Here is a 72,089-nt window from a genome sequence, read left to right as displayed (position 1 = left end):
ACTTAGAGGAAGAAGACGCTTTAGGACAGCAGCAGGCAGAGGATCCACACTTGGAACACTTAGTCCCAGGAGAAGCTTTAGGGCAGCAGCAAGGGGAGCACCCGCACTTGGAGCATTTACGAGTTTTGGTTCCAGAAGACGCCATTTTGTTGTAATGAACTGAAAAAAAAATGTTTTTGTTGTTAACAAACATAGTACTCATATATATGCAGTGTTATGCATAGAACCTCTGGAAGTATCAAAATGTGGTATGAAGCTAAGAAGAGAAGCCCGATGGGTTTCGTTCCACAAGAAGTTCCAGACGAGTGACCCGCTAGTTCTAGTAACAGACCCGGGTTCCAGGAAGAAGTTAATCTCTACCTAAATCCTTGTTAAATAAGGAATTTAATTCAACTTACCTTGTTCAGCACTCTGAACTTGTAAGCACACTGGAGATGAAAGTGAATGAAGCCACTCGGAGATTGAGGATGGTTTTATATAGCTCCATAGAACCTGCCCCTGAGAGATGATGCACCAGAGAAGAACGGGAAAATTCTGCATACACTGAAACACATGTCAATTCTATGCCATCTCCCAATCCCATGTCTTTTGAGATTTTCTGGTTCTTTAATTATGAGAGAATTTTCCTACAATATATAATTAGAGGCATCTGAGGTTCATCATATTATAATTCTTAATCACAGACACACCAGAGGGCACTTGAAATGGATTGTTTCCTAAGTAAGGACATTAGAAGGGAGAGAATGAGAACCGTTCCTTGCTGGGATCCTTGTGGGTCAAATATTACGGTCATTATTGCTCAGTTGCACATAATGGCTTACCCTTTGGCAAATCCATATGACTTTGCTTTGTAGAGTTCCTTTTCCCCCCCCTTAATAGTTGCAATTAGTAATGTAGGTACATATTTATAGCATGATAGGAAAATGATACGATCAGCATCTTTGACACCTCAGGCTATCCTTTCTGTCTGTCTCTTTGTTTTGGCTGATGTCAGCAGTTCATGTGACCCCATTACATGTGGGCACATGATCTTATCCACATATTCAGATCTTCCAAGACGTTGCTTCACATTCCCCTTCTGCTGGAAAATAAGCAGTCATCGGGAAGTAACTTCTTCATTGTTTGCCTCCCCTGGTTGGCTGTGGTGCTCCTAAAGGAAAGATAATTTGCTCCCTTCTATCTTCTGCTTTTGGAGATGGTGAAAGTGCCTCTTTGGGGAAAGCAATAAGGTTATGTTGGTAGATTAGATCTTTCTCTTCCCTCATTAAATTGTAATTTTCTTTTATGTTTTCTTTTTTCTTTATTTAAATTTATTGGCTGCCCAACTCCAGTGGACTCTGGGTGGTACACAAAACTAAAAAAGACACAAAAACAGCTAAAGATACTAAATCAACAGGCAGCCTGGACTGAAATGCTCTAATAACAAAATCCACAAAACAAAACGGGCCATTATTAATTTTCTTTAGTAATTAGTACAACAAATGGTTTTGTGGCTGTTTGAAGGCTTCTGAAGAATGTTTGATGGAGGAGCTTTATTTCATGAAGCTGTTGCTTGTTAGTACTTTAAGACTTCTCATTAAATAGATTAACAGTGTTACCTTTAGGAATTGTTTTGCTTATTATAATTATTATAATTATTATTATAATACCACATTCTCATTTTGGGACTGAAATTCCTAGGTATGCATTTTAAAAAAAGCAAATGAACAAAACAGTGAAGGGTCATTTGGAGAAGGGTAAGGTGTTTACAATCTTTCCCCTTCTCCCTGTTTTACATAAGCTACTTTTGTGGTCTATCACAATGGAATCTGCTGCAATTTGAATGTAGTATCGAAGACTGCTGACATCCATCTTGAAATCCTTAACTCAAAATTGGCATTCATATTTTCTCTCCAAAATTTTGTAGAAAAACATACTGAGAAATTTGTAAACTAATATGTTTACTTAAAATGGAATTCATTTCGCTATCTTTAAAGTAATTGTTAAAAATGATGGAATAGATGAATGCTCGGCTTGCTGTATTAAGACAGACTTGGGATTGACGATGGTATTTCCTACGTTATGTAATTTGGTTCTCTACCTGTTTTCCCACAAAAAAGTACTAGTTCTGCATTTGCTTAAAACATGTTCCATGCTACTTTTGAAACACATACTTTGATCCATTTTAATTTGAAAACATTAATCAAAAGCTCAACAGAAGAAGAGATTGGACTACATTATGTACTAGCCTCAGGGATGTAGAAGGAATATCAATCTTGTATGCAGAAAGCTTTGGCTTTGTTACCTGGCCATATTCCAGTTAGACTTGAAAAAACACTGCCTTGAAACACTGAAAAACTGCTGCCAGTCAGAGTCAGCAACGCTGGACTAAATGACTCAGGACATCAGAAGCTGTGTTCCTGTGATATGTCACATGATGGGACCATCATGAGGACAAATTGGGAAAGAAAAAGTATGTCTCCATCGATGAGAACAGAAGACAAATTATAGCTATGAAGATGACCTTCAGTAGGGTGATGGGCAATTAGAGCAAACTTCTTAGTTACCATTTCCCATTGATGAGGTCCTTTAACAGAGATTTATACTAACTATGATCTGATGAGGTCTGAAGTTTGTGATTAGCAGAAGGTAGATTTGCTCACCAGCTTCTTTTCCCACTTGTCAGAGAGCATCGGGCATGAGATGGCATGATGGAAAGCTGTGCATTTTGATAATGAACTGAAAAGATGTTCCTATGGGTAGTGTGCATGGACCATTTTGAAAGTCTACATCTTCAGAATTCCTAATTTCCCTCCCAACTGGAAAAAAAATCTTCCAATGATAAGTTCACATTCTGTGGATTTGCCTTACAGCAATCTGAAATAAACTCATACGTCTGGAAGAGGTTGGGCTTTTCAGCCAAATTCTTGATGCAATTATTAGGACTTTTCAGCTGAGTTTTTGCCCTGGAGAACTATTCAGCAGGGTTGGGTTTATCAAAGCCAAAATAAGGCAGTTGTCTCAGATGAAAAATTTGGAGGGATAAGATACGGTTGTGAATGGTATCCTATTCCATGCCAAAAGTGGTACCATCTTGTTCTTTGTTTCAGGCAGCAAAGTAGCTATGCCAACCATGCTCTCCAAACTGTGTATGTTCTTTAAAATCATTTTCCAAACTGGAGTCTTTCCAAGGAGGGGATGTCTGACAGATACAGAAGTGTTCACTTGTAGCAATTTGTTTTAAGTAGGATGCTCCAAGAAAAGCATCTCTCTTCTATTGGGGAACAAAAAACACGGACTTCACCAAATAGGGTGGCCATTTGCTAACTTCCTGCAAGAGGTCTCTTACTTCCTGTTGAGTTTGAATTGTGTTAGCTACAGAATAATATCTCTATTTCTTATAGCTTTGCTTTCCTTTCAGTAGAAAGAACTATTCCAAGGGTTGTGGCCAAACTTGACCCTCTCTTTGCTGCTGTTGTGAGAAGTCATGCTCTTCTAAATAGGGGTGCTCCCCTGTTACCGTTCCCAGTTTTGCGGTTCTGAGATTTCTGGATGTTTTCCCCGCTGCTATTCCAAATGTAGCTGTTCCTGTATCTTTTACTTCCCCTGCAGTGGATTAGCAGTTCACACACTATCACTTCATTCCACAATTACTTACTTGAGAGTCTACAAAACCATACAGGTTCTTAGTCACTTCCTGATATTTTGTCCTCATTAATCTCTTTTTGGGAACTTGAATTAAAGCCCATGCACTGCTCTCAGGTTGGAAAGATTTCTAGAGGACTTATACAAAGGAACAAAAATAGGATTGACTCTGCCTTCGGTTGTATTGTGTAAATATATGCAACACAAACAAAAAGGAAAGTAATAGAAACATTTAGAGAGGGGAAATGAAATTGGGTGGTTTTTTAGTGTGAGCTAGTGGAATTGGGTTCTGCCTTCTATACAAAGTGGTGATACAGCTGTTTGATGGTACTTGGTGAATAAGCAGAACTTTAACTTCCCCAAATAATAATAATTGAAGAAAGGTAAGCATTGGTACTGTGATTGCAATTAGCAATTTCTTAACCGTATTTTATTCTTTCTGTGTTAGCAATATGTTGTGGAGCAGGGTGGAAATAAATAGGTATGTACACTCAGAAATAAGTCTGTACACTCATCACCAGCATTTATAAAATGATTCTGAGTGATTTAATGCACTGCACATACATAATGTGGACATATGAATGTGCAGATCCAATCCGATTCGAAGTGTCAGTTGATGTTATCAGTTGGGCCAATTGATGGAATTTTCTGAATCAGTCTGGGAAAAGAAAAGGTGGTGGGGTTGGCTCATGTATAAAAGGTCTTCCAGATCACTGAACTGATGCAGAGGAATTCCAATTTGTTCTGAACTGACAATCTGATTCAGAAAGGTAACTTGATTCAGAGAATTTGCATTCTGAAGCTTTTCTCAGACTTAGAATGTAATCCTCACAAGAACCCCGCAGCCACGGTCAGCAGAGATGGCTCAGAACTGAAATACTTAGAAGTCAGCATCATGTGTTCTGATGACAGTGTTTGCCTAGGGGACTCCGTGGCTCAGACAGGCGTCAACGCGTTATCCTTTCCTCTGAGAAGTGGAAACCTTTATTGGATTACCAGGTAGACCAGACAGGAAATTCTAGCCACCCCCCCCCCCGGTCTCCTTTACAGCCCGAGAAACTAGGGAGGGTCACTTCTGAGCCTCTTGCCCCACCCACTATCCAGCTGCATTTTCTTCTCCCTCTTCCCTGTTTTTAAGGTTTGTGTGTATTTTTCTGTTTCTTCACACACAGCCAGGCAACTAACCGATTTTTCCTGAGTCTTAACTGTTTAGCATTATGTTGAAAAACTATGATGATGGCGGTGGTGATGATGAGCCTCAACCTCATGAAAGCATGTACTTTTGAGTGTTCTTTCAGATGAGAAGAGAGTTTAGGTGAAATTCACATAGGTTAGTTTGGGTAACACAGCCTGCTAAGACAGCTGCTGGGTTCCTACAAAATGCTGAACACTTACAGCTTAGCATATTGGGTAAACCTAGTGATTTCTCAAGGTGCATGGCTTTGACATTCTTTGGCAATTTTTTTCACTGAGAAGGTATTCACCCAAATGAATACTGTCTTTCATGGGTTCAGATTTTTATTGGATGGATAAAACTTGTGGGAAGACACCACACCTTGAACTTACATGGAAACATCATCTATCCACCCTCCATTGACAAGACTTTTTAAAGGATGGAAGGAAAAGAGGGCGGAATCTAAGTACAACTCAAAGGAAGCAGATTTAAAACCATGCAGTGCCATTCTTGCCATGCCAACCTGGAAATGTACCACCGTGATTGTTGGCACTTATCAACCAGATAGAGTCATTAGGAATGCAACTTTAGCTTATTGGTTCACAGTTGTAAATCAAATGAAGGAAGCAATTGTGAAGTGGAGGAGGTGATGGAGATGACTTCTGCTTTGTAGACATGCATGCCCTTCTAGGGTTTCTTCAGCAACATTTCTTTTTTTTTTTTAATAAATTTTATTAAAAGTTTTACATAGAACATAAAAACTAACACAAACTAATAAGAAGTAAAAGGAAAGAAAGAAAGGAAAAAAAGTACAGAAAGAACAAAAAGAAATAGAAGAAGCTTCCGATTTCTTCTGCAGCAAATATAAGTACAATTACAAAATTAACGTTTTTTCTAGAATTACCAAAACACTCACTTTTTATTATCCATTTTTTTTCTAATCATCAAAGCCACAAATCGTAAGTGCATTTCTTTCCATTTCATGCAAAAAGTCTGTAAGGGGTTTCCATCTTCCATTCCATTTTCTAATTGGTTTTTTTCTCTGATCAAAGAAGTTAACTTAGCCATCTCTGCAAGTTCCATCATCTTCACCAGCCGTTCCTCTATTGTGGGTAGTGTCAAACCTTTCCACTTTTGAGCGTATAATAGTCTTGCGTCAGCAACATTTCTTTGAACAGCATTTGGTCTGGGCATATCAGGGGATGCAGCACTTGGACTGGCAGCAGCAAGGGAAGCTGCAGTACTGGCAACTGCCAGAGGGGATGCAAAGCATAGTTGACCCAAGAGATGAAGAACCACAATAATCACCACAGTCCATCTTTATGAAGAGAAGGAAGAAACTGAAAGAGGAAGTTTTGGAGGAAAGGAGAAACTGCTGTTGATCATTTCTAACCTGGAGATGATTTGGTCCTTCTGTATTCTGAATCTCTATTTCCACATGCTTAACGAGAGATTGTGGGGACGCAGGGATCAGAATGGAAGGGGATTACTAGATGAGTCCACTGGGAGCCTATCTTGGCTGCGGCAACTTATTCTGCCATCAGCAGATTAGTTTGTCAGTTGAAGGCCATGGCCTGGATCCAGAAAATGAAACCAGGTATCCTCTCGTGTAGGAATGTCCACATACCTGGACAAAATCAAGGAAGCAAGAACTACACAAATTTCAGTAAGATATCTTTAATGCTAGCCTGGTGGTAGATACAGAATCCTGGAAACTCTTAAGAGGACTTTCTCACCCTCATTTTTAGTGAGTTCAGTAACAGAGTCTCTGAATTATTTGAAATACTTCTTCCCAGGTTACTTGCCACCTGGACTGAGTTGCATTTATGAGATCGGCTGCCAACGATCCTGCCTTTAACTGGATTATAAATCACATTTTGGGGAATACAGGCTCCCTGTCTATTTCCTCCAGGAAATGCCCAATCTGTTGTGCGACCTTACGCCAGGAGAGTACTGGGGAGGTATAGGGACATGACTAGTCCCTTCCTCAGTGGCCAGGTGGGCAGCAGTTGACTGAGTTTAATTGTTCTCACAACACTACTGAATGGCTAAGGTTACTGTATCCCTATGTGTGACTGGCTGTCTTCAGGATTCAGTATAACTCTCCAGGAGTTAGTTGATGGAGCTGATCAATCTCTTTTTCTTGTTCCCAAACCACCTTAACGCCCTCATCCACTCAGTTCAATGTGTTGTGGGCACAGACCCAGGGGGCATTCAGGCTTTCAAGCAGTCCTTAGAATTCTTTGACAAAAGTAGTATGGGATCAAAATAACATTTTTGAAGTATATTTTACCTCACTTGTGTGCCGAAAACAGAAAAGGAAACGGGACAAAGCTCCCTAAAACAGCTTGCAAAAGACCGTGATTAGCTCCTGTTCCCAAGCCTAAGTGCTAAAAAAAAAAAAACATACAAGGAAAGAGGAAGGAGAGAGGAAACTACAGTTTGGTTTTGATTGTATTCAGGTTTCTGTTGTTTCTATTCACTACTTGGTCTTACCTTTTTCCTATTTCTCTCCTTTCTCTTTTTGTTCTTGAAGTCAAAGTGTTCCTGACTTCTGAGTTGTCAGCCTGATTGTATTATGTGCCCTCTATCCCCATACCGTATTTAAAATTGTTAGTTTGCCTTTAGAGCTTTGATAGGGATGAGTTTCCCCATAAACTACAGAACACAGCTCAGTTTGAAGAACAGTTAATGTGCTCTGAATTAACCCACTAAAAGCCATGGAATTCTTACCTTCTTAAACCAGATTGAAACAACCAGCCCTGGCAGTGGATCCAGATGAGTGAGCAGCAGCTTAAATCTGGTCTTTTAAAAAATATATACAGCTCCTTGCATTATTTCCCTAGGAGGTGAATCAGCACCAAAGAATGTCAATCAATTCCCACCACCTAAGAAATGCCCCTGGTGCTCCAGGATCTCTCTTGACTTACACACCCATCCCTTATGGCAAGCATCCCATAAAGGCTATGATTAAGTAAAAGAATGGTGCTGCAGTAGGGTAAGCTTCCGATCAAACATCCTGTGTTGAAGGTTTATTTTAAAATAAAACTTAAACGAGCTTTTCAGGTAGTAAGCATGCTTATCCAAGTGACCCCATGGCTAATAAATATAACAACTGATATCCAAATAGCTTTGGAGTTTTTTGGCTATTGAGGCCATCTTATTTCTGTGCTGGAGATACATAACATGGAACATAGCCTCCCTTGTGCACAAATTCCAATTTTGTAGCTGGGATTCATTAAAAACAAACAAACCCTGCTATTCCAGAACCACAGGAATGATGTCGTCTGAGATGGCCAGGCCAAAACATTCAACCACTGTCTTGTTTGGGGGAGAGGTTTAAAGTGAAACAGTTAAATCTCATAAAAGAGATTAAACACTTCAATTTGGTTATTTATATAAAATAAACCTGAAAAATTGCATTGCCACATTCCTGCATTTGGTTGCCAAATTTTAGTAGTCCAATCTGGGGTTGACGGGGTTTTTGTGTTTTGCATCTTTTGCTAGCACAAAGGCATTGGGTGTACCCAACAGTCATAAATATTGCATATCTTCAGATATCCTTTAAATTTAAATTAACAAAGGGGGGAATCATAAATGATGGATTAGGTTAGGGCTCCCCAGTGACTTTCAGACTATAAGACTAGATTTTCAGACTATAATCCTTTGCATGCCTTCTGGTTGAGACTGGTTGAATTACTGTGTGATTATTTCGCTATAGCTTTCAATTTTCTAGAAGAGGGAGACTTGTTAAAAGGGGATCCAGATTAAACCAAGCTTACAAGCCAGAAGTTGTTGTGGATGATCATGGATGTTGATTGTTTAATGACAGCCTTACCATTTCATACATGTATAGCTTTAATCATCCAAGAGACTTTTTAAAAATTAGAGATGGTTTAAGTCTAGGAACATGAGCAGAAAGAAAACAGTTGTCAGATACTGCACTGATAGTTAGCAAATGCTTTACTGTACCACAATAGTGCATTTCCTAAAGGAAGGGTGTATGAAGTGATATAAAAGGCCTGCCCATTTCAAGAGTGCCTCATTCACAAATCTAATATATTCCTCATCTCCTTGTCAAGGTAAGATACATTCCATGCATGCTCACTCAAAAATAAATCTTGCCATGCCTAGTGGGACATCTCCAAGTATGCGAGGCTGCAGATGGAATGCTGGGTGGATGTGGGCGAGGTTGGGGTGTAGCTTCCCAGACCAAATACACCCCATAATACAGAATCTTAAATGTGGCCCAGGGACAAATCTCATGGTGTTTTGCAGATCCATCTTTGTTTCCCACCACAAAGATGTCTGGCTGCTCCCCCTGCTGTGTGGCTGTGACCACTGCTGCTGTGGCCAGTCTGGCTGCTGTAATGGGTGTTGTTGCAGCTGCTCTCCCTGCTTCTGTTTTTTCGCTGTTTTGCAGTCCTGTGGATCTCCCCGTGGAGGCACCAAAGATGGTTATTCCAAGCAGAAGGACTGTGAAGGCGTACAAGGGGAACCTTGCGATATAAGCAAAATTCGCCATCCCACCCCACCTCCAAAATTTTCAGCTAACTCTTCACGGAATCCCATTTAGCTGTTCCTTGCTTAGGGCGTCCATTCCTTTTCTATCCTCTTGTCTAAAGGAACTAAGGCTGTTCAGAAATGGCACTTTGTTTCATCTTTGCATGGAACTGTTCCTTTTTTTCTGAATCATTTCCCTCTTCCCCCCACAGTTTTGGCCAGACTGCTTTTGATATCACAGCTACTGTATGTCCATGATGAGAACTAATTAAAATTCCAAATCTTAATGCCCAAGTTGTTATGGATTTATTTTCCTTGAAAAAGGATGGAGGCCCCGTAATTCAGGTCACACAAAATGGCCTTCCAGATGTTTATGGGCTAAAGTTCCCTGCATCTCTTTCCACTGATGAGGTTGGTGGGGGAGTCGGGAATTTTGACAGGGCTGTGTAAAAATAGGCTCTCATTTGAAGGAAGAAAACTGGGGAGACTCCTGTAGGAATCCACTGCTGGGTACCAGCATTTTCCAACCTTGTGCCCTGCAACCAAGCTGGATTTTAGTTCCCATCATCCCCAGTAGGAGCAATGTAATGGAAGTTGCTTTGTGAATCAATTTCAGATTTGCAGGCTCTGAAATTGACACATCCTCAGTGTCTAGCTTTGGCAGCACCTGGATAGATTTGGTTGATCTCGGAAGCTAAGCAGGATCTATGCTGGTTAATAACTTGGTATGGAAACTGCCTGGAAACTCCAGAGCAGTTTCTTGGTGAATAAGAAACATTTGAGGATAAGGAAAAGCACTTTTTAATATAGCTCAGAAATTGGTATGGAAGCAGTCACCCAGAATCAAACTTGACCGGAGATCATCTTTACGTTTCACTGGAGCCAAACTATGATGCCACGTATCTCATGAGCATGGATCTTAACTGTGTACCCATGGTTAAAATAGCACATATGACACAAACATTAAAATGATGTTGGTTCCAGACTCAGCTCAAAATTTCTGTTCAGTGAGAAGATATTTTCCCCAGCCTGGAGCCATCATGTAGAGCTATGTTCCTATATATCTTGGTTTATATGTGATAGTCACCAGGATTACTAGAGATGTGAAGGGGAGATCAAAGGTTAACTACACCATGGTACAATAAAGAGTTGACATCTCTCTGGAACCATCAATTTGGTTCTCTTCAGTGAAATGAAAACATGAACAAGAGGACAAATCACAAAATTACCTAAGACTAGTTGAGGATTGTCTTGACATTTTCCTCCTTTTTGTATAGTCTTGTTTTCAAGAAGTTAGAGTCATACAAGTAAATGTTGCAGTAACACACATTTTATTTGCAATCGAGTAGAAGGAAAAAGAAGCTGTAGCTTGGAAGAGAATGACAATTGTACACTTAGCTATTCTACACAATCAGGTCATCTGCTCTTGATGAATAGTGCTTCTTCCACAACTATTAAGAAAGAAAAGAATCTGAACAGATTTAGAAGAGGCAGGTGAAAAGCTTCAGCTTTCATCTCAGCAGACAGGAAAAGAAGATGTCAACAACAGGTCTTCAAACGGATGCTGGTGGTATTGCGTTGATTTTATTGCAGCTGTAGAGTTGACATCTTGGCAGGGATGGGGAATCCTGAATTCTAATAGCAGCCACAGGAACAGTTACAACATGATCGATTTCTCCTGTTGGAAGTGCAGTAAATGGGCATGCAACAACAAGGTACACAGCAGGAGGACTGCATGTAACCCGGGGAGTAGCATGACTGACAGCCTTGGGAGGGCATACATAAAATAATGGTGGATCTACCACTGTGGCAGCAGTCGCAACAGCCCACGTTAAGGGATGGAAGGCTGGAAGAGATGAAAAGAGCAGAGGAGTATTCACAAGTAGGCTACTTTTCTGGAGTTCCAATTCTAGAGTTATTTCTCTCATCCACTGGAGTGATCCAAGCAACAACTACTTTCCTAATCTAGTTAACCATTTTAACATTCCTGATTGTAGTGTTAGCTACATCATACAATAAAGTCACCTCACAAGCCACCCCCATCCTGTCTTAGTGTGTTGAACCCAATCACAGTGATGCATTGGGGGAAATGGCAGCCAGAACTAGCCATGGAGTACAAGAAAAAAATGCTGGAGAAATACATTTATCAAACTTGCTAGACCAACTGAAGGTTATTGGCAACACATAAGAAAAATATGAAAGCGGAGTTAAAAAATGGAATTAGTTACAAACATAAACCTGGAAATCGTATTAGAGGTGGTTTCCCACAACTTGGGCCCCAGGAAGATTCCTTATGAAGCTAGCTGCTGGTGCCAACTTAAAAGCTTTGTACTGCATTGCAAAATCTTTGAAAGATAAATATCCATACATTTCATGATTAAACTCAAGAGTTCCCAGGGCAGATCACGTTGAATTATGATAAGACAATACTTCCCTTTAAAATAGCAGATTAATAAAGGCAAGCTATAGAATGGGTTTAAACCTGATACCAAGCCAGGGTTTGCCTATTGAATTAATCCCAATGGCTGAGCACACATGAGGATTAAGCCAAAACAATTACAAATCCTTTATTACAGTCATTAGTACCACCTTGCATTTCATATCAAAGTCTATAAACACAGAGCCTAAGCGGAGAAGGAAGAAATTACTAAATGAGTACAGAGAAGTACAAATAAATAAGCTAAAAACGTATAGAAATACAATACTAAAAAAAGAGAACAGTAATATTAATAATGAACTGTTACCAAAAATTATTTTAGTGCTAAACACTAAGACGTCTAAGTTACTAAAATTCTGAAGAACGCTATTCAAATATCACACTATAAACCAATCTCAAGAAATACTATGGTAAGCTATTAGGATTTCATAAAATCAGCAAAAATCCAATATAAGGAAATGTGTTCGGTCATCCTGCTATTTTTACTCTGCATTGCTGCCAAATTTTGTTACTTGCCATGAAATAATGAAGTGGTGTAATAAATGCTGTGTGGTATCTAAGGAACATGGGACGCGGTGGCGCTGCGGGTTAAACCGCTGAGCTGTCGATCGGAAGGTCGGCGGTTCGAAACCGCGCGGCGGGGTGAGCTCCCGTTGCTCGTCCCAGCTCCTGCTCACCTAGCAGTTCGAAAACATGCAAATGTGAGTAGATCAATAGGTACCTCTTCGGCGGGAAGGTAACGGCGTTCCGAGTCGTCATGCTGGCCACATGACCCGGAAGTGTCTATGACAACGCCGGCTCCAAGGCTTAGAAACGGAGATGAGCACCGCCCCCTAGAGTCGGATTCGACTGGACTTTACGTCAAGGGAAACCTTTACCTTTACCTATCTAAGGAACGTTAGGGTTAGAGTTATAATCAAATGCCAATTACTGCATTTCCTGTAATTCTACTCCGCTATGTAAATCTTCAGCAACTCTCTTGCTCTTTTACCACCCACCATCATCTAAGGAGAAGGCCAATTCTGTAGTGATTTCCTCTGTACCTTCAAATTCCAAGATACTTGAAATGCATCCACTGAAAACAGACCATTCTAAGACTTCTAGTTGCCTCCATTGGCCTTTAGATTAAAAAATTGGGTGACCAGGATTGAAGAATGAGCAGCCCAGGTATCAAGACTTCTGTTGAATGGGATATTTTTAAAAGTCAAGGCTACTAAAACATCTTTCCAGGTGAAGTCTATCTCACTTCAGAAGGTGGAGGTAACTGTAGGAATGCATCATTGGATACTTTTACACTGAACTGACATACAATCCCACTTTCCTGATGTGGCGTCATGAACAATGCAATCCCATACGTTGAACATTTTCCATTGAATTCAGTGAGACGTACTTTCTGGAAGTTATCTCATTCAAGCCCAGGAGCCACCTTGCTATGAAAGGAGGAGGATTACAGCAGAGATGAATACGTATCGAATAATAAAAATAATCCCAAATTTATAACAATTTACATTATGCAGTGATAGATGGAGGCTTGTATGCTTCTGGAACTCAGTTCTGGGATGTGGGCCTTTTATACAACTCGGTGTAGATTTTCCAGAGGAAATGAGGCATCACAACAAAAATGGGGAACTCTTCATTATCTTGCGTCGATATATCTGTCGCTATTTGTCTGATGAGGCGTCTCTTTCATATTTACCATTCAGTTACAAAAATGAATTATTAAGGTTAATAACAATGTTTTTTTCTCCCTAGATATCACCAGAAGGTAATAAGGAAATTACAGCGAAGAATGTTGATCTCCATAGGCTTAGGTACCAGAATCCATTCCCCAATGTCATCATGAGGTTGTTAGCTGGGTTTAATTGGATTAGAGTTTTTCCATTTTTTATCACACACCCTAAAAAATAAAATTCCGTAATGGCTATTTAGGCCAATTATATTAATTAAGAAAGAAAAATACCTTTGGGCAAGAAAGATCCAGGTGACAACACAGAGGAAGCATTTGTTGTCAAGTTATACAACTCTCCACTTTCCAAGCTGAAGACTCCTTTGTCCAACATGTTAAGAGCAGCTGAAAATTGCTTCTCCCCAGATCTTAACATGGTCTGACTTCCGGTTTTATTTTGAAAATAAAACCAATTCTTTTAGAGTCCTCCATTGATTTTCAAAAACAAGCATTTGAATTTTGACATTTCTTTAATCATAGTTTTTCTTTTATTTACTCCATATCCCTCTTTGTGCTATTGATAGGTATAAAAACACAAAATATGGGTGGGAAAGAAACGTCTGTGATGGTTTGTGCCAAGATTCTCTTTATAGTGTTTAGAAATATAGTGAATAATATTTTAAAAGTTCAGGAGAATTTATGAGATTATTTCTACATGTCTGGGAGGACAGCTTAATTAATAATAACCATAAAAAAGAAATTACATTTAGAAGTACATCTGTCATGAGTAAGGATGGCGAGCAGGGGGCTCCCATCCAGGCTGTAAAGCGCATGCGTAGTACTGAGGAATTAGGTGGCCATTCAAAGAGACACAGATCGGGCCTGCCTTAGTCTTTGGGGTTTATATGTCTGGGTTTTTCCCACGCTTCTCAGTTTGTTAGGATTTTCTGTTATGTAGCAGTAATAAAACACTAGAGACCTATTCCTTGTCTCAGCGTGGTTCCTGGTTGTTAGGACATCATCTACTGTACATTGCTTTGATGATGATGATAAACATTTAAGCCATTTAAACCAAAATGTACTTTATTTTGTATTAACATCTGTAAACCCAGTAAACGACAGTAAACACTGGTTAAACAAATTATAGTTTAATGTAATATATGAAACAGGCCTACGATTTGTCATGGGGAGGAAGTAATATTCATAAATGGAATTGGGAATGAGAGTTAGACGTAAAGTCTAGGTTATTGAGTCAAACTCAACTCCTGGTGATTCAACAGATCTGCCCATGTAGTTTTCTTGACAACAGTATGGAAGTAGCTTGCCATTCCCTCCTGGGATTTCCTGATGGCCTTCCATCCAAGTACTAACTTGGTTTCTTTGGTTAGTGCTAACCAGCTTTTTCAAGTAGCACTGGTTAGCTAGGTACAAAATCTGGATTGTAAACCACAGTTGGCTGGTTTCACACCTCATGCTTCATGAATGTTTTCCTCCCCAGTTACCCACAAAAACTCTGCAGGGGGTTAGAAGAAGTGGGAAAGACGATACAATAATGTTATCGAGAGCAACTCTTCTGTATCCTATTTGATGTTGTATTGTTATTTTCAATTAATTTGTTCCACAAGCAGCTTAGTGCAATAAAGCATTCTCTTCATTCGGGAATGTCAGAAAATGAAATCCACTGAGACATGGGAGCAGTTTGGAATGTTTATTATCTATTATCTATCATACGCGCAAGAAGAAAAAACAGCAGGAGAGATAGTCATGAAAGTAACATTTCAGAAACTGAACAGAGCTTTTTTTTTTTGTATAGAGAAGCAGTGGAAGGAAAAAGCGAGAAGGATCTAGTGAGAACTAAAGGAGGGGCAGAGTTACAGAAACTGAAGGCATCTGGTTAAGGAGTACGAGGAGGTCAACCGCCATGTGATGACGATGGCATTTTCTTGGGTGATTGAGTTGCGCCACTGGGCTTCCCTAGTGAGGTTTCCTTTCGAGGTCTTCAGCAGAAGCCCTGTTTTGGGAAGCAGCATCCAGAACCACAGCAAGATGAACCGCAAGGAGAGCAGCCGGATGGACAGTAGGACCCACAGCTGCCGCAGGGAGAACAAGAACAGCAAGGGGAGCATCCATGCGACTGTCTGTTGGAACAGGACCCGCAACCGGAACAGGGGGAACAGGAAGAGCACTGGGGGCACGAGCAGCATGACCCACAGGACCCGCAACCGGAACAGGAGGAGCACTGGGGGCACGAGCAGCATGACCCACAGGACCCGCAACCGGAACAGGAGGAACCCTGGGGGCATGAGCAGCATGACCCACAGGACCCGCAACCGGAACAGGGGGAACAAGAGCAGCAAGGGGTGCAACAGCAGGGGGAACAGCCACAGATGGGGCAGCAGGTCATCTTTGCTATGAGTAGTGAAGGTCTAGCTGAAAAGAAGCAAGAGAATGTTAGAGGCACTCATTTCGAAGGACCTATGGGCTGTTTTCTGAGCCACAATTTCCATGATTCTAAATTTCTATTTGTAATGTGGGATATAGGAAGAAGATTATGGAACTCACCAGCACTGTAAAGAACATCAACCACCAATCTGGGTGGTTTTGAAAGTAGATCAGACAGTTTTGGGGAGGAGGAGAGAGAGCTTCCAAGGGCTATCATTTTTGTACATAACTATTTCAATGTTGAAGGGCGCATACTGAGGAGAGACTATGGAAGAATGTGATGTCTCTCCTGCTCGCATTTTTGAGCTGCTCCAATGCAGCTGGTTGGCTGGTAAGCGATACAGAAGCTGGATAAACTAGGTTTTTAGCCTGTTCCAGCAGCCCTCTCTTTTTCATGTCTCGTATCTGTTCAACTTTGACAATTGTTTCATTTTTAATTGGAGATGCAACAAACTCAGTTTGGGATGGTCTACAAGCAAAGTTTATGCCCCAACACTGAATTGTAGCCTCTCCTTTGGAAGTCAGTTTGTTACATCCAGCAAGACTTAATCTTAACATGTATACATAGAAATGGGATCTATGTATTCTTGTTTTTCTTTCCAATCTTACATTAAACCATCAGCTGCAGAAGAAATGAAACAGAAGAGAAAGCAATAAAATGTTGTAGTTTTTTTTAAAAAATCCATGAATGGTCCGGCAAACATCAGCAAAGGAAAACTTACCTTTGTAAGTGGTGGAAATGGCCAGGAGAATTAATCCAGCTGAGTGTTGGAAGGATTTGGGGAATGGGGGGACCTTTTATAGAGCTCCATGCACCCTGCCCATGGGATGTGAGGCACTAACAAGGAATGGCAAAGTCTTCATTAACCATCAAAGCAGATGGTCATCCAACACATCATCTTCCCGCTCATTGTCCTCACTCAATATACGTCCATGCTGTACCCAGGTTTCAACTCTATAATTCTTACCTATCATCAGAAGGCACTTAGAGGATTAGGAAAAGGAAGCAAAAAATGGAGGAGATGCAAAGAACAAGAAGGAAGAAGGCTGAACCACAAAGACACTGACCAATCTTTTCATTGTGACCACATGACAAGGGCCTTGATGATTAAAAAAAACCCAACCCATAATCTTCTGAGTACCATGTTTACATAGTGAGAAGTTACATGAGAACTAACACATGGAAATAACTTTTGTGATTATAGTGTTCCCTTTAAACCCCCGAGGAAGAGCCAAACTGCAAGAAGAATGCTGGTTCCAGGTTTGTTTTTCATCTGTAATCAGAAGGCCACACGAGGAAATGCAGTGGATGAATCAAATGCAAGCTCATCCCATCACACCTCAGATGACAATGTGGTCCCTTTTACTTTGTCTCGGTTCATTTTTGGAGTTGCCTTTTTAAAAAAAAAAAACACATGAACATTTATACACATTCTGGGCTTACATCTCTTCCAATATATTTTCCCTATAATATTTTCCCATCAACTTGAATTTTTTGAGTGCACTTTTCCCTCATATGCATCATTTTCTCTATACTTTTTTTTGGTAATAAAATCACATCATAAAATCCAGGAAAGTGTGAGATTGAGAAAGGACAAAGGAGATAATAGGACTGTGCATGGCATCCACCTTAGTAATGTACTTTACACTGTGAAATTGATGCAGTTTTTTTCATTGAGGTGAAGGATGTGTTTCTTCTTTATGTCACCTTGAAGCTGCCAATGGCAGGAAAAGGTTCCTGTGCAGTAGTCCTTTCTGGCTTTTGGAACTGATGGAGAAGACAAACTAAAGTGAAGTGGCCCATTAACTTCTGTTTTAGAAGTAAGAGGGTCATGTTTCATGAAGCATGGAAACGTCACTCAGAACTTTATAGAAACGAAATTTTCATAGAAACGAAATTTTCAAAGCATTGCACAGCTCTCTCATCCTTGAACCATACTCCAGGAATCAAATTAGTTCAGCTGCTTATGGAACGCTCCAGATTTCCAATAAGAATAAAAAGTTGTGGTGTGAATGGCGTTCCAGAAAACCTGTCCTACGTTTTTCTTGAATATTCTATCTTTTCACACATCACATTCCGCAACCATGGATTATGGACCTTTGGATTGCTGATAGTTTTTGCCCTGTAGAGTTTTTTTCTTAAGGATTTTTCCCACTTCAGTCAACAATGAATTTTGCCCTGAACCCACCATCTCATTTCTCAGTTGTCCCATTGTGACGACATAGTCATCATGGCACAGTTCCTCAATCTGCTTTGCTTAACACCTGATTTTGATTATGCTAATGAAGGGTTAAGACAATGAAGAGTCAACTCAATTACGTGTCAAGTCAGTGAAGAGGCATGAAGTCAATAATGATGCCCTCAACCATAGGGTCCCCATGATGCATTTAAATTTTTATCAAGTTTAGTGCTTGCGTTTTAACAGCAATTTTCCTTGTGCCTTCTGGACTTGGAATTATAGCATTACTAAGTGGAGATGTTAATCATACACTTCTAGAAAAATGGCCTTTAATGAAAAATGGAATTGAGTCAAAGAACCAGGTAGAAGGAAACATGCTTTTTTGATGAGTGAAGAACCTGCTGTTCCACGGCATTGTCTCACTTCCTGGGGGAAGGCTGAAGAAGCAGTATAAAAGGTGGCCCCCCATCCCCAAGAATATGTCATAACCTTCCTTGTGTACCTTGTTAGCAGACAACCTTTCCAGCAGGTAAGTTGAATTTGACTGCTCATCATGAAGGTGACAAAATCTTTACCTTTAGATAGGAAAGTTGCTTCAATAGAATGGGAGCCCTTTGTGAAACTGTATCATTTGCTGAACAGAGGAACAGAGGAACAGAGTTTGGAGTTTTCTAAACAGTTAATAGGAGTCAAGGTTTATGTGAAGCAGTCTGGAATTCAGAATCACTGGTTCAGATAGATTTATGTAAGAAATTGGCAAATATGTAGAGCTTAAATCTTACCATTGTTCATCAGACAAGATGGAAAAACATACTGTAATAGCGGGAGGATATTTTGAGATCCTGACGTTGAAAGAAAGAAGCAGCTGGAACATCCTTGCTTATGAGAAGTATCTCATGGGCTATTTCTGAAAATAGGGTTATGGACTAATCACCGAGAGAAGTAGTGGGCTGTCCTTCACTGGATGAAACCAAGCAGAAGCTGGACAGCCCTCTGTCCAAGTTTGTTTGTTTTAAAAAAAAAATTGGAATTGTAGAGCAGGAAATTGGTTTCAGTGGTCAGTTCCAGTTCTGGGAATCTGTGGTTCTGTGATTTTATGACCAAAGTTTGGCCTCGTGAACAGAGTGATTTCCTTTGTCTTGTAAAAATAAGGCCTTTGACTTGAGCGTGCTAACTTAACAAGGAACGGAGTGCAACTTGTACATGGGCAGTGTTGCTACTGGGTACTTAGAGAGCAGACTGGCCTAGAACTTCACCGCACGCCATGGATTTTAAAGAAGAATGGTCTGAAGATGTCAGAGGGGCTTGAGATCCCAATTCCTGTCCCCCTCCGTCCAGAATATTCCCTTTTGTTTTGCAGAAATGGGCAACATGGAATCTGACAGCGGCGGCTGCTGCAGCCACTGTGGCTGTCACGGGGGGTCATCCGACTCACACATCATCTGTGTGCCTTCCAGTGGTGGCGGCGGCGGCTGCTGCCCCCCGTGCTGCTGCCCGCCATGTTGCTGTCCTCCCTGCTGCTGCGGCCCCTGCTGCTCTCCCTGCTGCTCTCCCTGCTGCAGCCCCTGCTGCTCGCCATGCTGCTGTTCTCAGTGCTGTAAACAGTGCTCAAAGTGAAGCTGACAACTCCCGGGGCTTCTGAATTGCCCTGCCACAAAGAAATAATTATATTCTGCTCCGCTTCAGGTCTGGGAGGAGTGGCTGGCCCGGAGCCGTCACGATTGCTGCGCTGGAGTTAGCCTCTACCTCCTTGGTGCATCACTGTTTAGCTTTGGCCTCCTTTCTGCTCTTGTAATCTTCGTTGCCTGCTCTCTGCATCCACAGTCATTCCACCCCCGTCATTTCCAGCCTTATTTTCCTCCATTATTGCTAGCCTTGTCCTAGGGGCGTTTGAATCCATCAACTGAGCTTTCTTCCGCTTCTGCATCTGGTCCTCCTCAAGTTCAGCTCAACGTCTTTCCCGAGCAGGGTGACAGATGTTAAGAAGTTCCCAGGCAGATTCCTGTTTTGTGTATTTCTCCAAACAGATGCCCTTTTTTATATATCCACAGAAAAATTGACAGCTTTTTTTTTTTTCCTGAACAGAATGCCCATTTCTGTACTATGTTCCCCTAATGTGCATTTCCAGGGGGGGGGGGATGCACATTCCCCCAGTGAGACGCATTTCAACATGCAGAGGCGTGTGGATTTCCAAAAATAATTTGATTTGCAATACTTGTATTGGGTCGAACATTTGACGTGACAGACCTTCACTCAAAAATGTTAAGCCAAACTTATTTCCGTATGCCCACTATCCCTGCTGTTGTTTTCTGAATCTTTCCTCCCTGAATGCTGCATTATTTTCTTAATGAATAAGCCAATTGAAATAAAGGAAACGTGGAATGTAATTGCACATCTGCCCTCTTTCAGGTTTAACACCTGGAAGGAACTTCATGATTATTTCCCACCTTGATTTACTTTAGGGCATCTGTCTTGCCAAGCGACATACCTAAAACTTTGCACCTGCCTCTGTTTTCTTCCATTAATTGCAGGAAAAATTCCTGAAGGAAGTGTTTGGACAGGTTTTTTCCCCCCCCCCCTTCCAGTTTTCTAGGCAATTTCCTTCCATAGCCCATTTATTTCTGATTCCAACTGAATAGGCTGGGAGGAGCCTGAAACTGTCACATAATCAGAATTAGGCAGATTCTAGTTCGAACATGTGAAGGTGCCTCTGACATCCCAACTGAAGACTGAGCGTCAAGATTTCCTGGCTAGAATCTCACATCCACCTTCCCTCTTCCTCTTCCCAGTTTTATTTTTGTAACCTGATCTTGCTTACTTATTGTTTGGGTGACCTTTGAAGTGGCTTAATAAAAGCATTGCCTTCTAGAATTTGGAGTCGCCAGCTGGCAACTGACTGTATTTTTATAGAATTAAATGGCTGGCGGTCGGGAGACATACTGAGTTATTGGCTGCAGTGCCCAACTACAAGGGAAGTTTGGGCTGGCCAAAGGCATTCTCACTGCTGCTGGCAGAGCAGCTAGGAATTACAAGTTCGGATGGGCTGAGCTCCTAGGAATTGGTGGCTGTCATTGGCTGGTCTCACAGGAATGAGCAATGGTTGGTTCAAGAGCTGCTGAGCCTCCCTAACCTCCACCAGGCCTCAGAAGACCATCTAGTGAGGACGTGACATCTGGCAGGGACCATTTCACAACATGTTCTTCATTTCATTGATGGGTTAAGATGCAAATGGGAGCAAGAAGCCTTGGGGAGGTAAAATGGTCCAGAATGAGGAGAAAAAGGAGAGAGGCTCTGAGAAACATCTAGTCTGCTTCATGCTGTTGGAGGTTGCACTCCGGTTCATCTAAATTGGCACTGTGGACAACTGCAAATACCACAAGCTGCGGTATCACATACATCATGTCCAGCAGATACATGTTCCCGAGTCCTTGTATATGACAAGGTCAGTTGGTTCTCCATTCAAAAAAAAGAAAAATCCAAATGAAAAGCTACTATGCTGATACTCAGGGTTCATTCATTTATCTTCTCTGTTACCCAAACCAATAAGCACTGCAGATAGGGTAGCAGCTGATAATCAAGGGCATTAGGCTAAAACAATCTTGAATTTGTGGTCCATTTGACAAGCTGGGCCTACACCGTCTTACCTGTTCAAGCAAATGAGAGACTTACTAATTGGGAATGAAGTAAGTAAGTAAAGTATAGTAACCACAGGTCATAATATAGGAGTGCAAAAAATATACAATAAAATAGAACAATCGGACAAAATAGTGAAATTATATAATACAATAAACGAAGAATTGGATATAAAAAGGTTACAGCAAAATAGAGCCAAAGCTACAACTAAGAACTTAAATATTTCTTCCTAAGTTTAACGGAGAACAGAGCAAAAATAGCAACTTGGTTGCTAACAGTTGGAAACACATCTGCAAGAACATACATCAGCTTTTCAAGGTCAGAGTCCTTGAGTTCATCTGCTGAAATGGTTGAGTCAACTTCTCTTCAGTTTGAAGATTTCTGGAAGAGCCATTACTTCTAAGAGTCATGCTTGATTACCCTTTGACATGGCCATATGGTACTTTTTGTTGGTCAGTGATAGATACTGTACAAGATCATAATCTTTCCCTAAGATTTAGAATAGCCTGTCTTTGGTCCAGAACTGTGAACTTCATCTTGATGGACCCAAGAGTCATAATGGCAGTCTCCGGGTGGCCTCCCCAAACAGATGTCCTTTCTGCCAGATTCATAATAGTCATCTTCATCACTGTGGCGGGGACTACTTCCACAGCAGCCCATCCTTGTGTGTTTCTGAAACAAGAAAAGGACACTGTTCAGAAAGCAGGCGTAACGGTGTGGAACAGCACCCTTTCTCTGTCGGGAGATTACGATCTGCTTGGGTTCTCAGAAATTAACACAGAGAGGAACAGTGATGGAATTGGCTTTTTCACACAATTTACATAGTCTAAATACTGCGTAGTTGGTTTTCTGAGATTTGGCCTTTGAGTGGCTTTACATGTGATGTCAGACGTCACCACTAGAGGTCACCTTGGTACACATAATGGTCTTAAATGCAAAAAGGAGCTTTACTTTCTAGAATATATCTAGGGCAAGACAGGAAGATTGTCCCTCTCATAGTTTAATACAGGTTGGTTGCTTTCGCACAACACTTTGAACTTGGTTTCTGGATTAGCCCACTTTCTGGCTTCGCCGGGTACTTTGAACCATAAATGAAGCTATCAAAAAATGAAATCAGGTTAAAGCTAACCAAGCTTGCCACCCTGGATCAGTGCATCTGCTACCCTAATGTGGTTAAGCACATTCTGTGAACAGAGGCAATGAACAGCAGTCATCTCTGTCGGTGTGGAGAAGGGCTGCAGTTGTATTAGAAACTCACGTAGCAGTTGCTAGAGTCTCCTTTGATTTCAAGGCACTCCTAGGAAGTTCTTTTTGCTGTATTTGCCAGATGTCCAAACAGACACAACAAACCTTGGATACAAAGATTCTACAAGCCAGATACAAATTTGCATTGGCTGACCAATTGAATATACTGTAAATGGAGTGGTGGGGGGGGGGGAGGAAGGAAATACGAACATCAGGTTGGATCCCAAAGCCCCCTTCTTCGAAAGTTATATGTTGACAAGGGATCTTTGAGGTCATTTAGCACATTCCCTTGGACCATTGGCTCAGTGTATGCTGCAACCAAAGCTCTCGGAGGGAGTCTAGCTTAGTCCCTGCAGTGGACAAAAACTATCTGACAGTCAAACGATACAGCTGTTTTGAAACAGCTCTTTCTCTATTAAATTGTTCTTAGGACTCGGACGTTTCATCCTTGTTTAGCTGAGAACAGTTTGTTGCAATTTTCTCCTCCTCTTGGTTCTACTCCCTCCTTCTGGAGCAACAGAAAACACAGAAATATCTACGACACTGCTTTATGATACCCTTTCCGCAGTTGGTTTGTTGATTGATTGACTGATCGATTGATATTTTCCTTGGGAAAAAAGTGTCCATGGCTCTCTTTCTTCCCTTCATTTTTCTTCACAGCAAACTCGTGAAATAGGCTGGGCTGATAGGTAATTGGATTCATACAACACATCAAACCCATTATCGGGGTTTGCCTAATACGATGACCCATAAATGACTCGACTGGCTGGGATTCCTTAGTGGGGAGATGGGCGGTAATAAAATTTGATAAATTCACAACATGCTAAGTACTAAAAAACAAAGCAAGGTTAATGCTAGCTAAGGTTAGCATCTGCTAGTTCTTTACCTCCCTTGTGTGATTGTCTTCTCTGAACACAACCTGTGAGTAGTCTAAGGTCTCCCAGGGACCTTCTGGGGATTTGGAACCTGAATCTCCCCAGTTCTCCACCTTTCCACCTTCCTACACTGCCTTTTTTTGCTCATTCCATAAGCCTTATAGAGGGAGGTCTCCGTCCTATTACAGATAAAAGAAAACAGAAAAATAGAATCGCACTTACTTAGTTTAGTAGCCCTGGGACAGAAGGTTGAAGTATTCCAAGCAGATGTTTTTGACAACAGGCAGAGCAGTTACCCTTTTTATACAGCGATATATCCTTCCCCAGGACATGAGGCATAGTCTCAGAATGATGATAATAATAATAATGTCTTTAACCCAAACCACATCAGTCTATTTTGTGGTCACTCAAAATTTGATCTGTGGCTCATTATAAAAAATGCAATAATTTAGGCCTTAATATGAACTAAGGTACATGTGACAGCTTGTAATCATCATCTCAAAGGGAATGGGAGGATTTGTTAAAAGTGATGCTGGAGAAATCCTTCCTTCCTTCCTTCCTTCCTTCCTTCCTTCCTTCCTTCCTTCCTACCTTCCTTCCTTCCTTCCTTCCTTCCTTCCTACCTTCCTTCCTACCTTCCTTCCTTCCTTCCTTCCTACCTTCCTTCCTTCCTTCCTTCCTTCCTTCCTTCCTTCCTTCCTTCCTTCCTACCTTCCTTCCTTCCTTCCTTCCTTCCTACCTTCCTTCCTTCCTTCCTTCCTTCCTTCCTTCCTTCCTTCCTTCCTTCCTACCTTCCTTCCTTCCTTCCTTCCTTCCTTCCTTCCTTCCTTCCTTCCTTCCTTCCTTCCTACCTTCCTTCCTTCCTTCCTTCCTTCCTTCCTTCCTACCTTCCTTCCTTCCTTCCTTCCTTCCTTCCTTCCTTCCTTCCTTCCTTCCTTCCATCCATCCATTTCACTTTCAGTTTTGCTTAAGAGGAAACGTATTGCTGTGTTGCAAAGATTGCTTTTTTCCTGAAAAATTTCGCTACTGGGCCCTATTTCCCATGATCCATATGTGCTTGTCCTGATGGGAATTGGAGTCCCACACATACGGTGGAAGGCACATTCTCATCCCTCTTACAGAGCTGTGTGAATCAAGTAAGTTGGCAGAAGGCACCTGCAACGTCATGAAATCAGTTAAGTACAGTACCATATGCGAAGCCCATGAGGTGGATGGGCATAGTAATGGAAGCCACAGAAATGCATTTGCAAGAATTTTGTAATATGGTGAGAAGAAGAACAGCTTGGAGACCTTTTATCCATAGTCACCAAGAGGTGGTTCTGACTTGGCGGAGCATGGCAGCACCACCGTATAAGATGCTCGGTCAATCATGTAAGAGAGCGAAGACGTTTTTCCACGCAGCCTGGCCACCAAGTCACCCAGTTGCCTGTTTATCTTATCCCATACCTTTTAAAGCATTTCTGCAATGATGCTGAACTTCCCCGATAATTACATCTGATTTTTTTCACCTTTTAATATTCCATAATAAATCAGATGTTGCAAGAGTTGGTCAACCACAAGTCAACGTGCCAGGAATGGTCGCTTCCTCATCCTGATTTACGCATGAAGATTATACCTCAAGTCACGTGAGATGATGTGGGAGGAACCAAGATTCCTCACTTCCAAAATAGACACAATACAATCTAGGTTAGTATCTGCCCCTAGATGGTTGCTATAGAATCCTGATCATGATGATTTTAAAAATGGTGCCTGAATTCTTATTGTGTGGAAAAAGGTAAGCCGATAAGAACTCATATTTAATGTTGCATCAGAGGAACATGAAAACAGTTGTAGCCAAGATGAAAAACGAAGGACTGTTTTTTGGTAGAGGGTCTTACTACTGGAATGAGGACTCAGAGACTTACAAAGGTTCAGTTCAGTACTTCGTAACTGTTCCTGGCCAGAATTCAACCAATTAACAGCAGATGAAACAGAATTTTGCCATTTTGAATGGCTTGTGTATAGAAACACACTTGAAAGATTTTAGGGGCGCAGTTTTCACCTCCGTGGTTTTAGTAATACTGGCTGCATATATGAAGTCAGGATTGAGTGTGTGTGTGTGTGTATATACCAGAAGACAGCGGTGGTCATAGATGAAGCAGTGCCAAGTGACAGCAACGTCAGGAAGAAGGAGCATGAGACGCTGGAGAAGCACCAGGGCCTGAAGGAGGAACTAGAGAGGAGGTGGAAAGTGAAGGCCAAAGTGGTCCCAGTGGTGGGAGGGGCACTCGGGCCTGTGACCCCCAAGCTGGGAGAGGGGCTCCAACAGATCCCAGGAGCAACATCAGGGCTTTCTGTTCAGAAGAGTGCAGTGCTAGGAACAGCCGAGATCCTGCGCAGAACCCTCAAACTCCCAGGCCTCTTCTGGTGGAGGACCAGCGATTGAGGAAGACACATGCCACCCAGTGGGGTGAGAAGGGAATTTTTTAATAACTATATGCCACCCAACTCCCAGCAACCCTGTGCATGTGTGTGTTCATTTGAACAGTGGATCACACTAATTTCCCCCTCCCACCATTTCCCACCAACATGCTCCTTCCCCCTCCAAGACATCCACCTATGAAAAGATTCAAAGGAAATACAGATTTGCACATTTTAATGCTTGCTGCTGGCTGTGGCTAAGCCACAACATCAAAGAGGCGAATGTTTACAAATCACAGATGGAGGATGAAAGGCAGTGGGATTTCAAGGCCGATCCAAGAAGCGAGAAGAGACCTGATTTTTTTTTTTTCCTTTCTTGCATAAGCAGGAAGATGAGCAGGAGCAAACTGGCTTTCCAGCGGATTGTGCTGCAGCATTTCCTCCATGTTTTGCTCTTCTACTTCATCTGTTGCAGCTGCTGCATCTGCTGCTGGGGAAGCTGTGGAGTTGGCTGCTTGAGCTGCTGAGTTTGTTGGAGCTGGGGTGCGGGACAAACCTTGGGAAACTGCTTCTGGCCCACGGGCATGAGGTTCTTGTCCTGCATCATCGGCATGGCCATCACTGTGATAGATGGGTTGCCTCTTTCGTGACAGGACCGGTCGTGGCAAGAGCCTCGATCCTCATGGCAGGAACGGCCCCCGCTGTGGCATCCGTGGTCATGAGAGGCCCCGTGGCATCCTCCATCATGGCGGGAGCACATCCTGATGTCTGCCTGTCAGCAATTCTGCAGCAGAGCAAGAAGCAATAAATACATCTGCTAGGAAGGCCCAGCCCAGCCCAGCCCACTCCCCACTGCATCTTCTGCAACATGCAGAATAACAACATTGTTTGGTATATGACGTATTTTGAATCCCACCTGAACCGTAAATTGAATTCAATGTCTGGTCTTTTTAATACTCAAGTCTTCCAATCCAGAGGCCCTAGGAGCTGTAATTTTTTACAAGGAACCTTGGAAAGCACTGCTGTCTGAGAAGAGAGAGATCTTGCAACAAGTTTCCACACTCACACTGGTCTACAATTCTTGTGAGTTTGTTATTAGACACTCATCAACACATTTCAGAGACGGAAAGGATCATGTCTGCTGTTAGCGGTTTTCTACTGCATTTTTATACATGCCGTCAACTGCTCAAAATCGTGAGAGTGGGGCAACCGGCAAACATTTTAGATAAATGAATAAATACAGTTTTTACTATCCAATTCTCTGCGCTCTCCTTCAGGCATCTAGAGGAAGAGCTGGGGGAGAAAAAGATGACATCTCAAACCATAATGCCCAGTTATCAGCAGAATAATCTTGGCAATAAATAATTCCTAGCAAATTTTGGTGCATACCAACCTTCTGTTCAAGTTGCACAAATTCTATCCTTTATATCGAGTGCAAACTTGAATAATTTCTCCTGTCTGTTGTGCATATGTAATTCTTTACTGCCAATGTTGCCAGTTCTTAAAGACAGTTAATAAAACTTATTTGTCCGAACCTGTTGTTCAATATTCTCGGCCTCAGTTTTCCAAAGCGCCACGTTTGAACCCCTAAACCAGCCTCTTTTGAAGAAAGAAATAATAAGAAAACAAAACACCGCTTCTCTTTTTTGTCAGTCCTACCCATGGAACTCAAAGCTTTTGTAGACTTACCCAAAGTGTCAGCGGGGAAGCTTGTGATGGCGGAGACCACAAGTGTGTGTCTGGGTGCTTGCAGTGAGGCATTTTTATATGGTTCCTCTCTCCTCATTCCTGGGAAATGCCTTCTGCTTGATGACCCAATATGCGGAAGGAATGGGTCTCGTGTTGCAACTGAATACTTCATCCATCACAATGGCCTGCGCAACGTAATTGCCTTTCGTGAAGGATTCCATATATCAAGACTCGGAAATGTTGGCCAACGTTGGGGAGAATGAAAAATGGGTGCCCAACGTGACAGGTAGATTTTGTGGGATGGTGTGACTGGATTCCTTAAAGACCGCTCAAAAGGCGGCAAGAATGTGGCAATTTCCACATATCCTCTTTTCTGAAAGTGCCTAATTAATCCAATTAGCCACAACAGTTTGTAAATTAGCTGGAATATACACGGGCTTGAAATACATACACATGGCATGAAAGAAACTGAGGGCCTCTTGAATACTACCTTTTGGGGGAAGGTACTCAATGAGAATCAAAATTCTGGGAAAGTTTGATTGAAGGAAGAGGAGACCAGAAGGATGAAAGTGAAATGCAAGCACACAAAATAGAATTGCTAAAGAAAGAAGGAAAACAAGGGGCTGAGAAGTGATCCAAGCTGTTTTGTTGTTTCTGGTGAAACCCACAAGGCTTACAAAGTTTGAACTCATGGAAATACACCATGGATTCATTTGACAGTCTTGCATGAGAGCGCTTGGAAAAACATGCCCTGCAAAGTCTTCCTGGATGTTGAGTGGCCAGTGCAAACTTCTGTTAGAAAGTCTGTGCAACGAGATTGGGGATTCCATTTTGAAGGATGGGTTTCGGTGTGGATTCAGAATCACTGGGAGTTCTTATATAAATATAAAGGTGGTGGGATTTGCACAGTAGGTTTAACTAGATCACCTTAGACCCCTGTGATAGGATTCACACAATGGCCTAAAGTGATTGTGGTGATATCAGCACACTATAGCTATGTTCCCATGACAGGCAATGTCCAAAGAAACACAGGGCTGAACAGCACAAGAATCATCACAAACCACAATGATTTCACACATGTTGTGATGGCATCACACAAATAACGTGGATGGTATAATTGACACCACGAAGTACTCAACCTCACTCTGATGTAGCTGAGCCTACCAAACCAAAGGGTGTTTAGGGATGGAAGATGGAAGCAAAAACGCTTCCATTTTCCTTTTTCAGCATCTGTAGCACATTGCATTCAGTGGCTCTGAGGCCCCAGACTGGGTGCTCTGTGCTACCTAATCTCAAGTGATGATGCTGAGAAGCATCCTGAGGAATAGGACCATGTCATCTCCAACAACCCTTGGCCAACTTTTCTGATTACAAGCATGCGACTGGTTCTCCTAAATCACAGCTGGCTTGAAGTTTGTGCAGGTGTTGAACATCATGGCAAAGTTTGGGGTCCAAAAGTGTACGGGACAGAGGAGGGCTTGGGGTGGGGAGGTGGATTTCACACAGATGAAATGTGGTTCAGAAGACACTCTTTATGGTCCTTTGACCCCCTCTTAGAACAACGGAATTTGTTAGCCTCACCACATGGACAGTGTAGGCTGAGCTTCAGCATCCTAGAGTAATGGTAAATCACATACCAGTGTGGGCATGCATGCTCAAGCAGTGGATCTTGCATAATTATATGTATTACAATTAATTGTACTAACAATCTGGGTCTCTTCCAATCATGTCATATGGCAGGAATGTTGCTCCAGTAGCATTGTGGAGACATGTGATCTTGACTGATGCCAAGTTTATGTTTTAAGTTGGCCGATACAGAAAGGATTGTCTATTGGCATCCCCCAGCAGTTTAGGACCATGACTCGTATCAGTTTCAGCAATAGGTGGGGGTGATGGGTGTTGGAGTCCCCCCATCCAATTGTCAACCTTTTTTGGGGGGGGAAGCAGAAGTCAGAATATAGTTTAATTCAGTCAGCAAGGTTGTGTTGTCATTGTTGTTTATTCGTTCAGTCACTTCCGACTCTTCGTGACTCCATGGACCAGCCCACGCCAGAGCTTCCTGTCGGTCGTCAACACCCCAAGCTCCCCCAGGGACGAGTCCGTCACCTCTAGAATATCATCCATCCACCTTGCCCTTGGTCGGCCCCTCTTCCTTTTGCCCTCCACTCTCCCCAGCATCAGCATCTTCTCCAGGCTGTCCTGTCTTCTCATTATGTGGCCAAAGTACTTCAGTTTTGCCTTTAGTATCATTCCCTCAAGTGAGCAGTCTGGCTTTATTTCCTGGAGGATGGACTGGTTTGATCTTCTTGCAGTCCAAGGCACCCTCAGAATTGTCCTCCAACACCACAGTTCAAAAGCATCGATCTTCCTTCGCTCAGCCTTCCTTATGGTCCAGCTCTCGCAGCCATATGTTACTACTGGGAAAACCATTGCTTTAACAATGCGGACCTTTGTTGTCGGTGTGTTGTCATAAGCTTAGCCAAAATCTCACTGGCATGTAACATCTCTTTTAGATCATTAAGTGGATAAGAGACAAAAGATGATGTATCTATGGAAGACCCATTAGCTGGGTACCCAGGCTGTGCTAAAGTGTGGCCTGCTTAACTATGGTTTATTGATCAAGTTGGTTGCAGAAACCAAGAAGGTTAGGTTCTCACAAAATGTGGTTGGCCAGATTTATTGCAAGTAAAAATGGGTTAGGTTATACTATCTTGGAAACTAGAAATGGGGGTACTTTAGCCCAGCTATTTATCAGCGAATACATTAAAGCAGGCACTCTTTGATGCTTCTTATCTTTCCAAATTTCACTTGATTTGGAGAAGGGCTGGGAAAACATTCATGAGGTACAAAGGGAAGATCCACATGTTCTTGTTTGTCTCTCTCTCTTATTTTCTGAATACCCATTCTTGTTCTCAGGCTCAGACAAATCCATTACAGATGGGCTCACAACAGACTACTCTTTGCAAGTGGCTCATTTCACACAAGATGCAAAGTCAAAATCAAACAATGCACCTTAGAGCTTAGTGATCTCTTGATCCATTTGGGTCTCCTCACTTCTGGCTGCCTCAGCAAACCTCCCAAGTTTGGGGGATGAGTGGGCTCTGGGCTGTTTGTCAGAATGTATATAAATAGTTTGTCCCAGACAGGCCAAGTAGTACAAGTGTTTGGTGAACACCTGTGCACTCCCTCCAACTCCCGTTCGCTCTTCAACAAGGCGATACATCTACATTGTTTTCTAAGCTGATGGGTGCAGTTCAGACTCCCATCACTAGAGGGAGCAGGAGACCAAGAAGAACCATGAGATAAACTGGAAGCCTCTAGTGCTTTAAGTGACCTTGCTTTGAAAGGTTGGAGATGACACCATCCCTCTTGGCTCTTCAAGCAAAACATTGAAAGCATCTCAGTCTACCTGATGAAACAGGCAGGGTGGCACTGGTCACCTTAACTGACCACTTCCCTTTGAGACAATCGTCTTCTTGTCTCCGACAATGTCTCCTGCAGTGTATGTGAAGACCACGAGGACCAGAGAAGTGGCTGAAATAAAGCAATGCCTTTGCTCCAGTCTGATAAGCAACAGCGCCATCCCACTTAGGGTTGCTATCTGCTTTGATGGGTGATTCATGCCCATAGAGGGCTTTTGAACACCAGCCTCCTTTTAGGACATTCAGATGAAGATGCCAGATACTGAAGCAGGCTGTTCTCCATCATTCTCCAGAGATGGAATGCACTTCCTCAGGAGTTTCACTTAGCTTCCCACTCACTGCACCATTAGGATGTCAAGATCTATCCCTTTAGAAAGGACTTGTTTGAGGTGGATCTACAAAGGCCTTAGCTGCTGCATTGGAATGTTTAATTGTTTCCTGTTTTGCATTAAAAATAATCAGTTAACTATGCTGAGCACCCTAAGGATGGAAAAGAATTAAAGACATAACATTACTACTATATTACTACCATGTCAATACTAAGTTACTACTAATACTCCTAAAGATATTACTACTAAATAAATTTATAAAATACTGAATAAATAAATTGAATAAATTTGTAAAATAAAAAAAAAATAAACAAACAAACAAATGCAACTTTGATTCCTGTGAATTGCTGCTGAAACATTTGCAGCAGGGAAAAAGTGGGGATCATCATGCAATGCACCCTACTATAGTATCACTCCCTTGGGCAATGCCTAGTAGTTGCTCAAGACAGAAGAAGACAAAGGAAAGCAGCTTTGCATTGTTGCCGCAAAAGTACAGAGTCACCAGGAGTCAAGCTAGTTTTCTTTCTTGAGAACTAATATTCTGCTTTTGCCGATTTTCTATTTGCTGAGGAGGTAAAAATGAAGATTCTGCCGTATGTTGTTCAAGGGATTAAAATGTGGTATGTTGCATTGGGATGTAGATCCTACGATCTTTTTGAATTATACCCCATCACACGAATAGCTTGCAAAATCCCTCCTCTGCATATTGATGAGGATTTTGGTGGTTTTTTGTTTTTAAATACCAAAAGTTTGACGTGATGTGCCAAAAGTGAACTCTTAATATAAAGGACAGTTAGAGGAGATAATCTGGTTCCCATTTTAAGGAGACATTGCTTAGGTTAATATTTGTGAATCAGTGGGAGAACTGAAATGCACTATTTGAAAAATCATGCTTTTGACAGTGTTGCAATTCAGCTTAAAAAGGCATGCAAAAATGTATTCAGGTATACATCGATGGGTCTACCTTTGAGAAAATAATGTACAAAAAGACAGCATCAAAAGTAAAAATCTTTTCAAATAAAAGACCATTACATTAGGCAAAATTGTGAACAAAGATGTTTAGATCAGGAAAACTGCAAAAAAATACACATTTCTGCCAATTTCTTTTTAAGATCCTCAAGGTCATGTAGAAACTCACTTAAAGCTGGGAAAAATGAAAAAGGGCATCCAGTTGTTACTACTATGTTTTATCGTTTTGGAAGATCAGGCATTTGTCGCTGAGAGATGCATTATTGGGTGATACACATTTGAAGGCACAGAGCCTTGGACTCAGAGCAGCTGGAACAAATGTTTGCGAACGTGTTCGGAAAAGGTAGACATGAGATAGTTGTCAGCGTTGATGGCGTGAAATAAGACCCCCAGCAAGTGCTCATTCTGTAAAAGGTTTTATTTTCTGCAAAGCCTAAACATGGAGACGCAAGCAAGATATTCAGTGGGTGTTGCAGTTAACTCCCATCCACCACAGGGCCACACAAACCCAAAAGTTTTAAAATGCGATGACATCGATAGGCAAAAAATGAAATGCCGACGAAGAATGTGAAATACAGCACATGGAAAATGCATTGGCTGAGCAAGACATGGTAGGAACAAGCGGTACACTCGCAAAGTTTCCTTCCTACCAAGAAAATACTTTCTACTTTATGATTGGTGGCAGGGGGCAAACCTGTTTGGTTTGCCCAATGCAGGGTGGAATGACCACAGGACATTTCGTCTGGGAGGAGACACCAGAAGAGCCACCAGCAATGACAACGGGTCCCCCTCCTCCGCTGCAACAGTCAGATCCACCACTCCCTCCTGATACAACAACGGTCTTCCCACCTGAGCCTCCACTTCCACCGGCGCCTATAACTGCAACCGTACCTGAGCTTCCCCCGTCGCTGCAACAAGACCCCCCGCTGCTTCCTCCAGTAACAACCACCGTTTTCCCACCCGATCCTCCTCCAATTCCACATCCTCCTCCAGACCCTCCACCAATAACTTTAACGTCCCCCAAGTCGCCTCCGATTCCACCTCCTCCAGAGGATCCTCCTCCTATGACCTTTACGCCCCCTGATCCACCACCACCAGACCCACAGCCACTTCCACCTCCAACGACCTTCACTCCTCCTGATCCCCCACAACATCCACTCCCGCTACCACCTCCAGATACAACAACGGTTTGATCCCCTGATCCTCCACCACTGCCACCTCCGCAGCAAATTCCTCCACCACCCACTCCAACCAGGGGAATCTTCTGCTGGCAAATCCCAACTCCAGATCCTCCAACGCAACATCCAGAAGACTGGCAGCCTGGTACTACGACAACTCCAGTAGAACTTCCACCACAGCAGCCGGAACTTGGGATCTGTTGGATGCCACCGCAGCAGGACGATCCTTGGCTTCCAGATACCACGACCACACCTCTTGATCCATGTCTACAGCAGCAGCAGCAGCAGCAACATGCACAGCAACACACGGAGCCTCCGCTGCTGCTCCTTCCACAGCAGGCACCACTGGACCCACCACCACCACCACAACAACCACTAGATTGGATTTGTTGGCTCATCATTTCTGGAAGTGGGTAGTGTTGGTTTTGACGAGTGTCTGCCTAAATGAAAACAACAGGCAACTTAGGTTGTCGTTCAGTCCCTGTGTCTTGGTGGCTCAGTTGTTATGAGCAAATGCCAGCCCATATGAAAAAGAATTCCCTGTAGATAAAAAAAAATTGGCCTCTTCATAAGGCCAACTTTATAGATGGCTCTCCTTTAACTCTGCTTAAATTGGCCGCCTTCTATGTGCAAGACATTTTTATTTCACTTTTTCACGGAAGAAAATTGTATCATGCAACATCGTCCCCAGAAGTAAGTTGAGCTAGACTTCCACTCCATTCTCGAGATTGGGCTCTTATTGCCCATCCGAGTTCCATTGCTAGGCACAGCATGGCGGCATGGAGCCTCCATCTGTGATAAGCATATCCAGATCATGTCTCTGAAGGCATACCACGTAGACGCTACTGCCAAAGTTGGGCCATCTGAGTCCTCAGGCAGACATGAGGTTTCGGGGGGAACAACTTGGAAGACAGACAATTTCATCACTTCCTAATTTGAAGAATCTCTGAGTATAAATTTGAGGGAGTGGCAAAGTTGTTTGCAGAACTGTAGCAATTGTTTAGATGTCAGAGAATTGAGAGAACATATCCCTCTGCTTACATACAATCAGACAATGCTTCTCCCATGCTCCTGAAACAGTGAGATACACCCAATAGTCTGGCTACATCCCAAGCCCAGCCCTTAGCTGTGAGTTGCCAAGATTAGAGAATAGATGGAAGCAATTTCAACAAAACCTTCCTTGGGTTTTGTGTCAAACTGGGAAGATGAACCAACCTCCAGAAGCTTTGGAACTCTAGCTCCCATTGTCCTTGGCCATTGGCTACAGTGGTTAGTCTAATGGAAGTTGGGGTCCAACAGTGCTTGAAGAAACCCAGTTTCCCTCTCCAATCTAGAAGAAATCCCTCTCTTCCTTGACTGTTCAGAGAGTAGAACATCAAGACATCATCCAGTTTTCCAAATAAACTATTTCAAGAATTAGCATCTATCATAGATGATCCTCTAGTCATCCATGCAAAGACTGCAGAGCACCAAGGAAGGAAGAATTGGGTATCTTGGAGCTTGGTCTTACCTTCTCGGGCAAATACAGTAGGATGAAGAAATCCCAAAGGAGCGTTTTATGATCTGAGAGAGAGACCAAGGACCTTTTTATATCATCTCCTAGCCTCTCCTACGGGAAATGAGACACCCTCAGTCACGGTGAGTGACTTAGTTAGCACGTCGGGCTCAAGAAAGCTTAGATGCTTAGCAAGTCATATGAGATCAATATCTCTCCTCTGTATCACTACTCAGTTTAGGAAGCACAAACATTTTAATAATAGGTTAGTTCTGGAAAGGCTGGATCATTGAGGGGCCTCACCCATTCAGGGGGCTTCTGAGGAATGCCAGGTTCACTAGGGGCTTCAAGTTGGTATGGATTCTGTTTGGGTCTTTTTGCCAAATGGGTTTTTCAAGACCTCCTCCATCTAGTCATTCCTTTTGATTTCTTTATTAAGATGCTATTAGGAGGGAGCTCGTAAGAACGGACATTTAAGTAGATATTCTCAACATACATTTTTCAAAATACTCATTTTAATGCATCTGAACTGCCGAAAACTGCGTTGCAACTGTTGAAACGGAAAAATACGCCCCAATGTTGTACAAAATAGAATAGATTCTAATTGCATGTAGTCCAAAAGGAATCGTTTGGAACAATGATTGTTCAGAAGTTAAGATGGAGGAATGTGAAATTTGACGTGTTTAAATCCACCCAGCTTCTTCTTTTACCAGCTTTTCTTGGTCTCATTTTGTCCCATTACTATGTCAGTCGTATACCTTTGTACAAGTTCACGTGTTCAGCAAATGGATTGGCATTCTTGTGTGCACTTTTCCAGACATACATAATTCTATCTATATGTTTAATATATATTTACTGTAATGTTTTCTGTAAGATTCACACTTCTATATAAGCATTGTCTAATACATGCTGGTTTTTTCTTTTTTTGGAAAGACATTTTCTTTAAAATAATGCATTTTGTATGCCTTTTTCCTTTTAATAGATTTTTATAGGATTTTCCCTCCTGTCCTTCAAAAGTTGTGAGTTGGATCAGATTTTGTTGCACATATTTGTTCAGCTTTGCATACAGACTTTACATGAAATGAATTTCTCTGCCCCTAAGCTAACCTAGGAATTGGTGAACATTTCATTTGTTTTTACAATAAGGACTTAACCCCAATTCACAATTTTTTCCAAAGAAGGGTCAGACTTACCTTGAGATTAAATAAATAAATAAAATCAAAGGGTCAGAGAAAGGAAAGTGAATGGATTTGACACTTTTGTCACATCTAGGCAAACGGATCCAGGGTTTAATATTTTAAACTCTAGATTTGTATCCTTCTCTGAACCTTCCTTTTGTTTGTTTGTTTTGTGAAACTGCTAACTCTTCATTTAGGCAAACATTTGCTCCAAGAAAATAACTCTCCGTGGCTGAGAAGAGCAATATCTATACTAACTGATGTTGGAAATGAAAATCTTCATTCTTCTTCAGTTGAGTGGGGAGTACTTGGGTTAAAAAAATCCATTGAGGGTAAAGCCAGAAGATAGAATTCAGCCATATTTATTTTGGGGTTTATACCCTACTTTTCTAGCTATTTGACCATCGAGGCAGCTTACAACAGTCAAGAAAATACAGAATTTCAAGTCAAGAAAATACATTTCTCCAGGGAAGATGGCTCCACTGAGAACTGAGCCAATAACCGCAGTGGAACAAAGAGCCAGCAAATGGACCGGCTCTTCAGGATTCCTCTCTGGACAAGGAGAGGACTTGAGATTGCCCACAAGTGCTCTGGACAGCTGCTTCTTTCAAGGAACTGCAAGACAGTGGCCTCTGATGGGTTGAGAGCTCTGACAGATGAGGGAATAGCCATCTTTGCCCAAACTGCGGTCAGCACCTTTATGGACATAGAGTTCGCATACTTCCTTTCTTAATCACTGTTGGAAATTGCTTGTTAACTGTTTATCAGATATTAGGAACCTTCAGAACAGCAAGTTTTACTAACACTGGGTGGGTTTCCTTCAATCCTTAGCAAAAGAAGTTTTAAATATAAATTTAAGGACTTAAAGTAGTAATTCTTTTTTTTTTTAATAAACAGCCAAAGAGTGATTAGAACATTGATTCTGGAAAGTTACAAATGGATTAAGGGTCCAGGTGGATTTGAAATAAGATTTTGAAACTAATTGTAAGAATCCTTCCTGTAGGAAAATGCTGTTGTTTTGAATACTTACAAAAAATATAAGATGGGATTTTGAAGGTTTGACACTAAAGGGAACCAGAAAGAATTAAAGATTACAATTAAAGGAGAAAAACACTTAAATTTTGACTTACTAATACAGAATAGAGCAAAATACTTTAACGTTGGGTGTACTGAAGGATATTTTTGAACAAGGGACCCAGAAGTTAATTTTAAGAGTGTTTGCCTCTATAGATACTATGTTTAAAAGATGTTATGGAAGAGGACAAAGTTTTACCGGATAAGACAGACTGATTTGAAAGTGGATTTAAAAATGATGGGCTATGAGAATGATGTGGAAGGAGATGCTACACTGGATATACAAATGAAACAAACCAAAAGAGTGACCTGGGTAACTTTCCTATATTGGATTTACAAAAAAGGCTTGTTAAAGTTTTGATGAATCTTCTGTAAAGGACAAAGAAAAAACAAAAATAAATCAAGTTCTAGGACATTATTTGAATGGACTGAAGATTAAGATTGTTAGAAGTAAAAGGAAGGAATATAAAGTTGGTTTGTTTGATCAAGGTTAAAATAAATTTGTTATCTCTGGTAATCATAGTGGACTTCTGCTGACATCAAGACTGAAATGACGAGGCTTTGTGGATTTGTTTATAGATAAGAGATGGGATATGGGAAGAAGAGATCATTTGTTTTATTTTAAGAGGAGGTCATAAGTTACTAAAATTATACCTGTTGCAATGAAGGAGAAAGTCATTTTTATACATTTTTTTCTTTTTATTATTTTTTCTTGCTTTTCTATTTATTTTTTCCTTCTCTTCTGCACTATCTATTTTTCCTTTTCCTTTTTTTTTAGTTTATTAGTTTATTAGTATTATTTATTTATTTATTTATTATTATTATTATTATTATTATTTAGTTTATTAGTTTTTAGTTTATCAGCAAAGGATCGTTACCTTGTCGTGGTGCTGGAGCTTGAGCACCTCAATGATGCCATGAGCTAAACCGTGAAGGGCCACCCAAGACGGGAAGGTCATGACAGAGAGGTCAGACTAAATGCGATCCCTGGGGAAGGTAATGGCAACCCACCTCAGTATTCTTGCCGTGAAAACTAAATGGATCAGTTAAGAGCAGAGACATCACACTGACAACAAAGGCCCGCATAGTTAAAGCAATGGTGTTCCCTGTAGTAACATATGGCTGCGAGAGCTGGACCATAAGGAAGGCTGAGCGAAGGAAGATCGATGCTTTTGAACTGTGGTGTTGGAGGAAAATTCTGAGAGTGCCTTGGACTGCAAGAAGATCCAACCAGTCCATCCTCCAGGAAATAAAGCCAGACTGCTCACTTGAGGGAATGATATTAAAGGCAAAACTGAAATACTTTGGCCACATCATGAGAAGACAGGACACCCTGGAGAAGATGCTGATGCTGGGGAGAGTGGAGGGCAAAAGGAAGAGGGGCCGACCAAGGGCAAGATGGATGGATGATATTCTAGAGGTGACGGACTCGTCCCTGGGGGAGCTGGGGGTGTTGACGACCGACAGGAAGCTCTGGCGTGGGCTGGTCCATGAAGTCACAAAGAGTCGGAAGCGACTAAATGAATAAACAACAACATTAGTTGTTATCTTTTTCATTGTACTGTTCAATAAAATTACTACAAAAAAAGAAAGAAAATACAGAATATAAACAAAGCAGTACTGATATTCAAATCCAGACAAAAATCAAGCATTGAAGTCAATAAATTAGGAAGAAGTTGTGGGCTTTCATTTTTTTTTTTTTAATGTTGATAATTCTTGGCTTTTCTGCCCAATCTTTCCTTGGATATTGATGAGCATTTGGAATATCTGGAATATAATGCGGAATCAGAAGACCACAGGAGAATGGCAGGCAGTCACGTGTGTAGAAGAGACAACTTGGTTGCAGTTGAAATCTCAGTTTTGCGGCTCCTTCAATGGATATTGGCAGTCCAAACAGTACAAAAGGCAGGGAAATTCACACTTAGAAGAAATGCCAACATATTGTGCTGCACTCACAGTATGCTGGTGAGGGTGTTTAATCATCTGGGATGTAATTTCTCAGAGAGATGCTTCTTTCATGTTGGCCTTTCCATCTGCAGCAATAATTCTGTGGTTTCTCTTCAGATGCATTCAACAGCAAAGGTTCGCAGACAGAAAAAATTCTGGAAGATGAAGCCGCATACATAGCCTTGAATTGCTGGAGGAGAGGCAAGATCTAGACCTCACCAATCAATCAATCAATCGATCAGTCATTGATTGCAAGAAAAAAGTTTACATATGTGTGTGCCTTTATACATATTTAATACATACATACATACATACATAACTTAAATTACAGGTGGGAAGAAACTTGGGGAAGGATGTGGGAGAGAAGCATGCAACAGAAATCAGCTGATTTGGTCTTTCTCATAAATATGTGTATAGGTATGTGGGTGTGGGTATGTAAATCTATTTTTGTTTTAATCGTGGTTTTAATCCCCACCTTTCTTTGCCAAGATATACCACATTTTTAGAATTTTAAGAATTGCACACCTGCATGCCTATCAGTCAACCTCTGATTATGGGATGACTTGTCTCATGGCCTACGATGCACCATACGCCTGAGGCAGGATCTTGCTTCACTTGGCAGGTAGTTCCAGAGGTTAAAAGGAAACAAACTTATGCACCGTAAGTGGAACATCCAGGGAAGAGCAAAGAGAAGGGGCTAAGTGCACAGTCTAGCATCTTTGGTTTCATTGGAAGTGGTTCCAGTGAAACCAAAGATAGATCCCTTTGCTTGAAATGTTGGAGAAGGCCTGATGGGTTGTATTAGTAAAACACAAGCCTAGATGCCATATCTGGGTTTTGATCCTATGTAATGCAGCTCTACAGGCTTTTGATGGGAGGAGAACTTAGCGTCTTAGGCGGCTGATGGGAATAATATACCTGAGATGATGGAGACAATTCAGTGGCTCAGCAATAGGCTAAGAGCCAATATCTCAAGCGGATATAGTTTGTGAGCTTGGTGTGGATATAACTAAGCTCAATCAGAAAGCCCATGCTTGTGCTGGCTGTGGTTAGAATAGAAATGTGTGTCGGAAGAGGAGGTAAAAGTTTTCTTTCCCACAACACACGTGGTGTCTCTCTCTGATACACACCTCTCAGGTGTGATGACCATCTGCTCTTTTTGATGCTGGAGACCACCACGGCTTTCTCCTTGGGTAGGCATCCCACGATGATTACAAAATGGGTGGGTGAACTGCCTGGCTTGGTTTCCTCAACAACTTAACCCAGCACGTACATTCCCACAACATAAGCGCGGTTAGTTTTAACCCTGGCTAGTTGGTTTGTGTGTGCATATGTGTGCATCTTAGTGGTTTGTTTAAATCCAGTCCATTTCGTTAGTTTATGCATCACTGCGTAATGTTCCATAACAAACCAATAACATGGTTTAATTCAGTGGCCACAGTAAGTGTATGCACCCAATCCCTGAGTGAGTTAACATGGAAAATAAAACTAGCATTCAATGTCCTCCTTTCTGAACTCATGAGCAGGAGTCCCTCATCTGGATTCAAGAGGATTCTTTTTGCAACAAAAATATCCTTACAAAGATGCCATTTTGCAGTTGTCCCCCAATCTACTGTGACAACATGACTAACGAAAATTGTGTTGTGATTCTTTCCTTGCCTTTTTGTGTTGCTAGACTTGGTTTTGTGCATGTAACTGCTCGCGGTCTGTTTTCTTTTAAACATATATATCTTGTTTATTTTCTGGCTTGAGTCTGATCCTTTGTCACTAAGCAAAGTAAATCACAGCATTTGGCTGCTAAAGCCTTGCCCATTCCTGTTATAAAGAATGAAGCCTAAGTCCAATTCACTTGATCCTCAGATAAGCTTTATTATCTCCCAGATACTAGCAGAGACAGAAGTAGGCAGCTGATGGGGAATATTACCAAATACCCCTCCATCAGGAAGGCATAAATAATCACAGTATGGAGGGCAAAAGGAAGAGGGGCCGACCAAGGGCAAGGTGGACGGATGACATTCTGGAGGTGACGGACTCGTCCCTGGGGGAGCTGGGGGTGTTGACGACTGACAGGAAGCTTCGGCGTGGGCTGGTCCATGAAGTCACGAAGAGTCGGAAGCGACTGAACGAATAAACAACAACATTTTGCAGAATTGCACATTGACAATGCCACTGACAACAGAAACACAATACACAGAGAACAGCAAGTGTGCAGTAGAGACACAAAATAAGGATGGTCACACATAGAGATTCCTCACCCAGCCTGATTTCTTTTTGTAACGCTATGTGGTGGGGAGTGGAACGTAACATGAGGCTGCAACTATCCCTTCTGGCTGGGAGCGTATTGGTTAGCTTGTTTTGTCTGACCTATGCATGGTGGGATACTAATGGGTTGCTTGGTTTGCATGGAACCTGCACCCATCCCTCCTCTAATGCAACAAGCAGAGCTCTGGCCGCTACCGCTACCTCTTCTACCACCACATGGGACAATAATGGTTTTACTTCCACCACTGGATCTTCCACTGGATCCCCCATCTATAACCTTAATGCCTCCTGAGCTTTCAACTCCTCCTTTAACACTAGAGCCCCCACAAATAATCTTAACACCACCTGATCCTCCTGCACTTCCACCTACCCCACTCGGCAGCATATTCCTCCCCCACCACCTTTCTGCTGACTCATCCCACTTCCAGTTCCCCCCCAAGACCCTCCTCCGATGCAGCATTCAGAAGACCACCACCACTTCCTCCCCCACCACCTCCAGATGATATAACGATTTGGCCGGATCCTCCACTGCTTCCTCCACTTGGACCTCTTCTTCCTCTGCAACCACCACCGTCCATCTCCACCACTGCTGCCTGGGGACAACGATGATGGTTTGTCCGGAGCTTCCTCCACTGCCTCCACTGCAGCAGATGGATCCCTGAGATTGCTGGCTAGAAGACCCAGGGCCTCTATGACTTCATCGTCCTCCACAGCAGCAGGATAACCCTCCTTGACTTGGAGCGTGACCGGAGCTACCTCCACCTCCACCACCGCTACAGCAGCAGCAACAGGCGCCACTTTGCTGCCCGGAAGTCAGATGAGGCTCTAAAAATTAAATATGGGAAATAAAATGCCAATTCAAGAGAATAAGTGGAATAATTTCTTTCTGCTGGACTTACAAAAGAGGCTTGTTAAAATTTTGAAGAAATCGGAGACAAGGAATAACGATCATTTGAATGGATTGAAGAGCAAGATAGTTTTGTGCAAAAAGAAGGAACATAAAGTTGGCTTATTTGAGCAGAGTTAAAATAGGATATGTTGTTGTTTTGGGGGGGTTCTTTCTGGACTTGCTGACATCTGGACTGGAAAAGACGTTTATTGGACTTGCCTATAGTTAAGAGCTGAGTTGTGGAATGAAGGGTTTTATTTCTGTTAACTAAGAGGAGGTGAAGAGATAGCAAGACGGTTTGTACTTGTTAAGATGAGGGTGGGAGGTTGCTTTCTTCTTCTTTTCTTTCTATTTTTCCTTTTTTGCTTTCTTGCACCTTTTCTTCTCTCTGTTTCACTCTTTCTTTTTAGGTGGTATGATTTTTTATTGTTGTAGTTAACACTTCTAATAAAAAGATTATTAGAAAAAAGGAAACACAACAGCTCTTTGGCTGACATTACCATGGCTGAATAGCTTCAGGCAAAGTGTTGGTGGCAGAGTTCAGAGGGTGGATACATACCTGCATTCAGCACTGAATAAGAGCCCATAGAGAAAGCTGAGTTATCCCATGTCGGTTACTGGCTCACTCCGTTGTCACACTCTTCTAATGTCGACAACTTCCTCTAAACGGCTGAGACGAAAACCTGCGGGTGTTCTCCATCCATGCACAGGCAGACCAATCCGAAAGAGCTTTTTGATGGAACATGTCCTGGTTGTTGTTGTTTATTCATCCGGTCGCTTCCGGCTCTTTGTGACTTCATGGACCAGCCCACGCCAGAGCTTCCTGTCGGTCGTCAACACCCCCAGTTACTACGGGGAACACCATTGCTTTAACTATGCGGACCTTTGTTGTCAGTGTGATGTCTCTGCTCTTAACTATTTTATCGAGATTGGTCATTGCTCTTCTCCCAAGGATTAAGCGTCTTCTGATTTCCTGACTGCAGTCAGCATCTGCAGTAATCTTCGCACCTAGAAATCCAAAGTCTTTCACTGCTTCTACATTTTCTCCCTCTATTTGCCAGTTATCAATCAAGCTGGTTGCCATAATCTTGGTATGTCCTGGTTAGGCTGATGCTAACCCAAATGACAGAAAATTAAGACATCAAGTCTTTTGGAACCGTGATGTATTTAAGTTACTGTGACAGGTGCATCGGCGAAGTATGCCATTTCCTGAAGCAAAAGATTTGCCATCAGCTATGGCAATTTGGATCCTTGAACACTTCAGAAGCCCAAGGTATGTTCTTAGAGAAAAAAGCAAAGTGATACTGATGGAAAGAGGTGAACATCTGATTGAGGCATGATGAAAGGAGAAAGAGATGGAGTATTTTTCCTTTTGGAAAAACTGCCATGGTTGTCCCACGTTTCTGCCTGGGAATGCTGTTTTGGGGCTTTCTGACAGGGAGGAATCCGCTTCTGTTGATCTTGCACACGATTTTGCTGCACGTGATCTTACCTGTTTGCCCGTACTTTATTGTGGTATCTCTTGGCATAATGATGGATCTGTGACTGCTGCGAAGACATTTCTCAGTAGTTTCCAAAAGAGATGGAATCATTAACCAATGGAATTGAGGACCCCACATGGTGATGGTTGCAAACTTGGATGGCTTTCGAAGGGGAGTGCTTAATTCATGAAGGACATGTCTATTGAGGGTTATCAGTCTTGAAGACTCAATGTTACCACATCTTCAAATCTCACTTGAAGGGATTGACAAGTGTATGTGTCCACATCCTGTTTGCAAATACCTTCCAGAGGAGAAACAAGATGGGGCTTGGCCTGATCCAGCTGGACTAGCTCTTAGTAAAGTAAATTTTAGTTTTGAGGGATCAGAGATTCCATTCCAAGGCATCGTTTCAGGTATTTCTCTTTGGTGGAGTCTGTAAATAAAACCAGAGGGGATTTTGGGGGATGTTGTTAAGAATTTCTCCATTTGGGTTAATGCCAGTCAACCAAAATATTTATCCTGGCCAAGGGCTTGTCTTTTAGAAGGTAGGCCCACATCCTTGACTTATGTAATCATATCTAATCTTCACCGTAATATTCATTTTCTGCTATCAGTGGCAGTGACCCAGATCCAATTTTTTAACTTGATCTCCAGTTGTCCAACCAACCAGTCACCTTGGTCATCTGTGGACAGATGTGGCTGGGTTGGCTTGTGCATCTGCTTAGACTGCTGGTGAGGAACAGTGGTTGTTTTCTCAGCAGCATGGAAAACTTGACCAGGTTGATTTTGGCCAAGTATAAAGACAAGATAAAGGAACCAGACTATGGGGATGCACTAAAGGGTTAACAACCTATGTTCCAGGGCCTGAGAAGCCTTTAAAAAAGGTTTCAAAACATGTGGATAGCCAATAGACGGTAGTTAATCACAATGGAACCTTCATGTCTAGCAGCAGTCTATGTATCTGCATTCTTCCTATTGAGAAGGAAGGCAACACCCTCTCTCAGCTTCCTGTGCAAAGCAGGATGTTGGATTAGAAGGATTCTTAGCTCACTTGAGGGTTGACTGACATACTTGCTTATTTCTATGAGTGACGGTTCTGGCAATGTGGGCAGAAGCAAAGTAGTTATTTATTTATTATTCAAATTTAATTACCGCCCATCTCCCCCAAAAGAGAGACTCTGGGCGGTTTACTATAAAATCAAACTACAGCCATAAGCATTAAAATCTCATAAAAATCAAACACATTCCAATTATAAAATGCAATAAATAAATATAAAATCCAACAGGCTATAAAATTCCAAGCTGGTGGGAGGGACGCTAGGGTGCGAGCCACCCCCAAAATGGTTACCCGCTTTCCCGCCCCAAGCGAGACGGCAGAACCAAGTCAAGTATGCAATTGGTTGATTGATTGATTATCCCACCTTTGTTTTGGTCAACCCAAAAAGGTTTAAATGTGCTGAACGTCCCCTGCCTCTCTTTTAGACAACTGCAGCACTGGGACCAGCAATCCATCATCCTTCATGAGTTTCAAGAGTTTTGTGAGCTTCGGCGTTCTAATTCATAGCAGAATCTGCATTATAGGGAACCACAATGTCGATTCTTTGACTGGGGTCTCCTTGGGCAGAGCATAGTTCGCTGGTGGGTCTCCGACTTTCCCATTGCTGATGTTTCATTCGCTCAGGGAAGCAGATAGGCTGTTCCTTCTCAACGGTCCACAAAAATCAGACTGTCTTTGTTAAGCCCAGACCTCCTTGCCTTTTCCCTTGGAGCAATTGGGGATCCAGGGATTTCTTCTGTCACCCTTTCTCTCCAGGGCAAGTGTGACAAGCCAGCCAAAACTCAGCTGCCTCTCATCCTTTGGGGTACAGAGGGTGGCGACAGAGACATGGTGTCTACTGGCCCTTCCCTAGTGCCCTGGAGTAGCAAAAATAACAATCAGCGTGCCCCATTTGGCTTTCTGCACAGCATCAGTACACCCTACAATTTATGGGGATTAACTGGAGTTTGAATGAGGGAAGGTTGGTTTGAAAGCACATGGGTAGACCCCTGGGCTATTGGCTTCATGCTTAAGTTTTCCCTGCCACACGTCACCCTGACCCACAAACACACTTGGATCTCTTTCCCCATCTTTTACCAGGGTCTGTAAATCAACCCGGTTGTCTGAAAAGCATAAGAAGAGTTGGAAGAAAGAAACGAACAGATTTTTAGTTGCAAAACAGGAAGATTAGACTGACAACAATCGTCATCTGGAGCGCGGAAGGCAGTCGTAACTCTTCGCTTTATTACTGTTCTGAGATATTTAGGTAACTTGCCGTGCACGGAAATCACAAGGAGTCAAGCTCCTGAGCGTCTTCTCTTTTCTCTGGCTATAGAATCCAAAATCAGGGCAAGATCTTCCCCTCCTGTGCCAGGAAAAGGAAGCAGAAGAGTTGGTTTTGGTATATCAAGCTCCGACATGTCCTTTCGAGGCATTTTTTCATGATCAGGAGGCCTGGTGAATCTTCATGTCTCTCGGTTGGCTCAGACCGGTGGAGAGCCTTGAATCCATGTGGCCAAGCGAACGCTTCCGAATGAACTTGGAATGATTCAGCGATTTTCTGGGGATGCAGAGCGGTCTTCAGATGGTCTGGATTGGGTCTGAAGGGATTCAGATTGGGTTTGGAGATCTGGTCCGGGATCCAGCGTGGGGGCCTGGCATGAATTGGATTGATTTTCGAAATTGATTGGAATATAGAAATTGACTCAGGTCCCACATCTGTAATGATTATGTGCCAATTGGTCCACAAGCAGATAAAATAATTTCTTGGATAGCATCCTGGGAATTCATCCTTTCATACTTTTTAATCTTAGCATCAATCCAGAGCCAGAGACTTGAATCACTTGGGTCACAAGACCTGGCATAACCTGCTAGTTTCTTCTCCAGGTGACTCATGGCCACCTGTTCCCTAGCCGTGTTGCCATGGGTTATTGGACTCTCCCAGGATAGACATCCTTTCCGAAGACACCAGTTATTCAACAGGAAGTCAACAACTTTAAACTGGTCTCCTCTTGGATTTGTTTGTTTCTGTATTTGCTTTCCTGGGCTGATAAGCAGCTTAGTCGCAAACAACTCTGAGAAGCATATGTCCCGATGTTTGTAAATCTGGTTAAAACAGAAAAGTGCAAAAAATCCAAATGTGCCTAAGTAGAAAAGTATGATAAAATATATATCAGTAATAACACACACAGACACACCACAGAGCAGCAGTTTCCTCCCTCCCTCCCTCCCTCCCTCCCTCCCTCCCTCCCCTCTCTTCTCTTTTCCTTTCCTTTTCTTCTCAACTTGTCCATCTTGCAATTTATTCTCTCTCTTTTTCTTGCCAGTGTTTAAACTAGTTTCGCAACCTGCCCAGGGAAGTTGGGTGATTTAGAAGGACTCAGACCCTGCATCAGAAGCCAACTGCCCTTCCTTTCCCCCAACTTTTCGCTACTTTGCCAGTTTGGAAGAGGAACACGACAACTTTCCTGTTTTTTCCAAACTGACCCATTTCTACCCCTTTTGAATTGCAGGTGCTATTGGTGAAGCACCAAGGAAAATAACTCAGGGTGCTATTAATAATGTGATGTGACTCCCTCCTCTCTTCTCCAACTCTGGGGTAGGCGTATTTTGCAAATGTTTCCCAAGTTCCTCCCCAGGACTCATTCTAGCAATGCCTTCAGCTCCATGGCACGTTGCAGCAATAGCTACAGTCTTGTCTTTCCATCTTCGCATACTGGATTCCTTCGCTGGCTGCCCCCCAAAGCCCAAAGCGAATCCCAAACAACTTGAGTCCACAGCATAATACAACCCCCCCATCCCCAAAATTGCAGCAAGTAAGAACAGATTTTGTGTCCCAAATCTGCCTGGTTAAGGTGGGTCTCAAAATTGGGAGCCCCATAGTGAGATGTTGGGGCCTCCCATTTCCCTTCTCCCCCAAATTTGGGGCAGCCTCCAAAAAGATGCTCCCATACAACATTTAGGGCAGGACGGGAGAACAAGCTTCGTTTCATTTTCATTAGTCCTCTCGGCAGAGAAAAAGTTGGCAAGTTTTCCCAGAAAGAAGAAAGGGGCTTTGTAGAAGTTCACCACCGCCAATGAGACTTCCTTCCACAAGGCTCAGAAGACAAGCTAGCCACTAAGACACCACTGAATTCCAATGCCAAATTCTCCTCCGATATATATGATTCCCCCCACCCCAGTTGTTTGTGAGTCCTGTGATCTTTGGAAGAGGCTGAACCGAGAGGAGGAACATCAAGGAAGCTCCCCAGAAGGTCTTGGAGAAACTGGAATGTGCTGGTCAATGTTTTCCCGGAAGAGCAAGGTTTGCCCCAATCACAAGATGGCCAAGTTCTCTTATCTATCTTTGTTCGACTGCAGATACTGGGCGTTTAAAAAAGCAAACCACGACAGATTTCTAGGGGAAGGTCTTTCTACTCGTCCACCCACTGTCCTAATCTTTGGATCTTTCTTGAAAATGTTTTTGAAGCCCACTCCCAAACACTATTGGGAGGGAGAAGAAACCTGCCTTCTTCGTAGTTACACTGCTAAGGTGGACCTCATACAACTGTGGAATCAACAGATCTTCATGACTGGCTTCTCCTGTTCCTGGATTTGAACCCTCAACTGACCCAGTTGGCTGGGTTAGCATACCACACTCAGCTGCAGAAGAACTGACCCAGGTGAAAACCATGCAATCCTGAAAAACAATCCCATCCTGAAAAACTCCACCCAACATTTCTAAAATCAACCTGGAAATCGATGTACTCTATCAGCCGTGGCAACCAAGAATTTGGTTCAGCGGGGTGCGCCAAACCCTCAGCTGGCTTTTGGAATGTGGCAGCCTTCATTGTTGGCATGCTTTAATGATAGCCTTTTTGACAGATGGTCACAGCTGCTAATATTGTCATGTGATGGAGATTTCTATGAAGACTAAGTGTGCCGAGTGATGTTGACCTCAATAATAGGTGGGCCACACATCTCCTGTAGCTTTCTGAGGGCATGGGAGAACATGTTTCCTTGGGTCCCTTTGAACTTGTGCGATGCGTTTAAACATACCGATCTAATGCAAGGGTATGGTCACCATATTGATGTTCAACTTCCAACACCTTCTCCACTGCCAGGTTGGGAATTGGCGTTCACAGACATCTCATCAAATGTGAAAAGGTTACCTTTGCTACCGCAAACTAACATGGCTACCCTTTGGTGGAATATGACCTCAGTAACTTCATTCACACGAGACACTTGCACCATTGAATATACAATACCTATTAATTTGACATAGTTCAGGAATGATGAATTGTAATCTGGGGGGTTGGAGGGAAGGAAAGAACAGGAGGGATCTCTAGGGGCTTGGGTGGAATCCATTGGTGGTTGTGATTTTCCAAGACCTCCGCTCCAGATCTTTTGCTCAGGACACTTTATTTGTGAGAAGACAAACTTGGGAATGTTGGTAAACAAATTTGAAAGGAAAAAAAAAAAAGAGGAGGTGGTTGATTATAGCATTTGGATGGCAGTAGGAGGCTCACCCCAGAGGTGTGGCCAAACACCCACTTGAGCTGAAGAAGAGAAATTCATTCAGGCAGATGGTGGAATGTTCATGCCCAATTGCCTTCACAGTAATTACTAACCTTACACAGATTTATTCCATTCTGTATCATCTTGATTTTGAGAACTGGCTTTTCAAAGGCACCTCCTTCCCAGCCTACACAAATTCTGTAGGTGGCCTTCTTCCAGAATTTTTAGTCTAGTCTACAGGTCTGTAATCTAGTTCTAACCTGACCCAACAGGTTCTTAGTTTCATAGTCCAGACAAAGTTGGTCAGATTCTGCTACAGGCTGAGACCTCTGGAAGTTTCTAATTTAGACACTGACTAATCCATCTTCTCCCAGACCTTTTTTTTCTTTTTTTGCAAAAGACATCAGCAATTAGATAGGCAGTTCACATAACTGTTAAAAAATTAATGTGGCTGTGTGAGGATAAGACTGGAGAATACCACAAGGAGAAAAGCTGGAGAAGAGCTCCAGACAAGTTGCTATTGAACTTGTAGTTTGGGACTGGAAAAAAGCATTTGTTTTATGTCCCGATGAACTTGACAAATATTCACAATGGTCTATTCACCAGCATCACCCTTGGGGTTTCCATAATCTCTTCTCTTTCTCCATTTTGAATATCTTCACCAACCTGTTCTTATGCTTCGCAAGAGCTAGGTTTCCAGAACAGGAGTCTAGGCTCAATGGGACTGGGTAGGTTGTAACTCAGAGTGTAGTGTGAGCCCAACCAAATTTAGAATTCATCTTCCACATCAACCCCTGTGAGATACAGAATATATTGCATTTGATTGTCTTGTGTTTTTTGAACAACAAGCAATGGGCAGCATTTGCAAGAATTTGAAATATTGCTGTATCCTTTGTGCAGGGTGCAGTGATAAAATGTGGCCAGTAGAGGGCAGACTTTTTAGTCCTTTGCCATAGCTAACTACCTGTTTTCTCCCTCTGGGTGCAACGGCAAAGTGTGGCCACAAGAGGGTAGCCTCTTTAGATTCCTTGCAATCATCTACTAGCTGTTTCATTCCTCTGGTGCAATAGCAAAGTGGGACCACAAGAGGGCAGAATTTCTATGCGCTTTGGAGCTGTTTTCTTTTTCTGCATGCAGTTGCACAGTGTGGCCACCAGAGAGCAGATTCTTTTCATTCATTGTAATTGTTTTCTAGCTGTTTCATTTCTCCAGGTGCAATAGCGAAGTGGATCCACCAGAGGGCAGAATATTTTAGTCTTTTGGAATTGTCCCCGTTTTCTTCCTCTGGGTGCAGTTGCAAAGTGTGGCCACCAGAGGGCAGACCTTTATTCCTTACGATCATTCCCTGCATGTTTTCTTTCTCCAGGCAGAATGGCAGTGTGTGGCCACCAGGGGGCAGATTTTCTTAGTCCTTAGTCCTAAAGTGGTCTTTAGCTGTTTACTTCCTTTGGGTGCAGTGGCAAAGTGTGGCCACCAGGGGGCAGACTTTTCAGTGGTCTTTTTAAATGGATGCAACCGCACTGGGCAGGGAGAGGGAGAGAGAGACTTGCGTTAAGCAATGTTATTTCATCCCTTTTTTTTTCCCTTGCAGAACTTTCTCTAAAATATCAGCAATTTCCCCCAAATGAAAACATGCTTTTAAAACGTGACTCTGTTGTTTTAGTTGTTTGGTTGATTTCATTGATCAGATCAACCAAACAACCACACACTGTTTTTATGTGATTTTCCAAAAACAAATACGTCTGGATGGAGGAATTCCTTCGCAGTTCCATAATCTTTTGCTTTTGCTACTCCAAATGATCTGGCATCAGCAGCAGACTTGGTCCAGTTCTTCAGCTTCACCACTTGAGGGCGATCAAAGCTAACTTTATCCCCCCAAGCTCGCAGCAGCCGGGCCAAAACAGATCCTGCTCTGTCTCCCACTTCACTAGTCCGTGGTTAAAAGAACTAGTGCAGCATGTGAATTGTTCAGAGTTAAATTAATCAGTCCTTGCTCATCAGTTTAATTACTACTGAGCAAGCTAAACAAGAAAAAGGAAGAATGCAAGTGTGTGGAACTTTCTGCTTCCTCGTATTTTGGGCCAACGAGATCACTGAATTTGTGTTAGTCACAAATTTGTCCTGTTGATTTCAGGAAGACAAAGGGACAAGCGCGACGGTGTGCTACCTATTTCTTTTTTGCAGTTCCCAGATTTTGCCCATTTTTTCAGATTCCTCCCTCCCTCCCAATGAAGAAGTGCCCCGCCCGCCCCCTTCTTTGGCTTCACCCCCCATGTAGCCTCCAACAGATTATCTTAATGGAAACATCTCTCCAGTGGCAGCTTTCTGGGCCTTGTGTTTTTCAGAAAGGGAGGTGAAGGGCTAAAAATTAATAAACCAGACAGATCCGTTTCGGCAATCATGGAAGGTTTTATTGTAAGGGAACGAGGGAAGCGACGAACCATCACGGGAAAGGGCACTGGTGTGTCCTATGGGCAGGGACTCATCAAAGCAGCAAGCCGTATTCCCACTGGAAAGAGCAGAGGTGTCACATTTAGATGTGGATGGACATAGAGAAGATGGATAGACCCTCCCAAGTTATTCGTGAGCCAGTAGGGTGTGGGAGAGCGACATGCCTAGCAAGACAGGCGTAAGAGGAAAAGGAAACAACCATTCCACCAATTGGGGCAAGACCTGGGCGCGTTCAACCAAAGGTCGTGCCCACATCTTGTCACATTCTGCTTCTGAGGGTCCCTTGGTCTGGCGGAGTGCTGGTGGTGATGGTCTCCATCAAGGCGCTGTGCAAGGGTCACCGCTGGTGGTGGTCAGTTTTCCACAGTGGGTAGGGCTGCACAGATAGCCACCTGAGATGACCACATCATAGTCTGGATAGCAGATGTTGACTTTCATGCCTGGGCCAGAACCTCCTCTTCTACCATCATGTCCCCCAGTGCCACTTGAGGGCGGGCAGCCCTCAGAAGCACGCACCCTGCTGCTAGACACTTGGAGGTCACCGTGCTCAATGAGATGCGGCCCTGGCACCTTCGAGGAGCGACCACCAATTGGACATGCACGCTAGACGAATTGCCACCATCAACCAGCAGCCCACCACGGCCGGCACCTGCCCTACCCGCTCCGTACTTACCACCGCGTGAAGTACCACTCGCTGTCCCACTGCAGGCCATTTTGTGAAACGCCAGGGAATCTGAGAAGGCAGAGAAGACGGAAATCGGACAGTAACAAAAACTGACCACAGGCAAGCATGTATAAATGCTCCAATCCATTTTTGGACAGTTCCTGTAGCCCGCCAACTCGAAGCATCCCAAACTGTATAAAGCGATTGTTATGGATGGAATGAGTTTCTCGTTTCTGGTGTTCTCCAGGGAAAAATGAGGCTGAGGTGAAGTGAATCTTTCCAAATGCTGAATTCACTGCCGTTTTTGAGATTCCTTTGGACCTGTTGGTTGGGTTGAGGGAAGTATGGGGCTAGCAATTTTAGGATGTGAGAAGAACTTGATCTGCATGAATTCTGATAAGACGCTTATGCCTGTGCTCCGAACCTGTTGGACAGGAACTTGGTTCTCCTTCTTTTGCAGTTTCCAGCTGTGAACTGGCACCCCAGGCTCTTCCCAAAAATGTAAACCTGTATTTGAAGTGGTTCTTGTTTTAAATTCTGTAGATCCCTGCTGGAGCAGGATGGAGCTTGTCGGCGGAACAAACATAAGGAAATTGACCTGGGCTAGGAAAAGATGAATTCCCTCATCCACAATGGGTGGAGAATGATGTGCTTAGTTAGACTTGTATGAAATGAAGAATTACCAGTGAGCAAGAACAGTTTTTTAAAAAAATGATATCACCCATGTATTTCTTATGACAAGAAGGAAGTGAAAGATCTCTGAAATGAACAGTGGCCTGCCTGCCTGCATTCTCAGAAAGATCGGCCTTTCCACTTTTGAAAATAGTTTGCGGCATCTTTAGTACGACCCTCTCTCTCTCTCTGGAAGGCCCGGACCTTAGAAAAATTCTCCAGGGTCTCTGAGCCATCCCAAAGAATGCAGGACCCTCCCCTTCTCTTCCAATCTGTTTCAAGAGCTTCCTGCGGAAGGTGAAAGATCTGATCTGAGAGGGAATTGTGGAGCAACTGGTAGTAAAGGCTGTTTTTTTAAAGTAAAGTATCAATAGAGTTGTGTTTCTTCTTAAATCTTCTTCGGATGTAGCTTCCGATTTTGCTGCATGGATTGTTTTTGTGTCAGGTGAATGTCCACCAGGAATGGTGAGGAATGAAGGCTTGGAGAACTATAGGATTTCTGAGGCAGTCTTAGGCAACAGCTCTACCATCCACGTTGGCTTGGCTATCGCTTCTACTTGAAGTTGAAGCTGTGGCCAATAACACCTCTTCTGCTGTCATCTCTTTCTCTCACAAATCTGTTTGATCCCTTGTCAATCAAACAATCTGAAGCTGCACAACGCATAGATAACAAGATATTTTCACAGACAAAGTAGATTTACCTACAGGGTTGCTTCCTCCTGCTTAACCGCATGTACCTTTTCAATACTTTCTACTTTCCCTCTTCACAGGGGAGGCACAACTGTCCCAGTTGTGGTTTAAACCATGTTGTGGGCCTCACTAAGCCCTGGAGAAGAAACACCGGAGGCATCTGTTCGCCGTGATGAGAAACACAATAATGGACTAAGACGGACTTCGGCTTGATCCAGCTGAACTGCCCCCATGTCCTAATCCATAGTCACTGATTGAGATGTCAAAGACAAACCCAAAGCTAATCTGAGGGGTTTCTTTTTAGAAAGACAATAAAAGCAGCCATGAATTCCCAACCAGCTAATCCTGGTGGAATGTAATCAACTATTAATATCATGGACACTAGGTCAGTGGAAAAGCCACCTGCTTAAGGAGAACATTTAAGATTAAAATAAAAGTAAATATATGCCACATTTCTGTAGCATAGCTGATGGGGAGGAATGGTGGGAGCATGTTTTTAAAAGAGATCATTAGGAGCTACAGGTATTTTTTGAAAGGAGGAAGTTCCATCCTGTAAAGGCCACCATTAAAAGCCCTTTATAACTCACTGTTTACCATTTTAATAGTCTTAATGATATATGAATGAACTGTCCTGTCTATCAGCGTGCAGTGATGATAATAGGGTTGAGATGTTACAGTCTCAACTGTACTTTTTGAAGTATGGAAATTAGAAGTTCAGGTGCTCTTATGAAAGTTGGTGCCAATGTAATGGTTAAGGATATCCCCAGATTAAGTATCTTCCACAGCTTGGCTCCTCCTTTTGGCTTGAAATGGTTCTGGAGAGAGTTGTGTCTGGCCAGACACTCATCTGGTGTGCCCTCCCAAACCATTTATAGAGATGGCTGTGATGCCCTGGCAGTGCATCTCTGCAAGGATGGCAAGGCAGAAATTCCAGAGTTCCACAATCCTGCCACCGTAATTCCCTACACACAACAGTATTATGTGCATGGATCTGCCAGGTAGTACCAAGTTACATTTCCTAACATTCCCTGCTATGCTGGCTGGGACAGATGGGGTTTGTAGTTTGTCAACTATCACGTTTCAAGAGAGATGTAGGCCTTGACGGTCAAGCAGAGAATTTGGAAAGGCCAAGAGATGGGCCTTCATGACATTTAGGGCAGCTCAGGATACCTACCTGGTCACCCTAGCTGGTCTGGAGTTCCAGAAATGGAAGCAGATGGACAGAAGACATGGGGATAATGAACATTCCTGCAGAAAGTAACTTCTTGTTGAACCTGGTTCTTTAGAAATCTGGGGAAGGGAGTGTAAAGTTTGAAACTTTCAATTAGTCCTTAAGATTTGCCTGGAAATCTTGCTTAAGGGCACTTTTTCACAACTCAGACCTTTCCCAAAGAAAGCCTTATTTGTCCCTTTAATTAAATGTCCTATCATAAATGTTTGCAGGAAGCAATCCATGGATGGGTGAAGTAATTGCACCAGATGGGGCAGATTATATAGAAACAAAGGCACAGGTGACTCTTAGAAAGGTTTTTTAAATTTAAGGAGAAGGCTGTTGTGTTGCGTTGTGTGTTGGTTGGAAGGCTCTTCTCCTGGGTGAGAAAGTGCAGAGTGAGCAAGGGTTGGATGTCAGCAGTGTAAACACAAGGATGGATACAGGTTTTTTGAGTGTGTGGTTGAATGTACTCCAAAAATGTCTGGTTGCAATTAAATGGCACATTGTTTCCTCCCCCCCCCCCCAATTAATTCCTAGTACAAAAGCAGTCTGGAACTTTTTAGAAGTTTTAACTCAGTTTATTATTGGAAGAGTTAGCACTTTGACAATCAAAATTGTTTAAAAAAACATTTCGCACAAAATAAACATTCTAGCTGTATTTAAATTTACAAAGAATATTCGTTGTGATACCTAAAAGTCTTTTTAAAAGCTGATGGTCATTTAGGAGATTAGTTCCCTTTCTCCAGTTTACCACCTCTTCCTGAAAGAAATTCCAACACTGGTTTTGGGGTCTAATCCTATGTAGATTTGTTGACCTTGGGGTAAGTCCCCTCTGGAGCTGAATGGGAGGATCCTTAGAACCACAGGTTTACTCAGAAGCTCTATTGGGTCAATGGGATAGTAGTAATAGATACGAAGACTCAACCTTCTGATCCTCTCAGTATCAAATCTGATTAGCAGAGGATTTACACACGTCATGGGAAGTTGATAATCACAACTTCTGAAGATTGTGAAGAAATAGTGGTTCTCTAGACACAGTGAATTCTGAGACAGGGTAGTCTTGTACTCCTTGATGCTCACAACATTTTCTCATCAGCAAGAGATCCTCAATATCTCTCAACCTCATCATTTTTAACATATAACCTTAGGTGGAGTTACCAGCGCTCTTCGTAACCTGATCCAATCCTCTGGAGTAGTTTTTGAGGGCATACAGAAACTGTGTAGGGCAAGAAGCATCCTCCTATCCTAGATCAGCTAATGGAAACTCTTCCATCAGTAGGAGGGCTTGTAGACTTTCCACACTGCCCTCTTCTGCCACCACTTCTATTCCTTAATCTCTCAGGATAATGGTGAACCTGCGATGGACCTCACTGCTACCAATATGGAAGAAGACATCACAGTGAGGTCAATGAACTGAGTAGTGAGGTCCACTGAGAATTCCCCCATGGTGGGACAGTGATGGGAGAGCTAAGCATTCCTGCCCATAGGAGGACGGACCAGCTACAAGTTCTGAAGAGGTTCAAAAAGCAGACTATCTTTGTTTAGTTTTGCTGCTCTATGAAAACACAGCTTAGATTGACTCTGGTCTTGGACACGAGAGATTGTAAGAAGGGACTGATCCAGAAGTGATTTTGAACTGCTACAAAGTGCCATTTTTTTGAGGCAAGATGTGCAGATGGCTTAGGTTTGGACAAATTCACGGAAACCAAGTTTACTAGAAAACATCTCAGGGCCGCTTGTAGAAACATGATCCTGGGGCAATTACTGTAATCCAGGATGGCAGAAATGAGGGGCCCATGGCCCTCCAGAAGCTGCTAATCTACAATACTCAGTATTCCTCACTGACCATACTGGTGGGACTCCTGGGAGTTTTCTAGTTCCCTTCTGTAACCAAACTATGATAATCCTGGGAGCAGTTATGACATTATCACCAGCTAGTAACTAGGAGCTCTTTGATACGACTGTGAAACAGACCTCATTTTAAGCCATATTGGTCCATAGCTTTTCTGGTAACCACGCTGCCATGAAACCATTGGATACTAAAAGGACAAGCAATGCTACTTTGGAATCCATGGAGTCAAAAATCTGATTTCCTGTGCTTTAAACCTGAATGGGGCCCAAGATGGGAAGAAACGAGAAGAAACTTTCTACAACTTCTCAACCACTGGAAGAACAACTTAGATATATGTCCCATCTGTTCCACAGGCACAGCGGATGGTGGTTTCCCCCCCTGGTTGCAGCCGCACAGGAACCCTCACTTTTTATATATACATACATCTCCAAAACGTACCAGCTGTCTTTACAGCTGTCCACTGAAAGCTTAGGAAGATGGTTAGAAATTCACGGAGCGTAAGGCATTGCGGTATTTTGCCAGTCGGGTTTGCTGTGATAACACAATGCTTCGGGGTGTCATTGACCGGCTGTACATCTCAGCCCAAGGTCGAGGGGCACGTCGGACATCTGGCAGAGGGCGTTTCATGCTGGAGGTGGTAGCAAGGGCTGTTGAGATCATCTTGCTGCTGCACAGGGCCTTGGTCTCACTACCAGCGATGGCCTCAGGTTCTGGAGGACTTGGATTCAGAGTTTCTATCTTACATGCTTCTGGAAAAACTTCAAGGATGGGTCCTGGAAGCTCTACTTCAATGGGAGGGGGCTGGATAATGATTTTCATCTCTGGTCCCTGGGAGATGCAGGCTGAAGTGTCCATCACACCACACACTGTGGTACAACTCTTGGCCCGTGGGGTTAGAGTTTTGACTTCGTCCTCATCACTGCTGGTGATGGCCTTTTGGTCACTGCTAGTGAGGGGCGTTGCCACTGGAGCAGGAGGTGTAGACTTCCACGGCACACTCTTCAGCAGCTATTTCAAGGACAGGACCAGGGGATGGTGACCTCGATTGGTGGAGGGTGGATCACCACTTTGGTTGTAGGTCCTTGTGTTACACACCGGGACATGCTATTGAGTCCTGATGGAATGGAGGCTGAGCGAGATAGATGTTGTGGAGTAAGGGAGCAATCAGAGACAGATGTAGAACGGGTCAGTGCCCGGGGTTGGGAGCCACTTGGGACACAGGGGGGTCGAGGTTTTTATGAGGCATTCATTGGGGTAACTGGTGAGGACTGCACCCGGGATGGTGATGCAGACTGGCGGAGGCTGAATCACCACTTGTGAGTCAGGACAGGTAGTCATACAACAGGGAGTATCTCCACCGGAAAGGGCACATAAACCTGAAGATTTGGTGACAATGGCTGTGGATCCCTCGGCGCAGCCCACCTCGGGGCCGTTGGTGAGGCACAAAGTCTGGGTTTCCAGAAGGCACTGATTTGGAGATGTTTTGAGGGACAATCCAGGCAAGGTCAGGACAAGTGGGGGTGGATGTACCACCACTTTGGCATCTGGACAGGAGGTGACGTAAGGGGGTGGTGACACACTTCACGGCTGAGCCAGACATTCTGCTGGGAGGATGGGTCTGAAAAGAAGACAGGTGGGAGAGAAGCAAAATTACCTGGGTGTTCAGCAGCCACTGATGATGAGAGATGTGCAGGTCAACCTCACCTTCTACTCTTTGAGAACATTCACTTCATAAAAGGTGGACCACTATTTCTCCCCAGTTTAGCTAGTAAGCTTTGGCTGATTTTCTCCAAGTACTGGTTGAAAATATTGTCTGTACTCTACTCCAGATGACTTCATCAAATTATTCTTCCAAATTATAATTCTTATAATTAGATTCTTATTCTAACTGTCCTTCCTTCCTTCCTTCCTTCCTTCCTTCCTTCCTTCCTTCCTTCCTTCCTTCCTTCTCTCTTTTCTCTTTCTCTTTCTCTTCCATCCCCTTCCCCTTCCTTCCTTCCTTCCTTCCTTCCTTCCTTCCTTCCTTCCTTCCTTCCTTCCTTCTCTCTTTCTCTTTCTCTTTCTTTCTCTCTCTCTCTCTTTCTCTTCCATCCCCTTCCCCTTCCCCTTCCCCTCCCTCCCTCCCTCCCTCCCTCCCTTCCTTCCTTCCTTCCTTCCTTCCTTCCTTCCTTCCTTCCTTCCTTCCTGAAAGACCACTCACTGTTTTTACCCCCTTTTCTTATAGGACTCAGCCCACGGATGTCCCCAAGAACTCTGTTCTTCTGAAAGCATGCGCCATTCCTACCAACCTCCTTGCTCCATCGCCACATTTCCTGCCCACACCTTCAGTGCACTCTAATTCTGCTCCCTTTACCTTTCTGAGAATCCAGCTCAACAGGGGCTACAACTGTGGTAACAGAGCTAAATGCTCTTCCTTCTCACTTTAAGAAAACTCACCTTAGCCATGTGGTGCATGCACAGCTATTTCACAAGTTTTATAGCTGGCAAGAGAATGTGGGCACTCCCTTTTTTTCCTTCCCCCGTCTCAGCACATTGCTGATCCGGTTTCAGGAAGCCAAACGGCCCCAGAGATATGGATCAGCAGAAGTATAAACTGGTTAGGAAGGAAAAATCAATGGTATGGTAGAGTGGGTGATCTTATAGCAAGGAAAACAATCACATCAACAAAGGGATGAGCAATTGGGCTTTCCAAATTCAATTTCTTTGCAGAGTGAGCTACAATAGAATAAGTAGGGGAGATGGGCGGTAATAGAAGTTTGAAAAATCAATCAGTCTTTTTCCAGTGTTGCTCATAACTGGAATGGATGCATCATTCCCTCCTTTTCCCCAAAAGTGGGAAACAATCTAATATATTCTGAGTTGAATGTTGAACCAAGGAGAATGTTTGACACTTGTGGATAGAAATGTCTAGAGTTGCAGAGGAAAACATAGGGTCTTTTTTTTTTTTGAGAGACAGAGACAAGGAACATTTGTTAGATCTGGCAGTGGTCCCATCTTAGATGGGAGAATGCCTCTTCCAAGATGGTCCCAAGAAGAGGTACATTCTATTTTGTGTGCTAGAGAAGATGGCATGCATCTTAGAAAGCTATTATTGGAAGCAGTTCTTTAAATAAAAACTTAACGTTCTTTTGCTAAAATGATTCTATCATCTGTCCATCCATCCATCCATCCATCCATCCATCCTATTCCTGGATGACTTCATTTTAGTTGTCTCTTAATCCTTAGGGGTTCCAACCACAAGTCTCCCTTTGTTTTTCTCCTTTCTCAAGTTCAGCAGTTGCTTTTTGGTAGATATCGTCTAAGTGGTCTTCAGCACTTAGTATGGCCAATAAATGTCAGAAAGGAAAAAAAAATGAAGGTGTGATTGAATGTCAATTTTGGTTAGAATCCATCTTGTCATTTTCAGGAGTTTTCAACCTAAGAGGCCATGAGAGAGAGTCAAGGTCAAAATCTAGCTCTTGGCGATATGGATATGGATCTACGTACCATATAGATCGGTAATGCATAAAACAATGGCTATAGCCTTATAGGCCTTTCACACAGTAGCTATACTTTCTCTGTCAGATGACCATGCTGAGCTGGGCTGGGAAGGTGAATTTCTGAATGAGAGATTCTTCTATTTGCATTGATGGATCTTCTAGGAGTCTAAATGGCCAGGGAGGAACAACCACGAGGAGGCACCTAAACTTCCCAAGATGAAGCTGGTGGCATGGGTGTGATGGATGGAAAGGGGCTCATAGGTATGTTCTCATAGAGGTCATACCTAAGGTGAAGGTAAAGGTTTCCCTTGACATTAAGTCCAGTCATGTCTGACTCTAGGGGGTGGCGCTCATCTCCGTTTCAAAGCCGAAGAGCCGGCGTTTGTCCGTAGACACTTCCCCCGTGGTCATGTGGCCGGCATGACTAAATGGAACGTCATTACCTGCCTGCCAAAGCGGTACCTATTAATCGACTCACATTGGCATGTTTTCGAACTGCTAGGTTGGCAGGAGCTGGGACTAGCAACAGGAGCTCACCCCGTCATGCGGATTCGAACCGCCGACCTTCCGATCGGCAAGCTCAGCAGCTCAGCGGTTTAACCCGCAGCGCCACCGCGTCCCTTTTAGGTCATACCTTAGGAACAATGAATTCTGAGGCATAGGTCTAGGAGGAACACAGGAGCTGCTCAACAGAAGAAGCTTCTTGTGGCTCTCCAGTGATGGAAGAGAAAGCTAAAAAGAAGCCTCTCCTGACATTTATTGTCCATACTAAGTGCTGAAGACAGCTAAGAAGGTATCTGCCAGAAGTGCTCTCCTTTCTTAGCAAGGCCTTCTCAACTGAGTAGCACCCATCTGCTGGGTCACCTGTGAGTGTCAACAGCAGGGAACAGGTATGTCAAAGGCATTCTGCTAAGAAAGAGATCATCTGCAGAAGCTTCACAGTGGGAAGCTTATCTGAATCATCACTCCTGGAGGGGAAGGTGGCAATTCCAAGCGAAGATGCCCAACTATAAGCAAGAAAGAGCTTAGATTAGCGAAACCTTTGTGTAAACAGTCTGCTTTGGGGAAATGCCTATAACAAAGAACAGTTTCTGAGAAATTTGAGATCAACCCCCCAGCTTTCTTGGGGAACTTCCACGAATAACTATATACATTGAGAAATGTTGAAAAGCATTAGGGAAAGTGAGGAATGGAAATGGATGCAGATAGACTTTTTCACTCATGATCATTTTGGAAAGTCATCTGTTTTGCTCTGACTACTTAAAACACCTCCCAACTAATGTGAGGGGAGAAAAAAGCTTGAATTTACCCTGATCCACCAGTCCGTGCACAAAACTAAGCCGATTTTTAAAAAATCCTTTTTTTAAAAAAATGCTCTGTTGCAAAATAGGAATTCTAAGCAACGTGGGTTTTTTTTTTTCCTCATAAAGATACAACTGACTAATTCTGAAGTCATTTCATTAAGAGGGAGAGCTTGCCAGTTCACAAAAAAGGTGTAGTGAAATTAAAACAGAACCAGGGTGTGGATGCTGTTTCAAAAGCTACTTTCATTGCTAAATGTCAGCACTTAGGGAACTGGTTTTGGCCGGTTCCTGAAAGCTCTGCCTTCATCTCTGAAAGCAAAGAACTTGTGAGATGAAAGAAGTCAAGAATGAAACAAAAAATATAGGACAGAATCCTTATACTGCCAACTCTGGATTTGAAACAGAGAGAATGAAGAAAGACATGGGGTCTAGGGACATTAATGGAAACCCAATTATTGCTTTGTTTTTAATTTTTGGATTTTTAAAAATAATTAACCCATGATACTGCTGCTCACTAAGACCTGTTAGAAGTCTGCCATTACATTTTAATTAGATCTGTATTTTATGCTATAATTTTCCTTGTTTTTTAAATGAATACCTCTTCAAAGATACAGTATAGCTGAGATGCAGATGAATTTGGCTTGCTCTCTCTTCCAAATTGTTCATTAAATTTCTAGTGGATAAATTTTATCTGGCTCCCCCAGATGTTTAATTTATTTTAAAGATTTTTTTTTTAAAAAAAATTAAAATTAATCTCCTATGGTAGGGATACATAGCAAGGAATTTAGAGTTCCCTGGCACCAAATGATCAGGAATAAACTGCTAGGAATCAAGGCATGTCTATGCAGAAATAACCCTTCTAAAAAGGTGTGTATAAGTTGCCTGAGACTGAAAAAATGGATTTGAGAGAAAAAGAGGATATATCTCAAGGAACTTTTAGGAGATAGAGTTCAAAAAATGGGGAGAATGAAAAAAGAATGAGACTTTACAGAACAATAGAATGAATCTGATTTTATCGATGTGAAATGGATGAGAAATCAGAGAAGGAAAACTAAAGAACATGAGAACTTCCAACATTGGAAAACAGGCCTATCTTTTACCTGCATTAAAAAAAAAAGTGAAATTGGGGAGAGTGAAGGATTGAGAGAATGAATATGAAAATCTGAGGAATTTGAAACAGTCCAATGTTTGACTGAAAGTGGAGGATCATGAGAAAAAGGGGCAAAGAAAATGTGAACGTATGGAACATAAAGCAGCCTCTGGTATGAAATGGGAGAGGGGGCTATTAAAATAAAAAAGGGCAAACTGTAGTGGCCAATAAAAAGAAGTACCTTTCCTTAAGGTACATAATCTTTAAAGAAGTCCCAATTAAAATCAAGAGCTGTTCTCCCAACCAAGTGGTGGTGAGCTGAGAAGGTGGATGAAATGGCAAGATCCTGACCCCACTCATTTCAGCAAGCCCAGTCAGACTTACCTGGTTCCCTCCGTGGCTGGATCCCAAGAATCTGTTTTAAAGAGGCTCTGAGCTTTTTATAACAAGTTCTAGGCAGCCCTTGAGGGGATGAGGCAGCCTTTTCAACACCAAGATCTTAATTAGATCCCAACTAAACCATGTTCTGCATATAGCATTTAGTCTAATTGTCAGGACGGTGGCTACGAATCATCATCCTGAATTGGGTATATGACCTAAAGTTTGCATTGTCCATGTGGCTCTTTTTATAGGCTAGCAAAGGGACATCCCATCCCACAGGGTTTCTTATTAGCCTAGCCTCAACCCCAAATCTTGGCTTGTAGTACGTTGGGCTGATGCTTTGGGGAAACAGTTGCGTGCTGAAACATTCTTTGCCACCACTGTGTAGGTTTCTCTTTCTCCTCTTTCAGAGAGTCCCCTGAGTCAAAACATTTCCCAGCACCTCCCTGGTCCAGCCCAAGATTTCCATAACCACATCTGAGAGATGGGTTAGGTGATGTAATAATAATAACTAAAAAAACTTGAAACCTCTGTACTGTGTGTACAACACTCTTCGCACTGAAGAGATACCAGGCTGTCTCTTAACACGTCAAGTCCCCTGTTTCTCCCTTTTGAAAAAAAAAAATTGGAGAAGAAGGCAAGGCGGACGATCAGTTTTTAGATGTTAAATCTCTGATGAAAATGAAAGCAGGCAACCTCACGATTCAGGAACGACGATCTGAGCCTGGACAGCCTATGCAAATAAAAGCATTTCTTCCTTCCATTTTTCACCGTTCCTTCGATTCCCACTGTTCTCCGGGCTTCCATCACCGCACTTTTCACTGGGATAATTTTTTTTTTCCAAATCCTTCCTAAAATCGGAATATATATTGCCGGCTCCCTTGTTCCCTTACGTTCCTCACCAACCCAACGTTCCCAAGGGTGGCCGTGTAAATCTGAAAGACTGCAGAGCGAAGCCGCAGGGACATCAAAATGGAGGCTTTTGGTGTGGTGTCTTAGTGAGGCCAAGGTGCACTTTTGTGAAACGCCACACCAAAAAGTCATTGTAATATAGATCGTCAATTTAGCTTTCGTCTGTGTGGCTTTTTTTAACGTTAACGTGCACTGTTCCCCGTGTACTTCATAACGGATTACTTCTGAATGTATACTGCAGTTTGAGGGTTGTGTACTCTCTAACCCACAAACACACATTATGGCAGGGAAGTCCATTTAGCAGTGTGTTCAATTTAGTTCCATGAGAATCAAGTTTGAACTGATTTGAAGTTCCAACCTGGATCAACTTCCCAGATCAAATGGGGTGCCTCAAATCAGTGCAGCCCTCTTGAAGGCTTTGGTACTTGACACCATCTGTTTATTTCCCTCACGTCGGTTCAGAAAATCAATCTTATGGGGATGTATTGTGGGAATCTGGGTAAAATGTGTTTCTCTGTAGCCCCTGGCTGAATCCACTGAACAATTTGATTCTGTTCTTCAGGCCAGCGTGCCAGACTCAACCAAATCCATGATCTGAATCGATATGAATTGTATTGCTGAATAAGGTGGCATCAAGGATTGGAGCTGAACTGATGAATCAAAACAGGCCTGAATTTTTGTATTGCTAGTAGTCAGGTGTCGGGACAAACTAAATGAATGCTGTGCCAAACATCTCATTGAATTTCTGTCTGGGCTACCCTGTTCAACTCTGCAAAGAGAGACGTTGCCTTCGGCCGCTTGTCCTGAAGCAGAAGTCCATTTTGTTGAAATGTTTGAAGGCGTGGCATGGAAGTTGGGTTGGAGTCAGCCAGGGGCTGTAGAGAAACACATTTCACCCAGACTCCCACGACACATCCCCATGAGATAGAGGGTTGGCAGTGGCTTGGCATGTCGGTGGTGTCTCCTTTCTAATCCTCCCTCTCAGGGAATGGGAAGGTAGATCTGGAGACATTATTAATTTAAATGGGGGAGGTCATGTCATCAGGAATCCCTCTCTTAGTCTCAATGTGGGCCACGTCCAGTGGAGTAAAAGGTCCTAACAATAAGAGAAGGGAGGAATGTCAAGGAATGAGGCTCCACATGTATTCCAAGCCCATTAAATTCTTGCACTGCATCCTAGAGACGCCCAGGGGTGTTTGATTTAATTTAGGTGTTTGGAGGGTGGAGTGTACTTCTTGAGTGTAGCAAGAGATTCACAGAGATGAGTGAGTGATAATCCCAGAAAACGGTGTGGTATAATTATGTCCTGTTTGGTGTTCAGTCAGCTGAACAACCCCTTGAGGACCATCTACCATACCTTTGATGTAATGCATAGCTAGGACAGGCATTTAGGCTATACACAAGATTTCTCCCAGCCTTTGAAAAGGATAGTGATGGGCCAAGGATCTGTGCAAATCAAAAACCCTGATAAATTTCTTGTATTGGTTTTGCACATTAATGACAAAAGTTCAATCCTTCCCATGGAGAGAAATCTAAATTACCCACAAGGTTGTATTGATTCAATGTACTTATTTAAGTTGTAACCTTTCTTTGAGATATAATTAAGATTGGAGACCTCGAGCTTCTGAAGAAAGGACTGATAGCTAGGAGCATTTTTTTGTGCATGCCACATCAGACCCTCATTGTGTACCTGGTCCTGAAAAGATGGTTGCGCTTCAGGTTTTTAGCCCAAAGTCCTCCCCATCTGAACAAGGAGATGTGGGGAATTGAATTTTGGAGCTTCTATATACAAATCAGGGCCTCTGCAAGTGAGCAGTAGCTTTTCCTTGTCATCTGAAAACGACAACAGCCCCTTTCAGATCACCTCTGAAGCTCACTGGGAGGCTTGAGCTAATCGTCATGCTAAGCCATACAATAACCATGGTTAGCTGGGTTTGCATGGCACACAAATCCCTAAACTATGGTTTCCAAAGTGGTAACTTGGTTTAATGTGTATGCTAGGTGGAATCCGAACAAGGCACCTGATGTGTGATTGAACGTGTGGAAGACACCAAACCGTAGAAGCGAGGAACAACATTCAGAATGAGAGGCTAGGAATTAAAGAATGAAATTTAATCGGGACACAGGAAGTTGGTCATGTAGAAAAAAGAAATCAAAAGTGTATGTGTAGGGAAGGGAATGCCTGGCTTGGCAACTGTACATGTGAACAGGAGCTTGGAATTTTAACTGCTCACAAGCCCAAGATGAATCAGGGGGGTGAAGTGGCTGCTTTAAAAAAACAACTGCGATTTTAAGCTGCATCAGTATAAAGCAGAGTTTTCAAAGTCGTATGAGACCATTCCAATCTGTGTTGGTCAAATCCTCTCTTGAGAATTGCATCCGGTTCTGGAGACCACATCTGAAGAGAACCTGGAGCAGGTGGACAAAAGAGCAACACAGAAGACCAGGAGTCTAGAAACAGACCTACAAAGGGAGAGAGAGAGGAGCTGGAAATATTTGGAGACTGGAGGAGACAGGATGATGGTACTTGAGAAGGGAATTGCACAGAACCAAGGTGGAAACTGGTTCTCTGCCACCCAAGAGGGTGAGTTAAGGAGTGATGGATTGAGGTTATGTTACCTTATCTTCCTGACAGTAAGAGCCATTCCAGACTGGAGCTCATGACCAGAGAGGTGGCAAGAGAAGATCCTGCTGACCTCAAGTGCCCTTGGAGACAGGATACACCGCAACTAATTATGATGGTATCTGCCACTGCGCCCCTCTTTTCTTTTGACTTGAGGGCATGGCTTGTTTCTGTCGCATCACCTTCTGACTGTATGTCCGAGAAAGCAGGGGAGAGATTTGCTAGTTGTGTATTTATTACCCCATCTGGGCAAAGAGGAAAAGTGAGTTGAAGCAAATTATTTAGGAGGGGCCCGTTCCAAAGCAATGTACCAATTGGCCAGAGGAAGGAGGGATGTGGTGGGAAGCTTCTTCCAGATGCTCCTAACTATGAGCTCCATCCAACTTCTTGGACAGCTTGGTGGCCTTTCATCCAGCGTCTGGGTCTGGCAATTAAGCCATGACACAGTTGATTTATATTATATAATAATATAACTTTATCGATTAGTCAACTGACCATACCAAAACAGTTGATTTTCATTTTGGTTTAGTGTGCTGTGCAGACTCAACCATTACAGCCTCTAAACCATGCTTGGGGAACCCACTTCAGTCAACGCTTCTTGAAAACAATCCAAGGTTTGGCCTAAGGGATGTACTCAAAGCCTGAGCAGACGCAAGTGGACAACTGGTTCTCCTGGGGGTTGGCTAATTTGCCTTCACATTAGACCACAATTTCTTGGGCCATGGCTTGTTAAGAGAGATTTACCTGGCTTCTTTTGCGGTGACCCCAGTTATTGTAATTTGTATGGTGTGATCTGTAGCTTAGGGTGTTATATAGCCTCAGCTGGCAGTGGCTTATTCAAGAAACAGTGGTTAAGCCAGGACTTCAGCACCCAGCCTAATTTCAAGGTACTTCCCTTCGGCCACATCTCTTTTCCTTGTAATTTTGCTTTCCTTGCTGAAATTTCTTTCCCTTCCTTAGAAGCTCTTCGTGCCGGTCTCAGCAAGCTTGGCTCGGCCTCAATTACTTCTCAGCCTCTGGTGAATTTGCTCGGAAAGGGCAACAGATCTTTTCTGAGATAACCAAGGCCCTTTGCTTTCAAAAAGAAGAGTATTGCTTTTACTCAATTTTTCGCCGAGATCTGCGGGTGAACAATGCCCTCTAAAGGGAGGAAAGCAGAAGACGTGGCAGCTGAGTTCAAGAATGGCAGCAGCAGGCACGCATCTGGGCAAGCTTCATCCAGGAGATGTTATATCAGTCAAAGGTGTGATGGGTGGTTGGTTTTTCTGTGACTTCCTTGCACGGTGTGCTCACCTCCAGAGTTCTTGGCCGAATTCTGGGATCAGACCTTCTATGGTTGACCCTAGCTTTCATTCCCCTCAGCTCATCTGCATATCACCCCCCTCTATTTGAATATTGCCCCTTTAGTATCACTGATGGATACTGAAGGGATAAAACACTTCTCAACGGCAGTGGGCTGATAAATTGGTGAGATGATGCCAAGTTTCTAATCAGAATCCAATTAAGTAGATGCCTACAAGTCTTGGTCCTCTTAGAGTATCTCTTATACTTGACCCACTCTTTTATATGTTAAATGATTTATATATCCCACTGCTCTACAGCTTCTCTTTGGCTTATTTTATTACGTAGTCCTACAAACATATCCGTTCTCTAGTCTGGAACTGCATGTGGTTTGGAGAACCTTCAGCACATCTCTCAAAAGCAGTTTCCAAAGTTTTTGTCCTGGATCAACTATTATTTCTGGTATGTTGGTGGATCACAGACACCACCCAACATTCTTGCCCTGGAATAAATTCTACAGTTCAGCTGCAGAATTGCAGTGTGCGCATATTACCATTTGAAGTTCCCAAGGGAATGTGAATGACTCTTCAAAGTCAGATTTCTGAATTGATTCCCCAAGTCGATTTAAGTGCTAAATCAAAGTGCATCACTTCAGTTGATTTTTAGGAATAAGCTCATCTAAGTTCATATTTCTTTATTTAAACTTGGGAGGGGGGAACGTATTTCCAGAGCTCAGATCACAGTGTGAAAATAATGGACTATAATGTTCAGCTGTAATTAGATATGCTTAAAATGGCCTACACTTACATTCATGTGATCTCTCATTGTGTTAAACTGATGTTAGTGGCCCAACCTTGGATTAATAGTTCAGCTGACTCCATTCATTTATCTTCAGCTGAGCAAGCTAAGTGATAGTGTCTCCGTTCCTTAGACAGCAACATCATTTTGACGTTCCTCCTGGCCATCTTCTTGATGTTCTGGTTTAATATTGCCCTGACTCAGAGTTCTAAAAAAGGGAAATTCTTCCCTGAATAAAGCTCATGAGTGAAAACCCCACCCAAAGAACAGAGACTAAAATCAAGCTACGCCCCCCATTTAATTCCATTGAAGTTAATCCAAGCCAGAAGAAAAGCCAGAATGACTGTGCGGCCACAATGAAGACTTCTTTCTCAATTGGCAAGCAGGTCAGGGTAGCACAGTGTTTCTCAACCTCGGCAACTTTAAGCTGTGTGGACTTCAACTCCCACAAGTCCCCAGCCAGAAATTCTGGCTGGGGAATTCTGGGAGTCGAAGTCCACACAACTTAAAGTTGCCGAGGTTGAGAAACACTGGGGTAGCATTTAGATTGTAAGAATCCTCTTGGAAATTCAAGTAATAACCATCAACGGAGTGGTGTTCTAAGCAGGATGGGAGAAACATGGAGCTCTAAATTATCAGCTGCTCCAAGGCTGGATGGAAGTCTCCATAATCAAAGAAGACATCCTACATACTATTTATGGTGGAGCAGTGCAGCAGAAGGAAATCACCTCCCTATCCAAAAACCTGTGTGGTCCTGAAATGCTTCTGGTTGACCACTTGTATAACATAAAACAAGAACTTGATAGGTCCTTGCCCTGATGTAGCCTCTTGTGTATATTCTGAGATCGTGCAACCATATTTAGACCCTTGTTGATTCTTCAAGCTTCTTGTCAGCTACTGCAGCTCTGTAGCAAACTCGACACTTTGCACTTCAACCCAGGAGCTTCACATGTGCAAAACAGGGCTATGCCTGTCCTATCTTAGAGTGAAGAACCACGCTGAGACAGTAGCTTGAATCTCGAGTGTTTATTGTTCTACTCTACTAGACAGAAAATCCTGCCAAACTGAAAGGCCGTGGGAAAACCCTCACAGATTAAACCCAAAAATCAAGGTGGGTCTGCTCTGAGTTTCTTCGAAGGGAGATTCAAAGCTTCTAAACGACACATGCATTTTTCCCCCCTGGATAGGGGCCCCCTGCTGCTCACCATCAGTACTCATGACAATGCCTCATGTTCTACCTGACAACACTTTGTGGAATCAGGTGCCATTGGTACCATCCCCTAAAGCTAAAATGTGGGTTCACCAGCCATATTAGAGGTATAGGTTTTGCTCTACAGCTGAGAGGAAATTCATGGCTCTCTTGTAATGGTATGTGGGAAAGGCCTTGGGAGACTGGGCCAAGAGACTCTGCCAGGAGAATGGTTGGATAAGAGACAGCATAGCCCGCAGCTGGATAGTGGGCAGGGCAAGAGGCTCAGAAGGGACCCTCCCTAGTTTCTTCGGCAGTCAAGGGGACGGGGGAGATTTGTACTTTTGGACTTGGAAGATTCTGTCAATGTAGCTTTACAGTAAAGTAGAATTAGCCCATCTGTGTTTTCTGTCTGGTCTACTGAGTAGGGCTGATGTCAGTCTTGCAAGATTCACCACCTTGAGTTTTGTGTGTGTGTACAGTAAAAAAAAAAAAAGGCTGGATAAAAGTATAATAATGCAGGGAACTCTTCAATCTAAAAGACATCTGGAAGAAGACACACATGGAACCCTGGACTTCAGAAATATTAACCAACAGGAGTTCTAGGCAATTTTATTTGGGATTGCTTTGGGTTCTGAAAGGAATCCAAGTTTTTCTAGTTTTCTTTGCGTTTCCATCAGTTAGAGCCAGGGTTAGCTAGAAGGAAGGCTGTTCTGGTTCGGTAGAGAGTCGCAAGAGCTGAACTGTATCCAGGGCTTGACTCCAATTCCAGGTCAGGTAGATCTTCACTGATGAAGTCGGAAAACATCATTCTTCCTCCTAGCCCCATACCACCACGAGCACAGGGGTTATATTGCTCAATCTGAAAAGGTTGGTTGGGACAGGAGATGGCAGGACCTGGCATCATCAATGTGAAGGGCGGTGGCCGTATTGTCACCGTGGAAGGAGGACATGAAGCATAGCAGAGGGATCTCCTTTCCATTTCAGTAGATGGAGATGTCTCTACGACAGAAGAACACTGTGGACAAGAGAGGGAGCATCAGAATGTGCAGGGACTCTAGATATTGTACAACCTTCTGCAGCAACCTTGTTGAATTAGTATGAGATGCAGAATCCAGACTTTCTGGGAGAAGGAGAAGGAGAGGTGGAGAAAGAGGAGGAGGGGGAGGAGGAGGAAGAGGAGGAGGAGAAGAAGGAATGGTGGAAAAGGAGGAGGAGGAGTGGTGGTGGTGTTTGCGCATAGCATGTTATGTGAACATAGCAAAAGTAATAACTTTTAAACCCTGGTTTATAGGTTAGATGTTGTTCTAACTCAGACCACATTTTCCACCAGAAAACCAGACCAAAACCAAGCAGAAACTACAGTTAAGTATCTGATACTCCTTTCCATGATCTCAACCACAATGTCACAGGATGACCAAAAAGTTCAGGCACAGAATACCCTGAAACGTTCTAACTTTTCTGGAAAAGTTGTCGAGGGGAAGAGAAGCAGAGAAGGGGTTCCCAGCTAAGAAATCAACTGGGGGCAAAAATGCAAAGAGGCAGTTAATTTTAGGGAAAGCCCTTTGAAAGGAAAGCTATTGCCAGATAGTTTTGGGAATTTTGGATGGCTGTGCTCTCCATTCTTAGTTGGCTTGACTGTCTAGTTGACCCTGTTTTTCCTTCTCAGTCAATGTGGAGAGCAGAGATGAAGCTAGAGAGGTGTCACAGCTTCAGGAAAGGATGGGCAGAAGAAGAAGGAGAAGATGCTTGCAGAAGAGAAGGTGAACAGGCCAAGAGAATGATGTAGAAAAGGATGTTTCACTGGCTCTACAAAAACTTCACTGGCTGAAGTTTTAAAATTTATAAGGAAAATTCAAATGACA

Source organism: Candoia aspera, chromosome 17, assembly GCF_035149785.1.
Source record: "Candoia aspera isolate rCanAsp1 chromosome 17, rCanAsp1.hap2, whole genome shotgun sequence".
Classification (NCBI taxonomy): domain Eukaryota; kingdom Metazoa; phylum Chordata; class Lepidosauria; order Squamata; family Boidae; genus Candoia; species Candoia aspera.
This window is presented reverse-complemented; position numbering follows the sequence as displayed.